The sequence below is a fragment of the Curcuma longa genome, unplaced genomic scaffold, assembly GCF_044706935.1.
Source record: "Curcuma longa cultivar G26 ecotype Majalengka, Jawa Barat unplaced genomic scaffold, ITB_CL_G26_1.1 contig_16531, whole genome shotgun sequence".
NCBI classification, from domain to species: Eukaryota; Viridiplantae; Streptophyta; class Magnoliopsida; order Zingiberales; family Zingiberaceae; genus Curcuma; species Curcuma longa.
In genome coordinates this window covers 1-67,282 of record NW_027430379.1, presented here as the reverse complement: position 1 = coordinate 67,282, position 67,282 = coordinate 1, and the positions used below count along the sequence as shown (strand labels likewise).

Genomic DNA, 67,282 nt, shown 5'->3' with positions numbered 1-67,282 from the left:
ATAGTTATACAATTTGATTTGGAGCTTCATCAATATATGTCAAAAGTTTTTTTGTATGGCGATCTAATAAAGAATGATCTTCAGAGGATTATCATGAAGGGCATCACCTAAGGGCATCACCTATTCTAGTGTTGTTACAAGTCTGTGGTATGCTGAACTTTGCACAAGACCTAATACGCTTTTGTTGTGAATTATCTTCATAGATATATGTCCAACTATGGTAGGAACAATTTGGTTGCAACAAAGGAAGTATTTGAATGTTTCCCAAAGACAGAAATATATGCATGTTTATAGAAGGGTAGAATTTCTATAGTGAACTAGATTCTCAATTCAGACTTCAATGAATCTTCATGTTAGCAAGAGGGACTACTTAATGGAGAAGTGCAAAGAAAACACTTACTATTTTTTCACTGCAAGCAGAGTTTGTTTCCTGTTATGAAGCTTATATACTAGCTAAATGGCTAAAAGTTTTATTCAAGGGTTACTTGTAATTGATTTTGTGGAGAACCAATCTAGCATATTTGATTTGATATTGTATAATTAGAAAGATTTGATTTGATAATAGTTGTAATTGATTAGGAGATATTATGTGATTTTAATTCCTTAAATAAGAGTATATAATTTGTATATAAAAGAGGCAAGGTTATTGAAATATACGATAAGATTTTTCTAAGAATCTTCATGGTATCAAAGTCACCTTTTGTTGCCCAACCGCCTCTAAGGTTTCGGTCATCATCAGCCATCTGGGATTTTGATCTTCGAGGTCAACCCTGGTGTGAAGGCAAACTTGCCTCTTTGCTGTAACTCCTAGCAATGAAAGGCTAGGATTTCTGAAGTTCACAAGCCCAATTCTGTCATACCATTCAGGGCAACAACTTTCGACCAGAATGTCTCTTCCACCTCTATCTATTTACTGAGACTGCAGCCAATCATTTCGGACTCCAAGCATATGTCGACGAACTATTCCATAGTCAACTTTGCTCTAAATCACCCTATGATGTTGCACTTCCTAACTCAACCAAAAACTATCACCGGCTCAATTATCATTTACAGACTGAATGGCCACAATTATCTTTAGTGGTCACAATCTGCATCGAGTTTGGAGGGTTGAAAACAACCTTGTTATGTCATGGCTAATCAACTCTATGAATATAGAAATTGATGAAAATTTTCTATTGTTTACGACTGCCCAAGATATATGGGAGGCAATTGGTGATATTCTCCAGCCAAGACCACATTGTTGAATTATTTCATGTTGAAAGCACTCTCCAAGACTTCAAGGAAGGTAATCATTCGGTAACTACCAATTTCAGAACTCTCCCTCGCTATTGGCACCAAGAGGATATCTTTGAAACCCATAACTAGAAGTGTTTTGAAGACCAAACGTATTTCAAGAGATTTGTGGAGACTAAGAGAGTGTTTATGTTTCTAATGGAACTTGATTAGTCTCTGGATGTAGTAAAGGGCAGAATCCTCAACACAAAACCACTGTCAAATCTTCAGGAGGCTTTTTCAGCAGTTTGAATGAAATTCAACCTCTCAAGTCAACTGAAGCAAGTGTTCTGGCTGCCCGGAATCCCACTCACAACACGAATGACAATTGGCCAAAGAAGGGGCACCCATGGTGTGACTACTATCGAAAGCAAGGACACACCAAAGACACGTATTGGAAGCTTTATGGGAAACCGACGGATTGGAAGCCCTCCTGGGACTGCGAAGCAAAAGGAAACGTTGTAGTCACACCCACGACACAATGTGACAACTCGGTTCCTTTCTCTAAGGAACAACTTGATATTCTCCAACAGCTCATTCAGAAGGCAAACATATCACCTCCATCAACAATGCACACATCTTGACACGTATTGGAAGCTTTATGGGAAACCGACGGATTGGAAGCCCTCCTGGGACTGCGAAGCAAAAGGAAACGTTGTAGTCACACCCACGACACAGTGTGACAACTCGGTTCCTTTCTCTAAGGAACAACTTGATATTCTCCAACAGCTCATTCAGAAGGCAAACATATCACCTCCATCAACAATGCACACATCTACCCACTTCCCTTGGATTGTGGATTTTGGCGCTTCAGAGCACATGACAGATGATAGATCACTTTTCTCCACTTATTCACTATGTGACAAACCCCAATTGGTGCATATAGCAAATGAGATATGTGCTAAAGTAGTTGGGACAAAAGTCATTCATCTCTCAAGCACACTAATTCTACATTCTGTGCTATTTGTTCTTGACCTTGATTATAATCTTGTGTCTGTTAGTAGATTAAATAAAGATCTCAAATGTGAGACTAAATTCCTTTCTAACTCTTGTGTGTTTCAGGACTTGAGCATCGGGAAGACGATTGACAGTGCTGAGTTTTGTGAAGGCCTTTACTTCCTTAATGTTTATCAATCTTCAAGCTATTTAGTTGGTCACAAATGTCAGTTGAGTCCTAGTTGAGTCTTGGTGATAGTAGTCAGTCCAATAAAGAAAGTGATATTATGATGTGGCACTTTCGACTTAGTTATCCCAATTTTTCATATTTAAGGTATTTATTTCCCTCACTTTTCATTAATAAAAATTTGAGTTTATTTCAATGTGAAGTTTGTCAAATTGCAACACTTACTCTCCCCGACAAAATAAGCCCACACATCCTTTTTCTCTCATCCATGGTGATATCTAGGGACCATTTCGTACCCCAAGTCTCACAGGCTCAAGGTGGTTCCTACTATTGGTTGATGATCACACTAGATTATGTTGGACATTCCTAATGAAAGACAAATAAGAAGCCAAGCATATTTTCCAAAGCTTCCATATCATGGTCAAAAATCAATTCAAAGGTGATATTCAAATACTCAAGACCGACAATGCCAAAGATTTTTTCAGTTCTGATCTTGGCTCATATCTCAAATCTCATGGAATTGTCAAACAAAGTTCCTGTGTTGATACACCGCAACAAAATGGTGTAACCGAACGAAAAAATTATCACATTCTTGAGGTAGCTCAATCTCTACTGTTTCAAGCTAATACCCCAACCACATTTTGGGGAGAAGCAATCATCACTGCTACATACCTCATAAATTGTCTGTCCTCTTGAGTTCTCAAACACCGCACTCCATTGCAGATACTACAAAAATTGTTTCCCCAACGTTGCCTTATCTCCAACCTTCCTCTCAAACTCTACGGTTGTATCACTTTTGTGCATATTCACTCTCAATATCGAGATAAGTTTGATGTTGGGGCTCATAAATGTATCTTTCTTGATTATTCCTCTAATAAAAAAGGATAGAAATGTTATTCACCCATCACCAAAAAGTTCTACAACACTATGGATGTTACATTCTTTGAGACTATCCCTTACTATTCTAATACTACAATTCAGTGGAAGAACAATACCAGTGAATTGCAATATTGGAAGTGGGCATCCCTTCTTGGGCCATCATCGTTCGAGTCGTCCGTTCAACCTTCCACAAAATTTGGTTATCCACCATCTCTAAATCTTGATAGTCACCCTCATCCTCCTCCGCCTACTCTACAGGTGCTTAAAAGAAGGAAACATCAAGTATCGGTATTATCTCAACACTGGCAAGAGAATTCCCCAAGCCAAGTTAAACATGAATCACAACAGAAGACAACAAATTCTAGTTCATAGTTGTATTTTATATTAAATATACCAATTGCACATGGGAAAGGTATAAGATCGTGCATTCAACATCCTCTTCACAATTGCATCTCTTACGTGAAGCTATCGCCATCATTTCATCCATTTGTGACCTCTTTAGATAGAATCAGTATTCCTAACTCTGTAGATGAAGTTCTTAAAATCCTGAATGGAAAAAAGTGACTCTCAAGGAATAAGATGCACTAAAAAAGAATGACACGTGCCTGATAACAAAGCTATCACCAGGAAAGAAAACTGTGAGATGTAGGTGGTTGTTCTTAGTTAAACAAAATGCAAATGGGAGGATAGACTAATACAAAGCACGCCTAGTGGCAAAAGAATATACCCAATCATATGGAATTGATTATCAGGAGACCTTTGTGCCAGTGGCTAAATTCAACACAGTTCCTGTTCTACTGTCCATTGCTGCCAACTTGGAGTGGTCACTGTATCAGCTTGATGTTAAAAATGTCTTCCTTAATGGAGACTTGACTGAAGAAGTATATAGGGGCATCCCAGTTGGCTTTGAGACAAGTGATACATAAGAAAAAATATGCAAATTCATAAAGCCATTGTATGGGCAGAAGCAGTCACCAAGAGCATGGTTTGACAGATTCACAAAAATCTTAAAGAATAATGGATACTCTCAGTCACAAGATGATCACACTTTGTTCACTAAGTACTTCCCAGATGGGAAAATCACAGTTTTGATTATGTATGTTGATGATATTGTCCTTTCAGGAAATCATGGTGACAAAATTAGAAGACTCAAGTCTCTTATGTCAAAGAATTCGAAGATCGAAGACTTAGGGCACTTAAAATATTTCTTGGGAATGGAAGTGGCATGAAGCAACGACGATATTTCTGTTTCCCAACGCAAATACATACTTGATCTATTGCGTAAAATTGGAATGAGTGGGTCCAAGCCGACTGAAACTCCCTGGATCCCAATACTAAGCTTATGCCTAGAACTGATGAATTAGCAGCTGACAAAGGACAAGACCAACAGTTAGTAGGTAAGCTGATCTACCTAACTCATACACATCCGAGCATAAGTTTTTCAAAGTCGGGTGAGTCAATTTCTAAGTAATCCATCTATGGATCACATGGACGCAGTAAATCGTATATTGAGATACTTGAAGAAAGATCCAGGGAAAGGTCTTATATTCAAGAAGTCAGGTAGTAGATATTTAGAAGTATATATTGATGTTGATTGGGCAGGGTATCCAAATGATAGAATGGTTTGCATCAGGATATTACTCTTTTATTTAGGGAAACCTAGTAACATTGCGAAGCCAGAAGCAAACTGTGGTCGCTAGAAGTAGTGCAGAAGCTGAGTTTAGAGCACTAGCCTCAGGTATTTATGAGGAGATATGGCTAAAGTGGTTGCTAAACGATTTCAAAGTTGAGACATCAGACCCTACTCAAATCTTATGCGATAACCAGTCAGCTATCGCAATTGTTAGGAATCTTGTCCACCATGATCGTACCAAACATGTGGAGATTGATCGAATTGAAGATAAGTCAATCACTCTCGACTACATTCCATCAAAGCATCAAGCAGCTAACATCCTTACCAAGGCCTTGTTCAAACCTAATCTAAGTGAGATGAACACAATCCTTGGGTTGGAAAGCATCTACCGCCTAGATTGAGTGGGAGTGTGGAGAACCAATCTAGGCAGATTTATTGTAGATTTGATTTGATATTGTATAATTAGGAAGATTTGATTTGATAATTGTTGTAATTGATTAGGAGATATTATGTGATTTTAATTCCTTAAATAGGAGTACGCAATTTGTATATAAAAGAGGCAAGATTATTGAAATATACGATAAGATTTTCTGAGAATCTTCATATTTCATCTCTGAGCCTTTAAAGATATGTTTGACAAATTTGCAGTATTCCTAAAAAAGATTAATAAGAACTCGAGTGGGTCCAAACATATTGAGGTCAAATACCTTAAATTATAGTTAGAGACCTGGTAAAGAATGGGGGCATAGATGTTAAGCACATTGAATACAAATGACAGTTGCTAATCCATTAACCAAAAGAATAAAGGGCCAATGTTTTTGTGAAACATTTTTTTAACTTGGGCATTATAGTTTCTTTTGATATACTTGGTTTGTGATCTATTTCGTAAAACAATGTATTGATTTTGGATGCATTTAGTTTAATTATCATGATATTTAGATTTCCATGTGTAAATGCATATATTTATTGACGCATCAAAGTTATACAAATGAGCTAATTTTCTTAGCATAAATGGCAGTGACACTTTTTAGTGGCCAGAGATTTTGAATAAGTTCTTAGAGAAATCATAAAGAACTTTTCCGGCTAAAAAAGGGATAAAGGTAGGTCCTGGGGGTGTGATGAGCGTAGATCATATATAGTATTTTAGCCTTGTTTTAACGCTCATCTACTTGTGATTTATTGCATATGCTACACTTTGTCACACCTTATTCTTTTATATTGCATATTTTACTCCTTTGCTCGGAGATCTGCTCTTTGTATATTTTGCTTGACAGGATGTGATTTAGAGCCAAAACGATGCATTATTGATGGTGGAGCAAATAGTGGAGAAAAGAGGCTCACACTGGCCGTGCTCGCTGTCACGGGTGAGTCTCTTATGCAGCAAACACGAAGAAATGGAGGAGAAGAAGAAACAAGGCAGAACACGGCCGTGCCTACTAGGCACGGCCGTGCCTTACATACCCACGGCCTAGACACGGCCGTGTCCTCCTACAGAGCGACGACAGCAGGGGCCGTGCCTGTCAGGCACGGCCGTGCCCACTTCGTCAGGTTGATCCAGCTTTGGCTGTGCCTCATAGGCACGGCCGTGCCTCCCAACAGAGACGCGACCCTGTGAGACCGTGCCTCACAGGCACGGGCGTGCCTTCCAACAGAGCCGCAACCTTGTGAGACCGTGCCTCAAAGGCACGGGCGTGCCCAGCAACAGAGCAGCGGCTGCCCACGGCCGTGCCTCCTAGGCGGCCGTGTGACGGAAAGTATAGGGGCGTGTCTACCTAACATTCTGGACAGTTCTGCAGACTTAAAGTAAAACGGGCATATCTTTCAGCTCCGATTGAACCACGGGCCGTGCCACCCCTCAAAATGAAGCTAACTTCAAGATCTACAACTTTGCTTCAGGGTGTACAGAACGATGACAGCTCTAGGCCGTGCTAAATGGCACGGCCGTGCCTCCGAACAGCGGCCGCGCTGGGTACTCTGCCCAAACTGCAGACCAAACTTCGAACCAACATAACTTTCGGCTCAGATGGAGTTATGGGTCGGTCCACCACCCAAATTGAAGATAATTCAATGCTCTACAACTTTGGTTCAGGGTCCAATTGAAGAAAACCGGGTTTACTAGGTGAAAAACCCATTGAGGCGGAGCCTTGTAAACCAGGGACAATCTGGGCAGTTTTAGGTGAGTATAAAAGGTGGAAACAAACCTAATCTTGGGTTATCTTGGGTCATTCTCCAAAACCCTTGGTCTTGGCTTGGCGGCGGCGCCTCCCCCTTTCTAGGGGAGGTCCTAAACGCTCCATCCTTCGCCTGTGCTGTCTAGAAACGTCATTTTGAATGCCGTCCCCGTTTCCGAAACGCTTGGAAACGTTTCCACAGATGGAAACTTACCGGAAACTGCCCCGGACGGCGCCGCGGAGGTGCGGAGCCACCCCGCGACAGCTCTAAACGAAGAGGAGAAGAGGAGTGAATGGTTAGGGCTTAGCCCTCTTGCTTCTCCGGCGAACGGCGGCGCGAGGAAGGGGAAAGCGGCGACGGCGGACAAAGGCGAGGCGGCGGCACAGGGTGCGATTGTTGGCTTCGGCGGTGGCAGGGCAGGAGCAAGGCGGTGGCGTTGAGAGGAGGGAGGCTATGGCTGGCCTTTTCCTCCGTGCGTCGGCGACTCGGGGCGGCAGAGGGTGGCTTCGGTTGGAGTCTTCAGACGACGTCGGGCAGGGAGAAGTCGATGGCGGCTCTGCTCCAAGGACTCTGTGACGGCGGCGGCAACTAGAGAGAAAAAGGCCGGCGTCGGAAGGAGAGGAGGAGGAAGATGCCGGCAAAGGAAGGGCTCATGGCTTCAGCGCAGAAGAGAAGAGAGGACAGCGTCGGCAAGTGTGGGCGGCGGCGACAGAAGATGAGGAAGAGGAGAAGATCGGCGGCGGCAGAAGATGAGGAAGAGGAGAAGATGAAGGGCGAAACAGGGGAGGCAGCGAATATTTAGGGTTTTTATTGATTTGTTAATGGGTTTGGATTTAAACCATTAAGCTATTAAGTCATCCACTAACCAATTAAACCCATTAAACCTCCTAATCCTAAATGAATTAGAATTTGATTGATCAAACCCCATCCATATTAGATTTATTTAATTAACTCCTCCTAAATTAAAGTTAAGGCTATTTAACTTTAGGTCTTTTACACTGTAGGTCTTCGACGTTTCCAAAAATTGGAAACTTCAACTATTGCCGTTTTCCGTTTCCGTTTCCGCGTTTCCCGTTTCCCGTCTCCAAGTTTCCAGACAGCATAGTCCTTCGCCGGTCCACCTCGACATTCATCTCCACCGATCCATCCTACACCGGAGCAAAAAGATCTTCAAGGGATGCCCACGCTTCAAAGATAAGTCTTCCCCTTTCTTGTGGATGACTATTTTCATGTATTCTTCTTGTAATCTTCTTGTAATGGAGTAGATCCTTGAGTTTAGGATGTAGGATAAACATCTATGTAATGATGGTGATGTATGAACTTGTTTATGACATTTTCCCTATTCAATGAAATGTTTACCTTTGTTTCATGTGTATTGTGCCTTGAACGTGTTTGATGAAATATTTGTGTGAGCAAATATGCATGATTATGAGGGGTAGATTACTTTGTAGGGAGATCCTAGGCCGTACACCGGGGCGCCTCGTGACAGGAAGAATGCCTTGAACCGGGCGAGTCCGAAGTGATTCCTACATAGTGGTAAACCCCCATAAGGGATATCTAATGGTTGATGGCCACTAGGACAAGGTCCTTAACAAGATACCCTGTGACAGAGGGTAGGAATCTAGTAGTACTCCGGGGCGCCTGAGTGACAGCGGGAATGCCTTGAACCGGGCTATCTAGAATCACCTTTACTAGAGGGCCACAACATAGGACTTCAAGGTCAGTTGCCAACAAAGCCTGACGAGGTAGAGTTGGTATTTTGGTTAGAATCCCTACAAGGTGGTAAACATTGAGAGTTAGGGAATGAACATGAATTAGGGACTTCACCTAGCATGGATGTGAAACCGAAATCCTAAACTTATCCATCTCATCTATAAACCCCAAGCCAATCTTTCTCTTCTACTGTCACACACACAACCACGATTCTCAACTCAACCATTTCCCTCCGAGTCTAGATAACTATTACAGTGACATCACTATAGCTAATACACAATCCCTGTGGTTCGATATCTTTTATTACTTGACGACATATACCGTATACTTGCGGAACGGTTAAGGAGAAATCTATCAATAAAAATAATGCTATGTTTAAACTTGAGAATTGAGAGGGGTATTTTTCTGCTACATATTCATCTAGATAATTTGATCCATTTGAGAAAAGAGATTAATAATTGTATTTTGGAAGTAATTGTATCATTGGACACAATTCCCATTAGATGTTGATGGTTTTGTAGGGTCAGATTGTTTTGAGAGGATGTCATATGAGTTATTTTGCGGCTACATAAAATTTGTTTTTAAAACTAGCCTGATTTTCACTTAAGTATATTACGTATTTATTTTTTATGAAACAAAAGGATTATCATTTAATGTTGCCTAAGTGTTCCCTCTCATATTCCCTCTCATATTGCTTGACTACCTCATCAAGGGAGTGGAGGAATAGGAAAACCCATGCCATGGAGAACAAAGACAATTTTATTTTGGGGTAGGAAGTGGAAGGTTGAGTTTGTTTTAAGGATTTTGTATCCTAAAAGGAGCTATACCCTCTCTTCTCTCTCATATGCTTCAGTGCCTCATTGAGGAAGGAGGAGTGGAGGAATAGGAAATTCATGCCATGGAGAACAAAGGATGGTTTTATTTTGTAATTTATTCTCTCATTCTAAATCTTGATTCTTGCATGTTATCTTGGGTGGAAATTTCCATGCATATTTCACTTGCTATAGCATCTACATGGTGTTACTGAGAAGTGAGTGATAATTTAGTCCTGGATACCAGAGAACAATACCTGCCAATAGTTGCATTTTCCCTAACAAACTCCCAAACTTTCCATCATTTTGTGGTTCCATAATGCTACCTTGCTAGACCCAGATATGTATTGATTTTAGTGGTTCAGCTTTGTAAGAACAAATTCTACATGCAGATATAGTAATCCACGTGCAGATTTGCAATCATCTACATATTTATCTTATATATACTACAATGTACTTCCATCTTAATATATGCTCTATCTCATACTTATCTATTCTCTTATACATTTAATTGGCGTAAACATCCATATGATAGCTAACACTAGAATCAAACCAAAGTCTTGTTGTTATAACTGATAATACTTTATCATGTTAAAATATTTTGACTCATTGGTTAATTCACAGATAAAATCAGTGAATTGTTGGAGATGAAGGGATAAATTGTAAATGAAAAGACTTTGCACTTGACATATGTCCATGGCTAAATTTAACAACTCAACTATAGAAGTTCTCTTTTTTGTTATCTTCTTGTATTTACTATGCAAGAAACAAAATTTGGGCAGTTATGCATGATAGGGACTTTTGTCATTAATGGTAATTTTCATGTATAAAATCCCTATTAGTATGTTCATTTCATGGAATAAAATTGGCAATAAATATAATAGTCATTCTTGGGAATGAAATATGGTTGATAACCATAAACATGAATAGTTATTCTGACCGGACTTATTAAGAATGAAATAGATAATCTGTGAAACAAAGATGTTACAAAATTGATCTTGGCTTTACTTTTCATAGTCAGAATTTATATTACTTGCTTAATAGCATTCTTATAGTGAGCAATGCATACAGTGATATGGTCCAACATATCATGTGATGGACAAGATTCATAAAATAGGATAAATCTGACTTCAATCCTGTTAAAATATATAGTAAGCAAATAGAATAGTGTGTTCTGGTCCTAACTGTTAGGTGTGGGACTCACAAACTTCATGTTTAAGATGTTATCAATGCATAGCTTTTTATATACCCTAGAGAGGCTCGTACAAGAGAAATAACTGTCTTAAGACATGATGAAGCAAGTAGGTTTTCTTTCTTTTTACCTTATCAACAATATTGACAAAGGATGAGACAATACCTTGGAAGAAAGTCTCCTTAGTGGGCTTCTCCTTGCTGTGGTGCTGACAACACATGACAAACTACATAAAGGAAAGAAGGAAAGCACTTGATTAGGGTCCTAAAAGTTAGCTGAGATGATAAAGAGAGTCGCAAGAGCAAGCCTCTCAAGTGAGCTTCTCCTTGACAAACTAATAAAAGGGAGAAGGAAAGCACTCAGGGAGGGTCCTTGCGTCAACTGATAGGATTATGTCCCACAAGAGACAGTTAGTGCAGGAAATCTGCTACTGAAGAGGAAGTAGGGTTGGTCAAGGGAAGCATTGCAATTTCCATATTTGGGATGTGGTTGTTCTCATGAAGAAGGGATTAAGGGGCTGGAGCATCTGCAGTAGAAGCAACTACAAGTTTGTCTGTAGGATCTTGAACCTGGGAGATGCAAAGCCTAGAATTGTGCATGAATACTCTAGACGCAGTTCTTTCTGGTGTGAATGACACAGGAAAGTTGCAGATGTTTGGAGGGACATATTTGGAGGAAACAACACAAGAAGGAGATCCTCCACAACTGCACAATGTTGCCACTAGCCACCAAGCTTTCAAGAGTAGCGAGTAGCACCAACTCAAGGGAATAGCGACATTGTGAGGATAAGAGGGAAAGAGTTGTGATGCTCTGCCTTGATCATATATGTGCTCGCCTTGACAAGTTGAGAAACAAGCAGGCAGTGTGGAATCGGGCGGGCAACAGAGAGGTGTGAACAATTAGTTTCGGGTGGAGAGCTCGCACAATGAGAAGAGAAATTGGGAGTGAGAAGTAACAGCCAAGAGCATTGACATCACATTGAAATCCATCTTCCTAGGACCACTCTTCCGAACCTAACCACCTAAAAGAATGGCTATGATATTATGATAAGTGGGATAAAGTAATTTTAGATTGGATGATATTGCTAGAGGAAAACGGCATGGTGTATACAGGCCTCAACACATAACCTTTAACCTAAAACACGCTATTTGAGACTAAACCTCTAACACCTCATTTTGCTGTTACATTTTGTTGGCACGAGCCTTACAACATGGCAATTTGATGGCATATGAAAATGTCAACCATATCAACTCTTTACAACCACTTGGGTGGAACAAAATATGACCATCTCCCATTTTATATAAGAGCCAAGATGTAGCAAATAATAAAGATTTAATTAATGATATGGTAATTTGTGACATAAGTAGTTGCTTAATATAGTGAATAGTTTCTTTTGTTGTGATTTATTAGTTTAGTAAATAATTTCTATTCCAAATGCTTCCTCCTTTCTTTACCTTATGCTCATATTTTCACTATTGTTATTCTCTGTTAGATATGTTAGACATGGAGGACACGACATTTGGCTGTTATTTTTATTTTGTTATCCTTGAAACCATATATGTATGTAATGAATTTGCAAGTTTTTTTTTTCATTTGTCCCTGGATACAATTATTGGAACTTTGATCATTATAATAGTCATCTCTAGGAGTGGCAAGCACGCCAACGTGAAAAAACAAAGGAGTGGCATGCTTATCGTAAGAAGGAGGAAGAAGAAGAAAGGAGAAAGACCAATGAATATCGGGAGATAGGCATGCGCCTAAAGGAATTCCCTGAGGAAGAAGTTCGCAAAGCAAGAAAATTAGTTTCGAGTTTCATAAGATCTGCTGAAGAAGTGGAAGAGGTGATTATTTCCCTTTGTTGAATTAATTTTGGGTATTGTTGCCATGTTCCATGCCATAGTTATTGGAAGATTACTTAATACCTTTAGTTCTCCTTGGCTCGTCTGAAATATTCCAATTGTTTGCTCATGTTATTTCTGAACTTTGCAGATTCTTGTTATACTATAGTTTTAGCCATGAAGAAAGTTATAGCCAATATTTCTTGTGCTCACTATAAATAAAAGTGCATACTTCGCTTGTTTTGTATTGCTTGATGAGAGAAAAAACCTTGTTCAACTGCTTATTGGTTTGGATCTTTTAGCATTTGTTTGGGTGACCATTATTACATAAGCTTGAGCCAGAAGGAAAGAACCTGACTTATACTCTTTAACAAGAATGTGCAACTTGTTCTTTTATACTCAACCCTCTCCCTTATGCTCAATGGGGGTATGTAGTATATACATTGACATGATTCAAATGTAAGACCTCCTATCAGTTAGATGCGCATGACCTTTATTCCAAAAGTTAAAGCTGTCACGAAAGGGTGTAATTTAGACATTTATACTCTAACAGGTCCAATGTTGCACAACCTTCAATATTACCAACTTTTCTCCTCATTTTTCTAGAAAGAAAGTGGATATTTTGGCATCTTTTTGTTACTCAGCACATGAAATTAATAGCAACTAAGTAATCTAAAAATTGTTCCCTTGCTTATTTATGTTAATGACATTATTATGAAACAGGCAGTAGTTCTGTTTGACTCAAAGTTTCTCTCAGTTTAATTATTCCCTTGGATAATCTATTCTCTTAAGGTCTGCATGAACGTGGTATTAGGTTATTATGTTCAAATTTACTTTTGAGTCTTCCCTTCATTTACATGTACAACAACAACAACAACCAAAGCCTTTATCCCACTAAATATTAATTAAAATTATTAGTTCCCTTCACATACATGTATTAATTAAATTTTAGGGACACAAGAAATCTAGTAGTTCCTTACATCTTTTGTTTAATATCACAGAAAATTGAGGCGGCAGCTGAGAAAGGCGAACTTACGGAACTTGTTTTAATGGTTATTTGGAATCGGCTTGATCTTGCTCGGCGAGATGTATGTGCAGTTTCAATTTTTTTTCTTCTTCTTTTCAAGTTTCCTGCAGTTTTCATATGAATTTAGTTTTTTCATGGTTCCTAATCCTCATAATTTCATGCCCCACTCTGTCCTGATTCACCTTGATAGAGCATCCATCTGAGTCCTAATTTTGTACTTTATTGCATGGTCTCCCTACCATTAATGATTTGTCTCTATTGTATCGAGAGACCCTTTGCTCAATGTTTAATGCAACCTTGAGATTATTATTTCTTCACCGATCTTTATATTTAAGTCCTCATTCCATTGAACAGTTAATTGCCCTCCTCTTTATACCATTGATAGTGGATAGTCTGATAATGATAGGATGCAGGTGAATACACCCATAGGATTGTAATTGCCATATGTCGATGAATAGTTATATGACAATTCTAACATGAAACAGTCAACATGTTGTGATATTTTATCTATGTCATGCCCTAGAGACTTTTCTGGTTAATTACATTGTCACCTAACAGACCCGAACATGCATTGTTGTTGCTTTATTATCTACGTATCTAATAGCAGAAGCTTGTGAAAACTGTGTTTATTCACTACTCTGTTTGACTAACTTGATATTGACCATGCCTAAGTGATAGAGCAAAAACTCATTCCCATGGTTCAGATTTTAATTGAAGACACAAGTGCCACATCCTTGGATTGGTGCTCTCGCCATCTTTCAGGTCTGCATTCAGAGTATGGAACCATATGTTTGTTGATTCAAGGGTTGTTAGAGATAATCCTGCAACCTCAATCATAAGATAGTTTAGAGGCACTGTTAGAGAGAACTCTTATTCACAAGATAACCTATGTCAAAGTTAAAGCAAGGAAATGTTTCTAATGTCTCATGAAGATCTGATAGGCCTATTCAGGATTTGAAACCTCACGTCGTGCTAATGTTTCAGTCTTTGACTGTTCTGATGTATAATGTCAGTGCTAAATTGGAGGTGGAAGGACAACTATATGGTTAAGTTCGATGTTTGCTTTCTATTTGGAATGCTATGATTTTGACGTTATTCTATAGGAGACAAACTATAAAGAAAAAAATAACAAAATTATCTCAATTTTAGCATGTCAAGAGATGTCAAGCGTTGATATAATTATAATATTCGTCGACACGATTGACACAATGACAAAGGATGTTGTCTTGGTGCCAAGTAATATCGAGTTTTGTAATTTATTGGAATGAATATGTTTTGACTGTTTCGCATGGTACAGTACGAGATTTCAAACCGTGGGTCTAATAGCTAGTTGATGCATCCAATAATCAAAGTATTTTGCTGACTCCCTTGCAACTTGCACTCCACCTCATGCAGATGATATTGATGTTGCCTTGTCTGGAATACTGTGTGCTCCAGAGGTGTATATCTCCATGCGTGTGCTCCCATGGTGGATGCCTTTTTATCATACAAGATATGTGCATATTAATAGTTAACATAGTTGTAGGATTAGATAGTCAAACTAGCATGACATTATGTATAGGCAATGTCAAGTGAGATGTATCTAATTGACCCTCTAAATAGGTGGAATATATGACTTGTACATTGTTTCTGTTGTCGGTTATAAAATGATGATCAAGAAGTTTGATTCTCCAGTTTTTGTTTCATGCTTGCAGTATTTTACTAAACGAAATTGGCATGGGAAAAAGCAGCATGTTTTTTTGTTTGTAACTTTGGGTTTATTAGAAATGCTGATTCTAAAACATTAGAAAATGAATCATTATACTATTCAGTTTGGATATGCTACCATATCCAATCACATAATGGTCAATGCTGTTCACTTTTGCCTTATTTTGCTAAATTCTTTTGTATTTTCTTTCCTTATGGTGATTTACTTTAACCAAGGTTGACCTAATAAAAAATTATTCTACTTCAATTTCCAGGATGAAAAGGATGTTGTTAGAAGTCTAGACCTTTTGTACAGGAGGATAGAGGTAAGAACTGTCGAGCATATTGCTTTGTAAGATATTTTATCTCTTAAATTCTGATTCATTTTATTTATTCCCATTAATAATTATCATGCTAGTTACTCAGTACTGTTGGGGTTGTAACACTATTCATCTGCTAAAAAAAATGTGTCCATTCTAGACAGAGATTTTGAAGAGGAATTCTACGCCTGCTATGAGGTTGCTCAACGACCTACTTAACCTCCATGATGGATTTGATGATGAAGGATGGCTTAAGCAATGCAGGAAGCGCATGGTCGATACTTTCCCCAGAGAAGATCCTTTCAGCATGCTTGTTCCTGCTGGGTTCGACATGGAAAATGTATTTCCTTATTCCTTATTCTGCTTGGATTTTTAGCTCAGCTTTCAGATATCATGTTAAGGACCTTTTATCTAAATAATACTGAGACGTAATATAATGCTATAGTCTATTTTCTTGCCAAAAACATTTGAATGCGTCTTCACTTTAGTAGGAATGGCAATTGACTTAACCTTTTTGAAGTACCCAGGAACACATTGATGACCTTTCAGAAGTTACAATAAATTCAGTTCACGAATAAAAACTGGTTGGAGCCCTATACTTGTGTCCCTAATCTGGATAGTCAAAGATTTAGAAGGCGCCCATCCTGTTGAGTTTCTTCACAAGCAATTTCTGTGAAGAATTTGTAGCCAACCATAAATAGTTGGGATAGTCTCCAAGAACATTAGTTTGCCCTTTCTATGCTCATTACATAATATATCCTTGCTATTGACTATTTCTTCCCTTTTCAGCATCATGGCCGTGTAGAGTTGCCTCCTGAGGATGACGACGTGATACTAAGGGTGGATTTTGTCAGAGAAGTTGACCAATTATTGCAAGAGGTTCGATCTGAGCAACAACTTCTCGAATCTCCACAGGGATTGGATCCTGAAACAGTCGCAGTCAGGCTGAAGCAGCAGGAGAAGCAAAAGGCTATCCATCAAGTAGAGGCACTCCTGGAATTGGCAATGTCACTGCAGTGGTAAAGCTGCAGTGAGATCCCAAATCTAACTTGTCGGATGCTGCATCCACACTAAATCACTTGTCTCATGAGCTTGCAGGTAAGTGAAGCTGCATGCGATACAGATCATGTTCCTGGTCGTCGGCATGCTGATGCCAGTTCTTCAAGTTTTAGAATTTGTAGGCATTGTTCTCTCCTTCATCTGCAAGCCTATAAATCACTACCTAGATGAACACCTTTGTGCACACAAGAGCTCAAGCATCTACTTTCTTGTTGTCCTTGAAACTGAAGGATTGCATTTCGATGCAAATGTGTTTGATATCGATTGGCATACAAAACTAAGATATTTGGACAGAAATTGTAAGGAATTAGGAAAGTACGTTCATACTTCTATTTCCTCGTGATGAAGATTATGAGTGCATTTCACTTATGGTACAGAAACATTTCTGGTATACTGTTTCATCAAAATAATGTTATAGCTTTTAGTTGTATCTCCAGATTTACAATGTTTGGTTTGTGGAATAAATTTACAATGAACAAAAACAAAGTTAATTGTTAGAGGAAAATAAGGTAGAAATAAAATAAGAGTTGAGGCATCACAATAAACAGCATGAATTGGAATACAAGTATGCTATTTCTAAATTCAACTATGGATATTCGAAAAAGAATTAGATAATATTAGATTTATTATATATAATTTTATTTTATATTTTATAAGAAATTATTTTTGCGATTCAAATTTATAATTTTAAGATCATATTATAGTAATTTTATTCAAAATTTGAAATAAGATAAAAATTAAAACAAATGTTTGATGGTTTAAGTGTTAGATAAATTTTTGCCTCTAGAGAATAATTGAGTTAGTTACGATGGAATAAAATTGTTGAAGGAGATCAAAGGTCGAATTGAATTTCGATGAAATTTTATAGTTGTGGGATTGCTGGGTGATCATGTGATCGATCGTGTTGTTGGAAAATAAAAAAAAATATTAGATGAATTTTTAATTTTTATCCAAATGTTACATTGTGTACTTTATCCTCCATAATTTTATTTGATTAATTAATACAGATTTAATTAAAAATGATAAAATAGAAGAAAAAATATATAAATAAAAATATAATAAAAAATGTAGCACGAGAAAGGATTCATATAATTAACTTCAATTAATGATAAAGTCGACTCTGCTTAATAAAGCTTTTAGTTGTTATTATTGAATTAATGGAGCCTTAACGCCTTTAACCTGTCACTTTCTCAGCTTTAAAACTACTCTCCGTCCCCACGAAGCTTCTAGCTGACGCCTCGGCAAACAACACGAGCGCGTGAAACTCTCCGTAAATAAAACGTGCAGTTGTCTAAGCCTCCCTGCCATTCCGTACTCCACGATCGACACAGTTAATCGATTACCCGCATTTTCTACCACTAGATTCCGTGGACATAGATGCACTTAGGCAGGCCCAGTTGAAAGCCTCCAGTTATATGTAAGGTAGAGGACACGGGTGAAAAGTAGCTATAATTAGTAACTTAAATCTACTTAATCGTCTAATTACGCTCCTTCTCTCTCTATATATATTGGTGGTCTCCTCCGCCCCGAATGTTCCCGATCCCTGAATTCCGATTTCGACTCCGACTCGTCCTCGTTCCGATATCGTCGTCGATTTTCATTCACTTCATCGCAAATTCGAACCCTGATCCTGGAAGGTCGTCTCAGTCTTGATCTGTTGGAGGAAAACCCTCGGTCAATTTGGCCGCAGATCCTTGCGGCTTGCTCGTAGGTTTGTTCCTGTGTCGGAACCCTAGATCGCATTCGCATCGGCTCCGTCGAATCGGTCTGCGTCTGTCTCGGTATGGGTAGCAGTAGGGCCTTCCGAGGAGGCACCTCCGACCGTCCCTTCGCCTCCGCTTCGTTGCAGTCCTCTGCGCCTAGCCAGCAGCCGACAGAGACGACTTCGACGTCGGTCACCGAGACAGTGAACGGCTCGCACCACTTCAAGATTTCCGGGTATTCGCTGATCAAGGGGATGGGAGTGGGCAAGTACGCGGCTTCGGACACGTTCAGGGTTGGGGGCTACGATTGGGCCATCTACTTCTACCCCGACGGGAAGAGCGAGGAGGACCGGGCGTCGTACGTGTCCCTCTTCGTGGCCCTTGCCAGCGACGGGACAGATGTGAGGGCGCTCTTCGAGCTCACGCTGCTGGACCAGAGCGGGAAGGAGCGGCACAAGATTCATACCCACTTTGGGAGGACGCTGGAGAGCGGCCCCTACACCCTTAAATACCGTGGAAGCATGTGGTGAGTTGGGTTGCACACTTTGGTTATCATTTCTTTGGAACAATCCTTGAATGAAAAGAAATTTAGCATCTGAGAGATGAATTCCTAAGAAATTCAATTATTTTGTTTGATAGAATGGTAAATGAAATTTCTTTTGTTTTTCAAGTACTTTACTAAATTGTGATAGTGTCTTTATCTTGAGTTTGATTACATGAACTACTAACTTATGTTTGGGCATATAAGGATTGTACAAAAAGGAAGGCAATGTAATTTTGAGAACTTATCACTTTTGGTTGGAGTTGGAATTCCCATTTATTAACTATTAGAATTCTGATTATCAAGTTTTTCATTTCAAAGAAAAGGAATTCACTACAACTTAGAAATCTAATTCATTCTTTTTCTTCTCCTGAAAAAATTGGATATTAAGAGTAATATTACTAGTTTCATTTGAATAAATTATTTGTAACACTTAGTGAACTTTTATTTGTTTATATTGCAATCTAGAAGATTGAATCCTCCACCTGCTCAGTGTGAGGTTGCTAATTTACTGATACAAAGATGGATATATCCTCATAAAATATGCAATATCTTATCATTGTTAGGATCCGTGTGAGCTAGAAAGGGGGGTGAATAGTTGTGATCGCTTTGATAATATTGCGTAGTGGAAAAATTGAAGTGAAGCCAACCAGACAAAACACAATGTTAACATGTTTGATTTTACTTAGTTCACCGTCTTCTATGATGTTTACGTCCAAGGCATAGTCCTAACGACTACCATCACTATCCTTCACTTTCTTGAATACCTTCCGAAGGTGGAGAAATCTTCTACAATTTATTTTTACAATAAATACAACCAAATACAAAGATACAAATGAAATAAAAAAATTGAAATAAACACATTTACACAAGTGAACTTTGCTTTGGATGCTTCTTGTTTTGAATTGCCTCTTGTTGACCCGAAAATGCAGCAGCACTTCGTCCTTAAACCCTCAAGAATCAATACCTTTAATTTCTCTAACCCTCTTTTATAGGCTGCTACTCGGGTTGATTTTCATCTACCATTCAACTGCCAACTTTCCTCAATCGATTGCCCCATCGACATCAACCATTGCACCTATATAATAGCTCTTTCCATGCAGTTTGACCACTATCAATCAACTGCTAAACCATAGTAGTCGATTGATCACGAACAGTCGAACCCCACAGTTGAGCTCTGAACCTTCTTTTCACATGAACAGTGCCACTAATCGATTACTACAACTTAACAATCAACTAGTAGCCTTTGATTGAACTGACCAATTGAGTTAAGAACATTCTATTCACTCAAACAGCTTCATCAATTGATTGTTGAGTTCTAGCAATCCATTATTGGGTTCCAACAAACCTTTTTTACTCCCTCAAAATGTTGAATTCGGGGTTTAGAGTTCATCGGTCGATCTATACACCCTATCGATCGATCGATACACTCTATCAATCGATTGATACTCTTGTTTTAGCCTTACCAAGGTTAAATTCTCGTTTTGCCTAGTATCCGATTGATCTTAACTTATCAGGACTTTCTTTGCGTGTCATTCAATTAACTTTGATCTGCTGAGACTTTTAGTTGCTAACATCCGGTCAACTTTGACGTATTGAAACTTCATGTGCCTAACAACCGGTCATCCTTGACCTGCCAGAACTTTTCCTATGTCAAGCATCCGGTCTTCCTTAATCTGTTTGGACTTTCGCACTCACCTAACCTTCGGTTCTTCATGACCTATTAGGACTTCTCATATTCACTTGATATTCGGTTCTTTATGACCTGTTAAGACTTTCATTCCCCTCATACCAAGTGTTCGGTCAACCTTGATTAACTTGGACTTCACTTCACATGTCAAGTGTCCGATCCTCCATGAATCATTTGGACTTTCCTTTGCATGTCAAGTGTTTAGTCAACCGTAATCCACTTGGACTTCCCTTCAAATGCCAAGTGTTCAACCGTAATCCATTTGGACTTTCGACCGTCAAATTTCGGCCAATCATGATACACTTGGACTCTTTGCTCAACCAACTAACATATTGATCAATTATCAAGTATCCAGTCAACCTTGATTTATTTGACGTCCAATTAACATATTGATTAAATATTGAAACTCAACTCAAGTCAACTCGAACTTGATCAACTTGGTCCACATTAACCAAAAGTCGATTACGCCAACAATCATCTATAGAATAATATCTTATGAAGGGGAGAAAGAATATCCATAAAGTTACTTGATGCAATTGCTCAAGTTTAATGATGCAATCTAGAGAAATAAAAGGCTGAGTATAATTATTAGAGAATTATAATTTTTGAAAAAACCAAATCCTATTTTTATATAAAATAGCTCAGCTCTTGTTTTAGTCTATAAAAGGGAATAGAATCCCATGTACTAGGGCATCTTGATCTTTGGTGATTTTTTTAGGGTCATGATTAGTTAATCTTGCGTTAATTGGTATCAGAGTGAAACACTTAGTTTGGTCTTAGGTATGAATTCACTTTTGAGTTTTTGTTTACATCCTGAATTCTTTTCCCATTACCCCTATGCCCTCATCTCGTATACTACTTGTGGCACCCAAGACCACCTCCCGACACCCTTGCTACTCACCCTACGACCTCTCCACAACATAAACACTGAAATCACACCCGGATTTGCCTATTCACCTCATCGTAGGTGCCTTCTCCATGATGCGAGTGCACTCTTGATGCTCCTATAAGTCTCAGCTATAGAATTGGTGCCTCCTTTACACCTTGACCGCATCACCAGTGCCTCCTCTGCAGGTTGGTTGCACTAACAACACCAATTCCATGATGCCTTGGCCATACCACCAAATTATCTGATTCAAAACAATACCTTTTCTACTTTTTCTTTCTGCCCATCAACTATTGACATAAACTAGTTTCTTCGTTCATTTTGTTAAAAAATATTGATAAGTGAGGTATATTTTTAATCTATTACTTTTTCTTTGTGCTTTTTATGCATTAAAAATTGCAACTGTGAGTTATAGAATATTTTTTAGGAAAATGCTGTGAGTGATATAATTACTATTTATGGGATAATATCCATTGTTAATGTTGCAGGGGATATAAGCGTTTCTTCAAGAGAACTGCTTTGGAGACTTCAGATTACCTCAAGGATGATTGCCTGTTAGTTAATTGTACTGTTGGTGTTGTTAGATCGTTCACTGAAGGACCCAAGATTTATACCATACCAGTGCCACTGTCAAACATAGCTCAGCATTTTGGCCAGCTTCTTCATAATGAAGAGGCAACTGATGTGAGTTTTGAAATTGATGATGAGATTTTCCATGCTCATAAGTTGGTATTAGCAGCTCGATCACCAGTATTTAGGGCACAGCTTTTTGGTCCAATGAAAGATAGTAACATGCGCTGCTTAAAGGTAGAAGACATGGAAGCTCCGGTTTTTAAGGTAGGTTTTTTTTCTTTTTATGCTTTTTGGTCCAATATTGTTTGTCTGCAGTCTGATTTTATGCTTCTCGTTCTCTCTATTATCATGTTATGCGCTTAATTACCTGACTAGTACGACCTTCTCAATGAAAGGGCACATGAGGACTTGTATTATATACTCTATTACCATTCTTTTCATATTGTGATGTCCAATTGTATTATTTTCCATTAGTTTACAAAGCAGTGCGAGGAATTTATTACCTTGCTTATATTCCATCTGTTGCTACAATGTACTGCAAGTTATATGATCATCCTTTTTGTCATACTAATTGGTTTTTTTTTGTTAAATGTGCTTGTTCTTTTTTTTAGGCTTTACTTCATTTCATATACTGGGATTCACTACCTGACTTGGAAGAGGTTACCGGTCTTAACTCAAAGTGTGCTTCCACTCTAATGACTCAGCATTTGCTTGCTGCTGCAGACCGCTATGCAGTAGATAGGCTTAAACTACTCTGTGAAGCCAAGTTATGTGAGGATGTTACCATAAATACTGTGGCCACTACTCTGGCTCTGGCAGAGCAGCACCACTGTTTTCAGCTTAAGTCTGTTTGTCTTAAATTCGTTGCTTCACCTGAGAATTTGAGAGGTACAGCTAATTTCTTATTCTAAGGTTTTCCCTCGACTAGATGCAGTTATTTTTTGGTATAATTATCCAACAGAATCCGAGATAGTTCAACGCATAAAGTTGAACTTTTTTTCTTTTGAAAACATCAGTCACACATTTGACTTGCCTATTCTGATTATGCATCAGCAAGTTATTATGTGTCGTGTTGGTGATTTTTCTTTATAGTATGGATATCCTGATGAAGATAGTTCGTTGTCCTGCATGAGTTTTGATTTTAATTTTCTGTGTCCTTTCAAGAAACGAATTGCTTGCATTTAGGACTTGATAAAAACTATGAACAATCAACCTTGATTTAATTCACAATGTTTTTTCTGCTGAAAACATTAGCAGTAAGTAAATAGTGATATTCTTCTCTCATGATCAACTCCATGATTAATTATCTTAATATTCATTGCTGACTAGTTTTCCAACATAAATACTGTCTTTGTGGTGGACAGCATTGGGAGGTGTCCATAATCCTAGATAGTAATACAACTGTTTGATCCTGATTTGAATTGTTAGACATGGAGTAATTTGCAACAATTAGCGGAACCAGCTGACCCACATACAATCTTTCTTTAGTTAGGCTAACTCAAGTCATGAAAATAATTTCGACCTGGATTTGATTTTGTATGTGGAGTGATATGACTTCCTACAACAGCTACCAGCTTCCCTACCCAGGTTCTGTAAATCAAGGTTGCCATGTAATCAAAAACAATGTTTAGTATAGTTTTTTTATATTAAAAAAAAAATCGTAATCACAGAACTTTAAATATGCAACTTCTAGATAATTTAAATGGCTTCTGGTCTCTTACACTGGCCGGCTAAATTCTGATGATTTTCTCATATGCAGCTGTAATGCAGACGGAGGGATTTGAATACTTGAAGGTCAGTTGCCCATCTATTCTGACTGAGCTTCTACGATATGTTGCTAAGAGGGGTAGAACTTCTGCAGTGTCTAGTGTCTACGCAGGTGACGAACTTGATGGCACAGATGTATATGGAAGGAGAGTGAGGCCTCGGAATATTTGTTGAGGGTTGGTTGCCTGTTAAAGTCCCTCTTATTCTTTATGATGAACTTATAAAATCACATCACTTGACAGTATCTATCTTTATTACTGAGATTGCCTGAAAATATTTGCACCAGTCTGGGTAGTTTCTCGTGTAATGTTTAGAATGTCGAGTTTTATCGTTATTACTAGACATTTTTGTTGCAAATGCATCGTGGATTATTTTGTCAAAATCAATTGAAAGACCTGCGAGTGCACAAGCAGAACGTGACTAAACTGCACCTTTTTTTTTCAAGAAGCAAAACTGGAGTCTGGAGGTTTCACTGCAGCAGCTACGGTAGCATTAAGGTCCTCTTCAATAAAGGTGGAATTTACTATTTCGCTGCAGGTGGAATTTACAGCTATTTCGGTAGCATCAATGAAAAGATCCGTTGAGAGATTCGATCTTTATCTATTTTAACAATTCTGTTATGTTGTAATCAATTTAATCAATTCACTATTCTAACGATTTCACACGGTCAGTCCTATGATCATCTGTGAGAAAGTAATTTAAAAAATTACTGTTGATTACGATGAAGAAAGATATTGTCTCGGTTTTGTTGAGATTCGATTCTTGTCCATTTAAATAATTTTGTTTCATTATAATCAATTTGATTATGTTCCGGGGACAATGAGCAAAGCATTAAGGTTCTTGAGCTGATGGAACATGTCATTGGTTAGAAAGACTTTTGTTGTTGTTGTTATTGTTAAGCTTTTATATATATATATTTTTTGGACTATCTCCCAAAAAAGTATGTCGTCAATTTTTGTTATAGTCGTGTGATATTTGGACTTCTTTTTGTCTCATCAAGAAAATGAAAGAAAAATGTCTTTAAATCATCAATTTATAATTCAATTATAATACGTCTCCGTTTTCATTCAAGTAAATTCAGCCTAAATTTTCATCAATCCATTGGCTCCATAAATAAATCAACGCACAAATACGTGAGCGTTAACTCTGCGATTCCGTTTCCCCAATTGAAACTATCGCTGGACTGGAAAGTCCTTCGGGAGGCGTCAGATTTGCAGTATAACAAGAATGGCTCAAACTCAGATGGGAGATTAGAAACTCTCAAATCAATCGGAATCAATGAATTCCTTAGATTGAATTGGGTAGCTCCGACTTCGAGCAATTTGCTTGGATCTATTTGGAAATTCCAATCCTTGGTACATCCTTTAAATAGTAAGGTCTAGTGATGTTGAAACAATCCAACTCTGGTTATATAATTCATTATCTTTGTAGAAAATGGAAAAAAAAAATGAAGGATTGTGTATGGATCCATAAATAATCTTATCTCGCCAGGGCATCACAATTTTAAGGTGATTTCCAACATTCAACAGCAACTAAACACCACTTTTAGATAAGACGCCAAATACAGCAGCAATCATGAAAAATTGACCGTTCGCCCAAAGGGAAACAACGCTGTGTAAAATAAAATTGTTGACAGGTATGGTTCTTAAATAATTTGGAATAGTTCACCCAGACAAAGATGAAATACAACTTTAGAATTTTTTGCATGTGAAATTTTCACATGGTGCAACAAAATTGTTTCGACTACATTGAATCCTGTGGAACTCAGCAGGTCTGTTGATCAGTTCAATGTGGGCATGTTGCTTGGTGTACCCTAACTCTGAGAAATGGATTACAAATGTTTCTTATCCAAGGAAACTGCTGCTTGTTTCTGACGTCTTCTCCGTGCTGGCATTCGACCTGGAAATAGCGACCGTAACAGCCTTTCCCAACCATAGCAACCTAGAAACATGAGCATAGCCCAAAGCATCAACTTCCCCCTCATCCCCTCCGGTAGTGGAACAAGTTTTAACCAGTCATTCAGATCCCTAAACAAATCTGAAGTGATCACAGCGAAGAAGCCCACTGCAGCAACTAACGCATACTTGAACGGCCTATTCTCAGATATGCTCTGGTTAAACGGGTGCCCCATGTAGTTCACAGCAAATGTTGCAACCTGGATCATCATGTTGACCATATATGATACAGTGTTCACAAGGTTTGGGTGGAACTCTGAATCTGGTTCGATACATTCCTCTGGCATATACTTTGCAGCTTCATTGACAGATGAAATCAAAAAGAACAAGTGCATCGCAAATTGACCAATTAGGGAAAGAAACACATAGGCACAAAAGATATTTGGATGAGGTCGGGCAGCAGATAGTGTCTGCAGAGGTCGAGCGTGTGAGATGAAAAGGAAGAAAGCAGCTGTGAATACCCCACTGATGGTGGCCTGGACATCTCCCAGCTTCACTCCATCCAGGTACATGACACTGAGCACATAAGCCGTCGCCAAGCAGTTCAGGCCAAGAATCTTAAACATTTGGAGAGTAGTCACAAGGGTACTCCGACCTTGACGAATGATATCAAGCGTGGGAGCTACAGAGGCATGCTTTGCAGTAAAAGGAGAAGCCATTGAGGCATCGCCAAGCTTGACAACTGGAGCAGTACGACCATCGCCCTCCTCATTCATCTCATCCAACATCTTCTGCAGCTTTTGACGTTGTTTTTCAGCTGCTGTTAGGTGGCGGTTGCTTGTCGTTGCAGTATTGTTGGCAGGCACAACAGACTTTGATGACTCGATGACTGACTTTGGTTTCGTAGATTTTCCAGCTTTATTTTCAGATTTAGAAGGTTGTGTTTGTGATGATGCTTCTCCCGTTTGAGTTGGCGGTACAGCATTCAACAAAGCAATTCCTACATGGGCCTGAACCACGTGTTGATCAGACTAAATAAAGCAGAACCCATATATATTGTATCCTTTGATTATACCTAAAAATTTGCTTATGATACCGACATGGCAAATATTCTTCAGAAATCAATAGATATAGTGAGAGTTTGAAGCAGTGGAAGAGGAGCATAGTTATAGAAAAATTGTGAAAAAACAAAAGAACTTTATGACTCTGGAGAAGCTTTTTAAAGATAAAGATTCATTTTCATGTGACATACTTGGTGCGAAGACCACAAAATTGGATTAGTGGTGATAGGAACCCTAAATTTGAGAGTATCATCTATTGATGAAAATGTAACAAAAAAATTGTATCAATATCAGAATGTAAAAAGGTAATCAACTTTTATTTACCATCCAAAAAAATAACGTTAGGTGTTAGCTCCAATAGATAATCAAATGAGACAAAATGTTTAAAGATATGGATAAATTCCAAGGCGACAAATAATTTCTGTAATTAGAAGAGTTACTATTATATAGAGTGGAAGGTGCAAGGGATAGAGACAGAAATTATTAATTATTTCAATATAGCATTCCATAGTTCACCATTGTCAATTCCAAATAGTTGAGACAAACACGGGTTGATGGTATGTGATAAACAAAAATGTATAAGTAGAAAGAAAAGAAGATTTTCTCATAAACATGTTTACTTCCACAAGTTTAAGTGTCAATATGTATGTCAGAAAAATATTGATTTCTTACTTGTTTCAATGCTCCAACATCATTGGTTCCATCTCCACACATCAATGTCATCCTACCAACTGTCTTAAAAGTATTTAGAATAAGTTCTTTTTGTTCAGGAGCAACCCGTGCAAAAACCTGAAGGAAGAACCATCACATCAGCAACTAATTTAAGATATATCGGGCAGTTAGTGCGTGATCAGCGATATCATTACTAACCTTCACATAAGGTATAACATTAAATACAGCTTCACTCCTCTGCAGCATTTCAAAGCAATCCCCACCTATGCAAAGATCACGTGAATCCGACAGTTGTTCTACCTCTTTCTCACTGTAACATGCACCTCAGAAATTCATATTCACGAAAATCAAACAAGGTATGCGAACATCATGGAGTTAATAGAATGATCAATTGCAACAAGAAAAATTATAAACACAAACTAGTACTCCAGCAGTGTTTATAAGATCATCTAATGCTTTGCTTAGGCCGTGAAAAAAAATCATTAAGCTATTAAATAATACTTGCCTATAGGAAGTAATCTCAGTTTCATCAGGTGACACCCATTGAAAGTCTGTGCTGTTCTTTCCTCGAACCAAGATTAAAGCAGGCTTTGTGATAATGTGAACTTGACTGGCCACATGGCAAGCTGTCAAAGCTTGATCACCAGTAATCATTACCTAACAAATGTATATAAGTTGCACAATAGAAAGTCAGAACCGGTTTCTTTCCAAGTAAAGAAATTAGGGACTTGATAGTCAGACTAGCAGGTTCTGCTGTCCATTTCTAGAACAATGAGAAGCAAAAGATGCCAGAAGATCAGGATTCAATATGAAGGGAAGGTTAAGTTAAAGAGAACTTATTGAGTTCTAGAGTAAGTTGTGCTGAGCTTTACATTGGTTAGTTCTACCAGAGTTGCGATCAACACATTCTAGGTCCCAATGTAAAGTACCACTACTGTTTGAAAAGGATTATTTATGATTCAACTAGGATATTTGAACTGATCTTATGAACCAACCAATGGATCACATACCAAGTCATGTGATGAACCTTTCAGTTCAGATAAAACAGTGGCAGAATCAGATCGGATAGGACAATTGAAAACCTGTTAACACAATTCCCAAATTAATATCACAACTTAGACAACTAATTTTGCATTCAGGATACCAGAATAGATAATTAAATACAATTACAAATTTACTAGAATTTTTTTACCGCAAAGCCAGCAAAAGTCAAACCATTTTCAACCACATCTCTGTCTAAACTTCTAGCTTCACTAACCTGTAAAGGCAATGAAACATAATGTAACATGTAATGTTAAAATTTTCAAAAAGACATTTCTTAGAAATGAAAGAAAAAAAATCAACCTAACTTTGACATGTTACAAACGAGGATACTAATAACCACCAACATAACAAAGATCCTCGTTTGAACATTATAGGAGAAGTCATACCAAAATATAGATTGAAAAGTTAAACATAAAGGCTAAGGTGGAATTTAGTTGGTAGGTTTAGTAATCTCTTCCACTAAATCAGCTTAGATCATTCTTGACGCGAAAATGTAAATTATGAACTGCTGCTGTTCTAAAATTGTTAATATTTTTTTCTTCCCAGAAATTCATTGAAACAATGCTGGAAGAGACTGTGCTACTCATTCACTTAAAATGCTCTAAGAAAAAAATTGCCAGGCACACTGAAGAACTAATTAGGAAAAAATCACTCAGCTCAGGAAAATCTCACCTGACAAAAGATAATTGAGGCTTTTGCTAGGCAATAGAAAACCTAGTTTTCTAACTAATGTCCATTAGAAATATAGCAATGCGAAATGTCTGGAAACCATGAATCGTTGCTAGTATCGCAATCCAAATTTATAAAAAGATAATAATTAAGCAGAGAATGTAATGGATCGTACACATGAATGTTGTTTAGGCCGTTTCCTTTAGAGGAACAGAAACTGGGTGAGAAAAAGTAGGGATAGAGAAGAAAGAGAAGCGACAAAGAATTGGTTCTGAAGGAAGCAGCTGCATTGACAGTATGGAGCCTCACAGTGGCAAATTGGGGGAGGGAGGTGCTCTATTAGATCAAGAGCATAAAGGTCATTGTGTCGAGATGGCTTTCTGCTAAGCCTCAAAGGGGAATTGGGGGAAGGAGGTGCTCCATTAGCAGGAGCATAAAGGTCATTGTGCTGAGTTGGCTTTCTGTCTATTTGGCTGATTGGTCTGAAAAGAAAAGAAAAAAAAACTAATTTCTCCCTCTCCAAATAAATGAAGAGAATTGATTTCCTCTTTTTCTTTCAGTCTTTATCTCGTAGGAGACACAAAACCTTAGTAAAGAATCATTCCACAAACTACAAATATCTTATGTTCCCAATCTTTACAGATATTTTGGAAGGAAATTTCATCTCATTAGCCTGTGGATAAATGATATACGACAGTTGAATAAACAGGCTAACCTAGAAAGTAGAAAGTCACAATAGTAAGGTAGAAAGTATGCCAGCATGTGGCAATGACTAATTAAGCACTCTGATATCCTTGCTAGAACATTAGGATGCATATTTTAGCATAAAAAATGGTAACGAGATTACAATATAATTGCAATAGATTTCATACATCAATCACTCCATACCTCGTTCATGTTGTTAATCAGGAAGTAGTCCATAGTAGTGAGCATGTCAATAATAATATAATTTAATCTAGAGGTAGGACTATCCATTTAGCGTAGTTTGCAGTAGTCATTCTGACATCAAGTTGCAAACTATTTCATGCCTTGGCAAATGGGGCGTGTAGGATGAGTAAGCCAACCCCATAATTATGACTTTGTGTAATATACCCATCGACATTAAATTAGTTCCCAATTTTGTCTAATGAGACAGGTCAAGTACAATATACTGATCTGTACATAAACTAACATTTAGATGAAAAAGACAAGCTATGTTAGGAAAACAAAGTTGTGCAGAATGAATAAATATTAATATACAGGTCATACAGAGTTTTATGCTTCAGAAACAATTATTATCCGTAAAACAACAAACGAATTCATAACACCAAAAGTCAGCTTACAGCCATTTCTGGAAGTGTCTTGTATGCAAGAGCTAAGACCCGAGATCCCTGCCTAGTATACTTTTTGTATGTCTTGACATAAGTAGCAGGTACGTCAATTAGCCTATCTTGAATGGTTTCTGGTGCACCCTGTCATCACCAACTAACTCTGATTCAAGAAAGTTTCATCGTGGATGAATAATAACAGCTGTTGGCATCTACGGTCTACATACATTTCTAATTGGCAATCAAATCAAGCAACAATCATAAAGGCAAAGTATGACTCCAAATCTAAAAGAATCAACGCTGTAACTTAATCAATATAATTCACTTGCGTATTTTATTAAAAACATAGCATTTGGGGAAATAGTTGAAAGTTCATATTCAACCCAAAATCTGACTCAACCCAAAAAAAGATGGATCAGTTTGGTAAGGGGACATCAGGTTTTTGCCTGTCCTAATTTCAGTCTCTACATGTACAAGAGATAGCAATGAACTTATATTTGACAATTCTTAACTAAAACTCTCCATGATTCCTTTGAAAGTGTAGTTAAACAATTAGCCTTCATTGAATGAATAATGCAGACAATAGCAATGACCTTATATTTTACAATTCTTAACCAAAATTTTCATGATTCCTTTGGAAATGTAGATAAACAATTAACTTTTGTTGAATCAATAATAATTGTTGAAGTGTACGGACATTAAATAACAAGAAACTACATTAAGGGGCAGTGCATATTCTCTATATTCGCATAATACCTCACGGTGCAAAACAAGCAATAAAATAAAATCTTGTAGTTAATAACCCACCTTCACAAATGCAAAAAACTGATCTTGTATACGAACTATAACACCCATTCTCTTCAAGTGAGAAGCAAAATGGTGCCTATGTATAATCTGCACAGCTTGACCACCTGACCTGTGAGCGAATATTGAACTTGAAATTAAGTATACAGTCAGTCAAATGGAGTAGAATGGCATAACATACTATAGCTAAAATTAACAAACATCTACTGCCCTCATTATTATATCACTCTACAAAAACAATCGTAGGCAGTTATTCTATAATATTGAGGTAATTCTTCCAATTTACCTCAATTAGCAAGTCATTTAGAGGGAAGATAAAAGCAATCATAAACTATTAAGGGGCAAGCACTCCAATTTAGACAAAATTCTGTACCCATATGGGAGAGGGGTGTAACCTGCTCTTTTGTGAGCAGATTTCCTACTCAGTGCTCCTGTCCCACATGCCTGCACAGGCCTACTGAGCTACTATGTTAACAGACCTGCACTTCCCATTCAGCACAAAATATGTATGGATTTAGGAGGGGCATAGTTTTATTTAAAGTTCCATTTCAACACAACACTCCACCAGCTCCACATGCCCATGCAGACCCAGTCAGCAATTATGTTAAGGGTTCTGCACTTCCTATCAAGCCCAAAATGAGTACTCATTTAGGAATGAGGTATTGTCTTTTACTTAAGGCCTGGAACTCCTAAACTTGGCTACTGGGGACCATAATAGTATTATCATGCTCTCTTTAGTTAGCAGATATGATACTCAACATAAACAAGTAGCAATTGCTCCATGTGCCATCCAGCTATCTCAGGCGAGCAGATGTGGATTCAACAGTAACAAATAACAGAAGCCCCATTTTAGCTGAGAAGTGAGTGTAAATAGGGAATAAAGGTGGTTAAAATAGGAATACACAACAGAAGGAGAAAGAAAGTAAGAAATGAACCTGCAATAATAAATATTAAGCAGGAAAAATGAGCAAATCCATAATGGATGTAAATAGTACTCAACTTGAAATTGTAGAACATAGAAGAACAAAAGATAACAATGTGAATAAACTAATTGACTTGTTATCTAAATGTCATATATCTAAAGCATACAACCTTAGTTAAGTTGAGGAATAGGAAGAACAAGATATCAACAACCTAACTAATGTAGAGAGTTTCAATTCAGCTAAGTAACAACCAAAATTATTTTCTTCAACATGCTGCACCTCAAATGAAGATCTGGGGCTAAGGTTAATGGTTAATGGATATTCATGAACTAATCAAATAATCAACACAATATGCATACACATTGTTCATATAGGGTGACTAGCTAGCATGCGAAAAATCTGAAAATAGTGAACTCTCAACATAACTTTGATATAATCTTCCCATTAAAAATTGCTTAATGTTGTTACTATTATAAGATCTTCAATAGAAAGTTTTACAATCTAATTTTATTAGAGAACAAGTTTGGGAATGTAATATACTAGCATGTAGACAGACAATCAGATCATGTGCAATCATTTACTTCAATCCATTCAAGAAAGTTATCAGGACCTAAAAACTTTCCCATGGAATGCCAACACAGCCGTATGTTATCTAACTCAAGGACCAATCACCATGATTGAAAACTTCAGTGCATATTCTATTACCATATCTAGAGATGGTCAGCATAGAAGTATCAGACCGTCAATTAGAATCCTGAAGTTGGGATAGTTTATTGTCTTGAAAATTAGAAACAGAAAGCCAACAAATTGAGATCCGCATGTAAGATACATTTCAAACCAAATCAATAACCTTCTCCTGTTATCTACAGTGATACCGAGATGGTTGAGAAGAATCATTTATTTGAAACAATTTACCTAAGTGACACATGTTTTCAGAAGGGGTAGGCTTCTAACTTGAAGCCAATAAATTAAACTGAAACAAATTGATCCCAATCAAAAGTTTTGATTTATTTGTTTATCAGTTTGGTTTTAGTTTGTAATTTGGGTAAAATCATCCACTTTGGTTTGAACTTATACAAATCATTAAAATCAAATCCAACTATTAGATTTTATATGATGTAAATGTATGTATGCATAGGTAAGTTAGCATGTTACTTGTATGTTCACTTATTGTTATTGGCTTATTGGTTTCATTGTTCAGAAAGTAATCTTTATTGTTATTTTCAAAAAGAAACTTGCTTACATAAATACTTTAATTGGTTTTTAATTTGTCTGTATAGTCATTTTTCAATTTTTGTCTTCAAATAGAAGCAAATCGAATCCAAACAGGTAATTTAAGTTGTTTTAAAATCGAAACAAACTTCCAAACACAATCAAAATAATTTCGACTTGGATTTTTTTTTTCAATGCTGATATATATAGATTTGGTTTCAAACCAATAAACTAAATTGTGTCTGCCCTAGTTTTCAATTTAATGCTACCCCAATAAAAAAACATCTGAACATTACTTAGTGAAGTATTTCATAGCTTAGATATTGTTGTGGAAGAAAATATTAGAGTTCATCTCCCTAGGTAGTTGACAGATTGCCTCATTATATGTTATATATACATCCATGTATATTTGAATAATTATAAATAGAACCATAACACTGCCCTTTAATAGAACCTCAATTTTCTATAAAGATACAACTCTAGGCACTCTCAAAGATTTAGTTACCAATTTGCTAATTGATTATTAGAAGTAAAAGAATTAAGTAATTATCTTTTTTCATTATATTTTTGTTAGTAGTGGTCAAGGTTGACAAAGGGTTTAAGTTAGATTTAAAGTGTGTCTCTAACATGTGTGTCAATTGTGCAGGAGCTTGACAAGTAACCCATGTTACAAAAGTTGTTGGTGCATGGATGGTCCAAGCGGTCAAGGTTAACCTGGTAGACAGGTTGCTCGAGCTAACAAGTGAATTCAAGAAGTCAAGGTTGATAGGAGCTTGGAGCGAGATTAAAGTCCAAGAGGAGCTTGGCAAAATGATTGTAGAGTGGGTAGCTCATGACTTAATAGGTGTCCAAGTGGACTCGCATTTTCAAGAGGATGTTAGTTTAATGGTTCAGAAATTAGATCAAGAAGGACTTAAACACAGACCAAGCTTGGAGGGCTTGGACACTTTGAAGGAATAGAGACCTAACGAGATGGACTCAAGAACAAGGAGCATCATTAGCATCAAGAGTTGGAGGCACGTTAGATAAGAGCTTACAAGAGATTGTAATCTTGGGGTTCTATATAGGTTTTGCCTAGAAGTGATTCGACTATGGAACAAGGTTATTCTAGGTCAAAGTCGACAATTGAGTTGGATCTCAAGCAAACTATACTAAAGAGTTGAATTGATTGGGTGGTCGACTCAAGTGTTCAGCTCAAGAAACAAAAAGGATTTGTTTTGGCTCGAGTTCACGACTGATCGAAACAAATGACTTAAGTAAACTAATCATGTGTAGAGTGACTAAAACAGATTTAAGTCGATTGGAATGGCATTTAGTCATGACTAAGATGATTGTTGGAAGATAAGATTCAGATATAAGGTTTTCTTATAAGATTTCAGTCAACTGATCGTGATTTGAGTTAATTGAAATCAAACATAATGTAACAACCGTCTTATCCACTATTTGAAGGGAAGGCTGATTTGCGACTATTAAAGGAACCTTGAAATAGTCAGCCATGTTGATATCCTTTATTTGGAAGTTGTATTATTGTGTCTCCAAGCACTCTCGATGACCTGAAAAGAGAGTTCTTTTAATTATACCATTTGGAAGAGAAAAGAAAGTCACTTTATGTAAAATTTCACAACCTCCTTAAAAGAGAATACCATTATTATGTGATTTCTGAGTAGTGACCCACCTAATAAGTCAGCAAAACCATTGAGTGGGACAAAGTTACTCAAACCACGTTAAATCCATTGTATTAGTGACTATTTTAACTTTTTGTTGCATATTTAATTCTATTATATTGACAGATTGATGACTAATGTATTTTGAATCTTGCCTTGACAAAGTAAGAATTGGTGCTTATATATTTCATCTTTGTATGAAAGACAAGATTAGATGAAAGACAAGATTAGAATTAATGTGCATGGTAGTGTGATTCACAATATAGTTTTATAATTCACAATATAGTTTCATAGGCATAGTGGAATCACTACCTAATACAATCATCAATTATTTCAAGTAGATAAACTGATATGTGGCAAGAGCCATAGAGTATTTTACTTTTGCACTTGACCTAGTTTTAATTCTTGCACTTCCAATATATTATTCTAGTTCTAGAAAAACACAGTAGTTGATATGGAACACCTCTTTGTTGAAAACAACCTAATTTATATTTGTGCACCCTATAAATATGAAGATGGTCACAATCAAGGTATAAAAGATCCTCGTATTTTTGAGGTATTGCAAAATCTATAGAGCTGCCACCTATTGATCAAAGCATTGAGCCTCAATAAATTTGACTGATGTCATTTTAAAGTAAATGAGATCTCAAATCTAGTGGCAGCCCAATCAATAGATTAACATTTGGATTCATAGGAATATCGGTTTAGCTTCTAGTATACTATTCCTCAAGCATATCAAGCACATGTTTTAAATATAAATGCGCACATGTTTTAAATATAAATGCAAATGTGTCTCTGCCTAAAAGAGTGTTATGTTATAAATATAGTTCAAATTGCTTGAGTCCTTGGTTTTTTAAATGTTAATGAAGGTACACTTTTGGCTTTATGACTCTTGCTAAGGAGAACTTTCTTTGGGAAAATAGATTATCCTTTTTATTGCTCGATTGAGTTACTAGTGCATATAGGAAAATACTTTTTTCCTTTCTCAAGGTTAGAATGGACGGTCAAATAATTTGGCCTTTCAAGCCTGCCAAATTAGAGTAACCATTACATCTAGCCTACTACCCATATTGATTGTCGCATCTAGCACATCCCTTCACCCGACTAGGCTAATTGGTTTGTCTGGCTCAACTAGCCTACCAAGACTGGTCAAGCCGATGTACCTATCGAGACGGACATACAATTTGGCATGACAAAGTCTTATCTAGTCTAGTTAGACTGCATAACACGTCTGACCTACCTATACTGATTGGCCCATCCAACCCCTCCCCCCTAGTCTGATCAAATCAATTGCCCTTCCCAAACTGATTGAGCCTCCCCCCCCCCCCCCCCCCCGAGGATGACCAAGCCTGACTAGACCACTTAATTCGACCGATTTGCCCAATCGACCTCGACTAGACTAGCCAATTTGCCCATTCAAATTACACTACCTAACAGGCCTAATTTAATCACTCTATCCAACTGACTCAAATCAGATCACCTAGCTCGATCAACCAACTCAGACCCAATACATAGAACGACCTGTACAAATGATGGTCTAAACTAGACAATAGAAAAGAATTTATTGATAGAATGAAAAGCTTGCAAATGAATGGGAAAAATGACTTTCGTTCTTTTCAAAAATATAGCAATTTTCCTTTAAAAAATGCCTACTACCAAAAGAAAATTTTCCATTGACCAAAATAACCATTGACAATGATTTTCTATTGCACTAAAAGTTAGAAACTATTGCTACTAAAGTAAGAAAGAGTAAACCTAAAACAATCTTAACCGAGAGAAATTTGACTAGATAGTCAAGACTAAAGATTTAAGGTTTCCCTTTGCCATCAACCAAGCCTTCCAAGACACAATACCCTTAGAGGGCAATTTAACAATAACCACAACTTTGCAAGTAGCTATAAACTTGCTAGGAAAAAGAGGAACCAGCTCTGAAGTATCATTAGAATGCAAAGTTATCTCATCTACCATAGCCTATCTCTAATCTTGATCGCAAAGTGCTTCTGAGATAGTCCTAGAAATGAAAAATACAGCTAAAGAAGATACAAATGCAAAGTAAATGGGACGACAAAGTAACATAAGAAATGTAATGAGAGAGGATGTAACATTGTACATTGCAAGTGCCTTTTACAGGCTAGAAGGTCCAAATTAGAGGTAAGATTTGTGAGTGTGGACGGTGTTGGGAGAGAAAAGGAGTCTTGAAGAGCATCTATGACATGCTCAGATTTTGATCTTTCTAGTTTAGCTATTTTGTGGCAAAATCTCAGATCTTGGTTTCTAGGTAGGAGAAGATGGTGAAAGAAAACACAGTAGGATCATGGAAGACCTTCACTAATAACTTAGAGTTAAATGTTCGAGCACACAAAAAGACACATAAAAATAAAGGCATAAGAGAATCAACAATACACGTGATAAATCCAAAGAAATGATAGTCAAGAAAAATGTCACATGATAAATCTGAAGACATTTTTCTCTACATGGAGAAAATAGGGGCAAAAAACAAAAATATCTAGTGGAAGATGGTATATGGAATCACGAAAAAAGAGAATGCAGAAGGCCATTAAACTATGAAAAATCAAAGAAAGCAAGCAGAATATTCAATGAGAATTGCATCATCACAAAACTCGAGAGGATTCCCATGTGAATTAGTAATATATGGATTGCCTCCAAGTGTTTCTTTATCAATGACGCCATTATGTGTGTATGGCAATAAGATAACTGATAAAGGATACCTTGACTAGAAAGGAATTACTGAAACATATTGAAGGTACTCTTTAACTTGTAACTGTTCAAAAATTTATACCAAACTTGATTCTTACTCAATCCAAAGGGAATAAAAATGGAAAAGATTTCATAATGTTCTTTCATTACAAAAAAGTATGTAATTCTAGAGTAGTCATCAATGAAAATAATAAAACATTTGAATCAAGTTTTTAATAGACATGACTTAGACCCCATATATCATATGACACAGAAAAATAATGGAAAAAAACACATCTATTGACACTGTTAGGAATGAAAACAGAACATATTCTCTAACTAACAAGATTCACACTGAAGACTCTAAAATCCAACCAGACTAGAAACCATCCTACATAAATTTCACAAACATGGATGACTCGAGCAGCTATGTATCTAAAGAGGAGATGATTTAGCTACAAGCATACATGAAATGAGGGCATAGCATGTTGGTATAATCCATGAGACTCATGTCCTGTGTCAGTTACTTTTCCCATTGTGTGTAAAGATTATCAACAGGTTAATGACTTTTTAAGTTTGCCCACTTGAAATAAACTCTAAAAAAACATAGGTATATTAAAGACTAAGTTCAAAGACAGAGAGTAACAATAAGCCGAACAAAGCAGCTTACTAATGAGAGAAATTATTAGCAATCAATGCATTAAGTGAATGGAATGGAAATGGTAAAAACACATAACATCCTCATATAAGCATCAGCCAAGGTATAAAAATGTCTCCTAAAATTTAAGTCTTCAATAGTTCAAGTTAAGGGTGAACACTAAAGAGGAGTATGATGGTGAAGGTATAGCTTATCAATATAATCTCACATGATCAGTGACCTAGAGCAAACTTTTGAAATTTGTAGCAAATGACTGAAAATAATCATACACTCATCTCTGTGTCAAATTGGTGAAGATGGAAAAGATTCCCAGTACCTCATATGCACAAGAGATATCACTAGTATAGAGTTTTTTTTATAGTTATGCTACATTTTGCAACATGAAAGAAACATTGTAAGATGCATAAGACTAGGATCAATAACTTGAAAAGGAAGGTTAGCGATTCTACGTCAATCCTTCCCAGGTGAGTACAGCTTACTTTTTGGGCACAGCCTTTTCGTCAGATGTGTATATCCAATTTATTCCTTTCAGTGCAGCCTTCTCAAGAGGATCACCAACCTGCAAACCAACAGACCAGAATTTATCTGCAATTGTAATCAGATAATACAAATGGTCGTGTGTTGGGATAGTGTAATTGTTATGCAAAAAAGCAGTTACACTGATAAATATACCAGTTTATTATCTACAAACACCAAAGCATGACATGAAGCCAGAACTTGAACAGTATGCACAGGCAGCTTGGTCATATCAGTCTCTAGAGCTCCATCATCATCCAAACCAACTACACCTTGAAATTCCTGGAACTCAAGGGAAGACAAGTTACAATCTGATAAAGAATGATAACAGCAAAAAACTCGAAATATCATTCTGGTACCATGTCATCTGATGTGAGAGTTCCTGTTTTGTCAAAACAACACATGTCAACCTACAGAAAGGTTTAAGTTTTCTGTTAATAGGACTATCATAAGCAGCATTATTTTTGTGCAAGAAGTAATAAGGTGTTCATATTAACCTTCCCGGCAAATGGTATCCTAAACGGCTCAGTACAAAAGATACCACGCCTTGCGAGTGCTATTAAAGAAGTATTGACAGCTATAGAAAGCTCCATCGGCAGTTCAGGAGGTATCACAGAAGTGAGTATCAATGAACAACTCAAGAAAAGTTTATATCTGCTCCTAGTTGGATCTTCTAATCCCTAAATGCAGAAAAGACTGTTAAAATAATGATGCATCACAATAAGGGAATAATAATCAATGCTAGAAAATTTTGACAAAAACTATACTAAACTCTGTTGTATATAAAGAAGGGAGAAATTTGGTGTTACCTTCTTAAGCACATAGCCTGCAGCAATGATTGCAAAGAAAAGCAGAAATAGAATGAACAGACCACTTTCCCAGCTATTTGCTGTTACCTGAATCAGCAATTTCAAAAAAAAAAAAAAAAGCCCAAGGGAGTTGGAACAACATTGCAAGTGTGACATTTTAACTAGGCATCAATAGTTACCCTCTCCGTGGAAAATAAGATTGTTCGCATCAATTTGCCTTGGCTTGTCTCAAATCCAGTTCGTAACACAACAGCAATACACCCTCCATCAGGTGCTTTAAGGTTAAATGTCTAAAATGCAAAGAAAAGAGTATAATACTGAGCAAGAGGCTATCAAAGCAAGAAAGTGTTATTGAAAGTAAAGATAATTTGACATGAGTAGGAGTTCACAGTTTGTTGTTGAAAATAAATTGAAATTACTATATTTAACATGAACTTTACACAGCTTACTTTATCAGGAGTGTGCTGCAATATCTTTGTTCCACCAAAGAGAATATGATTTTTATCTCTTTTAATAGACAACTTTTCCTCGAGACTTTGTCCAGCAACTGAAACCTAAAAACAAATTTTTCATTCAGAAAGAAGTCAGAGGATGAAGCCTAGATTGAAATAAGTAAAAAAGTTTGAAAATGAAATTTTCTCCCATGCTTGAAGATGAAAGAGAACACACACAGCTCGCTTTGGAGCCGAGAAGTTGCTTTATCAAATACATAAAATTTACTTTGTAAATATGATCGAATTGTAAAATAAAAATATGGCATTATTTGACTCACACACAAACATACATGAAAATGCCCCCCAACATGTATTAATGGGCTCAGTTCTTTTACACAATTGAGTTTTGGCATAGTCAACAAAGACATCCAAAAATGAAAATTCTCTAAAGTGTAGGTAAGAAAGATATTGTAATAGAGATTACATAAAAAGACAACTGAATCTCAGTTTTTGTTAAATAATTTGGGGGGGATAATTTTGACCAATGTCAGATATTTACCTATACAGATCCAGCTACCTAAGCAATTCTAGTAGGGTATATCTTGAAAACCCAAATTCCAAACAACTTTCCCCAAGTACATTCCAAGTTAACAACAGAGGTACCAACCCATTAACTCAACATATTCAATGCCTCACCACTATCACAATCTCTGACCAATGGAAGTCAGTCCACGGGAAGTCAACTTAAGTGGCATACAAAAGGATCAGCGTACACTACCATGTTGGACAGTTAGAATCAAGGTTTAAAATCTCGACCCGTGCCGAGGTTTCGGTCTCAGACCGGAACGATACTGTTTCGGTACCGTATCGTACCGTGCCGATACAGTTTCGGTACTTTTTTATTTATATATATGATAATTATTAGATAAATATATTTATTGTGTATAATTTAAAAATAAATTGTATATTAATTTGATATGAGTTCTCAATTATTAACCATCTTAATATTGTTAAATAAAAATAAATAAATATATCTTAATATTGATTTGATAAATAAATTTTTTAATATATCATTAATTAAATTATTTAAATAATAATATATAATTAATTAAATTTTTTAACAGATTAAATAATTCATTAAAAATTTATAACACATGAATTAAATTATTTTTTTAAAATATTTTTATTTTTTAATAAAAATAAATTTATATATTATAATTATATTAATTAATTAACAGTTTATTTAATTAATTATTATTTTATATAATATATATAATTAGCATTTATTATATAATTAATTATTAATTAAAAATTATATATATTAAATAATATATTTTATAGAATTTAATATAACACTGATATAATTAATATAACAGTTATTATAATAAATTTTATTTCAATATAACGGTTTTAATTAAAACCGTTATATTGATTTTTTTTTTAAATCAAACTTTTCCTCGCGAGATCGCGATTCGGCGGAAATCGCGATTCGGCTTCCGCCGATTCGCGATCTCTGATCGCCGCCTCGCCGAGCCTCTGCCGCCTCCGCCTCCGCCGCCTCTGGGCCTCTGCCGTTGCGTCGCTGCCTCGCCGCGTCGCCGTGTCGCCGCCTCGCTTCCTTCTGTCTCGCGTGATCGACAGAAGGAATCGAATCGATTCCTTCTGTCGCTGCAACCCGACGCACGCCAGTGAAGAGAGATGACGCGAACGCGGCGCGTGCTGTGCCGGTCGAGTGCCGGTGCCGATCCCAGGGCGGAACGGTAAATTTCGGCCGTATCAGACGGTTCGGCTCGGTATTTTAATCCTTGGTTAGAATTATCTACATATCAGCAAAATCTAAATCATGTCTCTTAAGTAAATACTGTTTTCAAACATATGAAAGCAAACAATAATTTACAGACATTAATCAAAGAAAATGCCTTCTAACACTTTGCTTGAAATTATCACTTAAATTCTCATTTTAAATGCTTTGGACAAAAACTAAGATTGTTCCTCCTATTTTGCAACCGAACTCATTAGTGATTGAGTTATAAAGTTCACTCAGTTATTCTGTACCTAAGTATTCACCTCACTCATTCAATTTGAGAATAGTGGAAAAGGCTTTCTCAGTGTCTTTACAAAATGGGTAATAATTTTTTAAAACCAATTATCTCTTAGGTTATATAATCTCAGGGAAGATACATCGTAGATCCATAGTCCAAAAATAACAAAGAGCTTAAACATAGGAAACCATGATAAATAATTGCCTACTTCCAGTAAATGAGTTCTGCATCACGCAGAATTTAAAATAGCATTCCTAGACCAATGGTGATCACTCAAACTAGCACAAGTATTGGTTTATACTAATGCTTGATATAGTTCCATGTGCTGACAGGTTGTCCAACGGCTTGTCCCCTCAGATTTAGTTCCAAATACATTTAACCTCTATATGTTAGCAAATAATCCTACTATGTCAAGATTGACTGAATAGCACAAGGGTAGAATTATATGAAATTATATTTAAATAATCAAGAAAGTAATAACCAACATCCATTATGATGACCTGGTGTACACAAATAATAGCACATTAGCTGGCAAAAAAACCCTTTTTTTTCAAGTTACATCCTAATATGTAAAACAAATGACTATCATCATGAGTTCAAATTGGAGCATCAGGTTGGTATCAACTAAGGTAGATGTTATATGTTTCAAGTTCCCAGGTCTAAAACTCATTTCACAGAAAATGGGAATAATAGATTTGTTTGCCACATAAAGAACAAGCCATTTCTAGCCATCTGAAATACCTGAATTGGCATAGTGTTGGGAATTCTAGACGAAAATATATGCATCCAGATATGCATAAAGGTAGATAACTCTTAGCTGTTGTCTGATTCATACTAACAAATTATCTCAAACTAAAATACTCATCAAAGAAGCTTGCATCTAATCGTATTTAAGGAGTGAGAAATCATGTTACCAATTGTTTCCATAACTGATCTTTCTTGGTACATAAAGGTGTTGATAAGGTTGAACATGATCTGAATATTCAATTGCATAAATAAAATCCTACTCAATGCTCATGGATTGGGATCAAATCGATGAGTGGAATGATTGTCATTTTATCCCCTCGCTTAGTATGTTTGTGCTACTATTGAGATCATTGTCATCATTTGGACCTATCAAGTTACGTATTCTAATTGGCTAAGGGCATGTTTATTAGAGAAGACAAAAAGTAGGAAGATAAATGTTGAGAGAAGATAGTAAAAGGATAAAAGTCTCAAAAACTTATTTACTTGGAAAGGTAGAAAATAAGGAAGAAAAAACATTGAAAATGAGCAAAAAAAACTGAAAATTAATAAAATATGTTTTACCCATCTACCTTATCAGTTTTTCTTCCCCCAACCTCTTCACTGATGAGAAGCAGCAGCCAACAAGTTACTTGTTGCAACCAACAAGCAGCTCCAATGGCAGCCAGTATCAAAACCAGGAGATGGGAAGGACCACTCTATAGGAGCAACAATAAACTACTCCGTTGAAGATAGAGATGATAATGGAGGAGAGTAAGGTGCAATTTTAACTTCTCATCTCCAACCCATATAAGAAGGTGCAGAGCGGGAGGGTTATAAGATGAACTTTTCTTTCCCATACCTTCCTTACCCTTCTTCTCATGCAGGTTGGGTTCAAGGCAAGGCAATAAAACTTAAAATAATATATATAATAGCCTATAAATATATTTTAAGTTCAATTTCATGCAGTGAGAGTGAAACAAGGCAAGGAATAAAAATATTTTCATTCCTTCCCTACCCTAAATTTTTAATCTCATCAAATTTATATTATGAGGCAGGGCAAGGCGACCTAATTGAGGTGGGGTAAGGGGAGTCTCGACTGGGGGACAAATTGTCATATCCCGTCAAGACAGTGCCATGACGTGGGCATGATGTTGGAAAGGGAATTGAGGGGGAAAATGAGGTAAGTAAATTCATGGGAGAAGAGAAAGTTCTTTCTTCTCAATGTTGAGAACATTTTAGGAAGAAAATAAAGTTGGGCATCTAATCTTCCCAATGTGATCTCGTGTTGTGTTGAGTTGCATAACATCTCATTTCAATAACTGCCAAACTTTGATCCTAATCGACACAATTAATCTCCTCAGATACCACCTACGTCAATCATGTCAATGAGTATCATACTATGCCGATGCTCGGAATGATCAGCACGAAGTGACTTTAAGTTGATGAAAATTGTGGTAAATTGGGTGGAACTAGTTATAATAGTTCGTCATTAGTGTGTTTCTTCGTAACACATGCACTCAAATGGTGGTTGAAGATGAACCTCATGATCTCTTAAGTCTTCTTTACTAGTGTGTTAATAGTTGAGATATCACTGATAGCCTTCATCATCAGCAATGCAACAGTTGCATAAGGTGTCCACATAATGCAGGAGAATTCTCAACCAACAGTTTGACAAACAAGCTCTGTTGAAATTAAATGACAACTTAGGCAATTTCCTAGCATCAATTTCCTACACAACCTCCTCCATTAACTCATATGTGTAAATTATGCTTTGGTAGAGGCCAACAACTTAGCCGATTTATCAAACAACCTTCCTGCAACAATAACTGAGAAAATTGATGATGTACATTGATGTATAACTCATCCAACTTTTGGTCATTAGTGTGATTTATACATTTGTCAGTGTTGAATAGGTTGACTCTTGAATGAAAAAATAACTGTATATGGTCTTATTTAAAGGATAGGCATTTTCTCCTTAATTTTAGCCCTGACACATTGATTTGGGTATTTGTTGGCCCCATTAGGGGGGTTGCAATTGAAATGGAAAAAAATTTGATATCCCCCTATCACTCTACTCTACCAATATGCACATGAAAAATATAAATTACAATTTATGGTTTTAAAAAGCACCATAGACGGTCGCTTTGCTTAGGTGGTAAATAGTAAGCAAGCATTTTAAAAACCAATCTAAGCAGACCACCTAGACAGCCTAGGTAGTCCATTTGGGCTTGTCCATGCAAGTGTATAATAAAAACAAACTGTTCTTTTAAAGTTTTGAATTCATTTATTGATAACAATTAACATAAATCTTCTACTATGTTGTCCAACATCCCACTTCACCCAAGCCTACTACTTCTAGAGATGTCAAGACTCTCTTCGCTCAATGTCGGCTATTTTCCAGCCTTTTCCCAGCCATTTTTCTTCCATGTCTTCTATAGGTTTATTCTCCTTCTCTTATTTTTCTCTTCATATATTCTTAAATTTTTCAGGATTTATTCTTAGCCCTAGAATTTTTCCCATAAATTTATGACTACTTTTGTAATATTTTTACCACTCTTCTCTACAAGGTGATCCTCTTCATAATAAGGTACCTCTATGATTTGCTTCACCATCTTTTTTACCATATCTTTAAGTAGCTTGCATGTTTATCCTATTGTTTTGAATCCACTTAAAACTATGATTTTCTTCACCATCTTTTTTACCATATCCTTTTAAGTATCTTGCATGTTTATCCTATTGTTTTGAATCCACTTAAAACTCCTTTATTGTGTATATGATCCTATTTTAATAATATTTTAATGCTAACTACTTGAGCGCCCACATATTAATCATACCACCTGAAACCAACTTTTACTACCTTCTTGAAATTGCTAAATATGATACTATTTTCATAGATAAAAACTAGTTTGTCAATAGACATTCATACAATATCAATGACTCTATCAGCTCGACAATGAGAGAAGTGGCATTGAATCAAAGATGCATATATCATGTGTTGAACTCTCGCCCAAACTATTGAAGAATTCTATAGCATATGTCGACACAAACCTTTTGTTGAAGAATTGTTGCTATTTGACTAAACTTGACCATTTCCCTATGACTCATCAATTATGAGATAAATGTTGGCTTTGTACTGCTTATTCATACGCTACTTCGAGCATGAAAGAGCTTGAATCTAAAGATTCTTAAAGTCGTCCCCTCTACCCTCAAACTCAGTACACGTATTGTCCCAACACTCAAAATAGAACACTTGCTCCAAACTTGAGCTCTTGTTCATCTTCCTATTGCTCTCAGCTTGTCATCCATCAAGGAATTATTGAAAAACCAACAAAGTTGCAAGCATTTTATGTATTTGGTAACATCAAAATAGTTGCTGACAGGAAGTTATCAAACTCATGTAAAACTTCCACCATATGATACCAAATTGCAATGGTATATTTCTAATGGTGAAGGTTCTCAAATCATGTAGCATGTTTTCATGTGAATGAGGATAGGATTCAGCACCATAGAAGAAACATGAAGATGAAATTCCATAAACTAAAATTTTAAAAACTTGAAAGAAAAAAATATGAACTGTTTAAGAGAGAAATAGGCTAAGAGGAGAGCTATATGAGGGATGGATGAAATGAGAGGGTGAAGGGAGTTTAATAAGGGTGTATCAACCATCAGGCAAGCAAACGTTATACTTCTCTCCTTGACATATGGAACAGCTAGATACAAGGCAATGTACCAACCAGTATGTCTCACTCATAACGGGTGATTATTTAGAGCTACATGGACTACCTAGAATCGGATAGTGCGAAGATTCTGATAAATAAATTTCAGAAACACTGGGAGGTATGGATTATTTTTTTAAATCTAGGCACAATTCAGATCACTATTTTGAGGTTGTAACAACCTTCCACTGCGGTGTAGACTCGCCAGTGAGAATAGCTTCATTGGTAATTGCAGTTCCAGCCAATAAAAGCATATCGGCTGGAACTGTTTTGTCCTCCCCATTCTGACCAGAGCGACCAACAGAGACGACATCTCCAGGAAGAAGATCCGTTCCAGAAAGCTTAACCCACCTAGAGCTCAAAGAGTTCAGTCAGCAATATAATGACTCATTAAAAAAACATCAATAAACCATTATATACATACTTCCCACCACGGTGCACAATCAGCATCTGACTATCAACTCGTACACGTCTGAGCTCAGTCAGAGTTTTTAATCTACCCTTGGCCATTGTGGACTCAAAAAGAAAAAGCATACCTAGTGTGAATAAACTGTAGTACCAGTATTCATCTAAGCACCACAGTCCAACACAGAAGACCTACAACAGAAAAATCAACTGAAAACTGAGTGCAAATAAATTTGCAGTACACAACCTTAGATATTGCGAATACAGTATAATTATACATACTTGAAACACAAAAAATGGCTCCATAACTTGCTCCTTCATCAACTTCTGGAATGTAGGTTGTGGGTAGTCAAACCTATAAAAAAAAGTTAGCAAATAAGAGCAATATGTTGAAACCATTTATCAATAAAGTTTACTATCACGGTAATGGGACCAAGTTATACCTTACCTTTATATTTGTAAATAATAGTAATAATAAATAAAACTGCAATCCAAAATAATATCAAGTAGTAACAATTGAAGTTAAAGTGCACTTGAAAATAAACATCAGTTGTTCTATCAATGGGAAGGAATATAAAGGCCTCACATCGTGCTAGATATAAGGCTTTTATATTTCTTTAAAATATTCAGTGTCTACTTGGTAAGTGAAAATGCAACAGGATCCCCACAAGGTTCACATATCAGTAGAGGGAAACAAACTTCGTATAGCAACAATGCTAGAAGAAAACAACCTTTAACAGTTATTCCTCATTAAATACAAATAGATGCAAATACTCATTATCACAACAATAACAAGACTCATAAACTCCTATTTGGGGTTGACTACAATGATCTTTTCCCATCCAGGTTTCAAAATTAGAAGATCGTATGCAATCAATCCACCGCCTAATTCATATGTGTTATGTGGATAAATATGCAGACCATACTACCTAAGTAGTTGGTATAAAAAATTATACTCATCACTCAAAATATTAGTTAATCTTCCTAAGTAATTTTAACTCTATATAAGTTGCATTCAAAGTTAAGCAATCCATATCTAATGCATAACATATAGAGATGCATGTTAACCTAGGCAATCAATATGAGAGAAAAGGTTACGTGTGTAATCAAGCAATTAAAAAAATGTCTATGTGGCTAAAATTGGCTTAATCAAATCAGTATAGATTTGGACTTTAGCTAGGTATTGGTTAGGTTAGCTTGCATGATACCATAAGTGGATGTCATGTGTCCCTCACCACACAAGCTTATGCTATCTCATAAGTGGATTATGTTGCGAACCTTTTAGAATAATGTTTCCAATCATTGAACTAACGGCTATTTTCCTAATAATATCAAGGTCATCTAAATTTTTCTAAATTGTATCTAGTCAAGCTTCATTTAGTCTCCCTCTATCCAATTGATTCAACTTGTCTAAGTATAGAATTTTTTTGGTCAGACTGTCAAGTGTAGAATTTGTGTGGTCTTCTAAAATGTGTATATCATTATAAATTATTTTATAACAACATTAAAGAGGTTACACCACTTACACCTAACAACTTATGAATGAGAACATTTCTATTCTTTGCTTTCATTTATCCCACCATCCTCATTTATCGACCACTAAAATTTGTGTCTTATTTGTTAATTTGCAAATACAAAACCATATCTAAAGCATGCCCTGATAAATTGTCCAATGGGGCACAATACTTTCACAAAACCTAGAAACATCTTGCCATTTTAACCATCATTCTTATTTAATAATATCTTCTTGAATCTCTCAAGTACTTTAAGTAGATCCATTTGTCATCAAATCCTGCATTGATGAAGTGCAAAAATCAATAATTTAGTTCAAAACAAATTTGTTTCCAGCTTTAGTTGATCTAAGGATTCAGGTGAATTGAATTAATGCAGAGAGACAGAGACTGCTGACTCTAAACAAATTCAAGTATATGGATATTATTAGCTTCATAGCAGCAAAAAACTTACACATTTCGCCCCCACTTGTCAGTTGCACTAGCTACTTTAGCTTCTGATCCATGACCAGTGCTCTTGAGATAATATCCAAATGTTTCCTTTGTAGGGTATGGTAGCTTGCAAAATGTGTTCTTCTCTGCAGAAAAAATGAAGCATTGCTTTCGAAAAACAAAATATATTTCATTAGCATTCTCAGTTGAAGATGCTGATGACCCTACCACCTGCATGAAGACGAACCAATAAGATAATGTTAATATAAGAAGTATCCTGTGAACTAAAGATACTATTATTCTTTGTAATATATAATAAGGCAAAGAACATATTGAATCACTAACAATAATTAGCAAATATATTCTGTATTGCAACATTTTCTAACCAATCATGTCAAAACCTTCAAAGAAGTTTGACATCTTATTTAACAATTGTGACCCAACATTTGTCTCTCACTCTTGTTCTAATGCATCAGAGAGTCAGAGACCAAAGCCTTCGTATATTAAAGGCCTCAAATCAAATCATTTGCATAAGACTATGATAAGGAAACTCAAACAAATAAATGTGCTCAACCCAATTGCCACCAAAATCCAAGATGCATGTATGAATATCTTTTATTCCCTGAATTATGTATTTTGACTGTCCATTTATATGCAAGTGATTAAATTCTCACTAAGTCCTGAAGAACCAAGGCCTGCTGCAGACCATCCCAAAAATGGGAGTGACATGAAGGTCTCAATGTGATATCATTTTAGCCAAAATTTCATGCAGCACACAATCTTGTTACAACATAGTTCATCTCCATAGTATGGATGATAGGAATATTTGGTTCATAGTGTCAGATTCACACATAGGATGGCATTCTAAGCATGGGGTGGTTTCCATTAGTTAAAAATTAAAAGGAATACAGAATTGCCATGCTTGGTACACTCAAGAATTTTTTATTAAATTTAGAAACATCTAAACTTATCAAATTTGGTTCAGCAAATACACCAGTAAAAAAAGTTTAGAATAGAGCATTATATAAGAGGGGGAAAAACTAATCTAATTGGCACTTATGTGGCTCCTTTCCCAGATATATGAGAAGAAAAACTAGTTTTTCATGGTCATGAGTGCCTCATTTCTAATGTGGAAAGCCTCTTTCCTTCCAACTTGTGAAATCCCTTTGCTTCACTCCTCCAGAGCCCACCACTTGTACCTCCTTCCTCTTCTTCTGCTTATCCTCCTCCCAAGTCCATCGCCCACCAGCAAGCCCACCACCACACCATGTGCCCTTCATCCGCCCTTCCTTCTTTCTCTTTTGCTTCTCCTACCAAGTCCATTACCCTCCCATAAGTCAAACACTCGCCGCCCTACTACAAGATGGATGCTCACCGCCTAGCCCTCTATCCCATGAACCTACCATGAGTCTGTTGCTCATCATCCTGAGCCTAATGCCCACCCCTCCTTCCTCTTTATTTCTCCTCCTCTCAAGCCCGATGCTCACCCACCAAAACCCATTGCTCTACTAACGATTGAGGTGCAACAACCATTGGAGGTGCTAACGACGTGAAGGCAAGTAGAACGAGTCAAAGGGGTAAATATGGCTGTGATGAAGGCAATGTTTAAAATTTCGAGTAGTGTCATAGTTTCTGTCTCAGATCAAAACGAAACGATTTCAGTACCATATCGTGTAATGGCTATACAATTTTGATACATTTTTATATTTAAATAAAAGTATACTTATTAATTAAAAAATATTTTTGTTAATATTTGATTACTCTAGATGCCTACTATTAATTTTATATTTCAAATGTTGACTATTGAGTTCATATTTTGATAAAAAAATTCATTTTTGATGATATAATTTTGTTTGAAACGAACATATATTTTTATGTAATTATATGAAATTTATTTATAGGCATTTCATAGGAACTTTGAGCATTAAATATTCTTTTCTTATATTTGGTATGATAAATTAGAAAAAGCTATTAGATTAGATAAAATAATTTAAAATTCTAATATTTTTTATTTAATTTTATTAGTTCAACGTAATTATAATTATTGGAGTAGACCAAAAAAATAAAGACTCAAAATATTTTAAATTTTGAAACCTCAAATATCATATTTAGGTTTAAACTATATTTTAAATTTTATAATTAAATTTACTTAATTTTATAATTATGAATTTTTAAAAAAATAAATATATGAAATCTGATTCAAACAACTGAATTAAATTTGACAATTTCATAAAATCACATTAAAATTTAAAAATGGAAGTTTCTTAATATAAAATGTTACAAAACTTAAAACATAAAAAAAACATTAATGATATTAAATACCAAATTTTATTTTATTTTTTTATTTTTTATATTTGAAATTATTTTTTTAAAAAAAATAGATATCTAATTAAGCTAAATGGAATTAGTATTTTGAGTTTTATAATCAATAAACATGAGTTTAAGGTTAAATAAAGTTTATGTAGATATGGTGATTAAGATCGAGTAGATTCAAACTGAAGTTCAATTTGGATTTATTTTTGTCCATTTAAAACCAAGCCAATCCAAATTGATATATAAGACAATCTAGTCCAACAGTATTTAATTAAGCTAATGGTATTTTTATGAGATTAGAAATTATTTAATTAGGTTATTTATTTATTTTCTTTCTTTTGTTACCATTCTTGATTCATGCAGGCTCATGCCTCGCAAGCCCCGTAGGCCTCCTACCCTCGTAACCATCCATCGCTTACTGCTCGCAATTGTTTGTTGCTACCATAAGTGGTCATTCGCTGTCGCCTACTACCAGAAGCCCCGCCACTCTTGCTGCTTGCAACAACACTTGCCACCAAACCTTATTTCTCCAATAACTTCCTCTCCTCCTTCGATCTTTCTTCTTTACTTTTTTTCCCCTCTCTTTCCTAACTTTGTTACTTGTGCCAAGTGTTTCGCGTGCCTATTAAACAGAATGACAAATTTTGCATGTGCCCAGGATGGCTCGTCACTTCAAACATTGGATGAAGAAGATGTTGAGCAAAATAGGTATTTTGTATTTTTCTTTCCGCTCCTATCACAAGTAAATGAGGATAAATAATCTACGCATAGCCTTTTTGTTTCTTTTTCGCAACAAAACTATGCCCCTAGGTGTGGTTCATCCCTCTACTATCCACTTCTGGAAGTAAATTGAGTAGTGGAAATGTGAAGGTTCGGCAAGCATAACTTTGAAGACTTGAAGCTAACTATTGGGGGTAGATGCAAAAGGAAAAGGGACAAATGGATTAACAGACCATGGTGATTTTTGTCATATGGTTTATACTATGTTGCGTGTATTATTTTGTTAACAAGTTGGTGATGTTTTTAAATTGAATGGTTGTTAATGATTTGAAAATTGCACATTGTTGATATATTACGCTGAGCATGCTTTAGGAGTGTACAAAAAATACTGTAATATAGAACTCTGAATAGTAAAACCAACTCCAAAACCCTCATCCTAATTAACTTAAATTGCCTAACCAATGCATGCAAACTAAAAAATGCACATGCTTCATACAACCTCAAATATCCACATTGACCTAATTTTGTTTCAAAATGTATTTCTTAATGTTAATACACCCATTATGGATCCTCATTTATACACCATTAATGCTAAAACACTAAACATCATATTTAATAACGCATGTGATCCCTATTTACTATGTAACATCTTTACTTTAACTTAACAGATAAATGCCAATCACATAACACTCGTGGTGATCAAATACACCTTCAATTTCACTTCTAAGAAAATATTTTCATCAATATTACATTAATTCTATCTAGTTTAAAGATGGACACAACTTTCATCAAAAGAAAGCATTTAGAATCAATTAAAAGTCAGGAAGTAGCAGAAATATTACATCTATGTGTAAGGTAATATATCTAAAAAGAGAAACAAACGTACAGGTTTCCTTGTATGAAGAAGCACAATTTCTTTTGAACCAGAAAACTTAGAGGGTATTATCTTGCATGCAGTTGCCGAATGAATGTCATTGACCTGATGCAACAAAGAAAACAAAAGAGCATTATCAAAAATTTTGCATGACAGAGGCTACCCCCTAATTCAAAACAATGCACTAGAGGATAAAATTTAAAAACTACCATATTAGACAAAGGACCAAGAATGTAATACAGAAGAACCAGTTATCTCTTATTGGAAGGGCCATGAACAAGACTATATTTTCTTGCCAGTGAATACAAATTGAAGTAATCAATGTAGTTTGAGCATTATTTAAATATGCATCTAGAATCGATTTTGGAATCTTTTCTAGCTAAATCATAATAGGAACCTCTTCAGAGCCAGACAAAAAGTAAGAGCCAACTAGTGTAACAACACAAATATAAATTTTGATTTTAGAACTGTTAGTGCAGCACCAAGTCAAGGAATCAATTTGAGGTACACTATAAAACCTCAAAATTATAGAGATCCACCCTACTATGGAAACCTCAAAAATCAGAACTTTTCCCACACCTTTCTGAACTGAACTAAGCATCTGAAATCCACCGACCAGGCTGTAAAAAGAAACACGAGAATGTGCAAGACCGCGAACCCTCCGAGAACGATGAAAGCGTCACTAAAATCGATGTTGGGAACAACCACGAGGATCCAGATGAAATAGAGAATCGCAAAGGGCCAAATGTCAAGGCGCCATGTCCAGTGCCTTTGCTTCAGCAATTCGACCCCGTCCACCACCTTTCCTCCCACGTGGTACCTCGTCATCCTCTTCCCTTCTTACCTTGAAATGAATTGAAAAAACAAAAACAACCTTCAAACCATAATCAAAACTTTAGATTCGACTGGCTTCGTCCAGATCCGAGATCCGTGAACCAGGAACGAAATCAGTCGAGTTTCAAAATCAGCAGATTAGGGTTTTCGACAGAGAAATGGAGAGATCGAGATCGGCAAAAGTACCTGTACGAGATTTGAGTTGGACCTATTCGACGAGGAGGAAGTCGAAGCCGAAGCGAGGATGGCTTTTCTGCCGTCGGAGATTTATCGTGCTGCCGCCGAGGCGTCGTCAGAAAGAGGGTAGTCTCATTTTCTTCCTTTGGCAAAAATCAAAAGACACCCCATAATTTCATCATAGTCAAAAGACGCCCCGCCCCATATTTTGTTTTTCTTCAAAAAATATCTTTTTACTAATATTATTATAAAAAATATCACCATAATTATTATAAGAAAACTAAAATAATTTTAATTAAAATTCTATCATTTAAATTAAGTATAAAGAATATTTGTAGATTCTCATCAACAATATTTCGCATCGGTCAAAATGAAAAAAAATATAAAATAGGATGCTTTTTTAATATTTCTAAAATTAGAATGTCTTTAATAGATAATAAAAATGAAGGGCCGTTTGTTAATATTTGCGTTCTCCTTTTTCTATGCTTTTAAAAATTTCATTTTACACCTTTAATTTTACCTAATTTCATATGGCGTGTTTTAGTGCATCCCACCAAATTTACTAAAACTTAGATTTACCAAATTTAGTGAACAGAATTTAGATTTTCAATTATGCCTTATCCAACAGAATGAGAATCAATATGAGACCAAAGGCGATACAATGGTGTTGGTGGATTCTTAGTAACGCTATAGTTCGATTTTCGATTGAAATATGTATATATTTTATTTGACAAAAAAATTATGAGAAACAATACAAGTATGATTATTTGATAAATTAAATTATCATCTGGCAGAGCGATAATTACCTAGTAGATCAAATTATTATTTGACGGAGCAACTATGTTGTGATCCATGATATTGAACCCAGATAGAGCACGATACCTTCTAGCGATAGGTCAATTTTGGAGGTTAATTGTCGATGGCCTCAACATAAACACTTTTTGAATTTATCCGGGTGGATGTTGAAAATTTCTATTGAATCTAATAGATCACTTTCAAAAATTAAAAATATGAATTACCCAAAAAAATCAACATGAGAATTAGATTAAATTTACAAATAAAGAATTTTACCATCAAGAGCAACATTAAAATTGCACTCTTTAAACCTTTTAGGTTTTCTAAATCTTGTTTTAAAAAAACACTTTGAAAGGATGTGTTTTTAATGGAAAAAAGGAATCCCGTGAAAATTATGAAAGAGAAATAATTAAAATTGTTATTTTTAACAATTTTTAATTTTTAAAATAGTCACCTCAATCACTTATTATAAACTTGAATTACTTCAAAATCACTTGACTAAACTTCAAATATTACATTTTCACAAAAAGTAAGATTTGGATGGCTATTAGTGCCCCCAGAGTATGATTAAGTTGATTATTACAAGATAGATTTGTTGTAGTGGATAATGATTAAATTTCGATGAAACTGAGACAATGCCTTCTCCGTAGTAACCAACTGTAACTTTCCAATTTACTTCCTCACAAATGATTGTTGAACCGACCGTATGAAACTGTTGTATAGTAAATTCCACCTTTTTATTGCAGAGTGGCTATTAGCACTACTTGCCTATAAAGTAAACTTAGTGTATTATTTTTTTTTCTTTTCTTATCTACATTCAACTAAATTTAAAGTCTAAATCATATATAAGCTATACACTTGGCCAACTAAAAACTATTTGTTGATCATATATAACTTGACATATCAAACAAACCATCAAGTCTTCTAAATCATATTGACATATCTTAAATCTAGCATTGTAATTATTCAAGTACTAATAATTTAGAACTTTCAAAAGTAAATATTCGATAGTTCTCCATGCGCAACATGGGAACTAAATCATTTACTTGAATACCATATTAAAATTCAAACCAGGAATAAGAAAGAATAAATTATTGTTCCTATGGACATAATTGAGTTGGTACGTAGATGATAGATTGCCACAAAAGAGTAGAGATTGAATCTTTAGAAGAATGATTTCTTGGGGAATAAAACCTTTCCCACCTAAAGAGACTGTTCAGTCATTATGATTTACGTTCCTTCAAATCACTATGAGATCCACATTGAGAGGCGCTTGGGATGAGTTGTTATCAACTTTTATCACAAGAAAAAACAAATTCTTTAAACAAAGTTAAACAAACCCTAACTATTTTTCTTATATATAATTTATGATCATGGAACTACCACCCTGAATATCTAAACCCTAAACACACCATGATAATTTTAATTAAATTTAAATACTTTTAACTAAATTAATAAAGAATATTTCGGATACAGATGTAATTAAAACACTATTTTAATATTTTTAAAATAAAAATATAATTTTAATTAAAAATGATAATAAAAAAGTATTTTTTAAAAATTTACCCTTTCAATAATAAAATTAGGAGATGCTAATGTATGTGAAAAGAATAGAATCTAAGGCCGCAAACTTAATCATAATTTAAAATTGACAATTCGATGATTTAAAATTATCCATTCAATATTTTGAAGAATGTCGATTCTTAATCTTAATCGTTTGTTCAAGATGGATACGATTTATGATCCGTCACAATTATTATTTAAAAAATTATAAAGTTATATAAAACAAACTGTAGAATGTTTGTGGAGTGATAAAATTTATGTGATATTTTTATCAATTGCTTAGATCAATGGCTAATCAGTTCGTTATCCGGATCGAATCTGTTTGATCCGGCCTTGGGTTTAACAAAAAAAAAGTTGTTTGTCACAATAGGACAAGAATTTGCACCGTTCGATTTTAAAGTTAAAATTAAATCCAGGCCGTAAATTGAATTAGCGATTTATTTTAGTGTTTAGGATTTAGGGTTTAGAGTTTAGAATTTAAAAATTAGAGTTTAAGGTTTAGGGATTTAGCGACTGTTGATTTTAAAATTGAATGGTTCAGATTTTTATCATAAATTGACGGAAATTTATTGTGATAAGGATTCCAACTGTTAACAAAATCAGAAAAAAAATATATATTCGTTTTTGTGTTTTTTCTTTTTTCTCTGCAGTAACGAGAGGGGTTTCGAGATTCGACTTTCGACGTTCGAGTGCGATCGATGGCATCTCCAGCAGATCCAGCTGCCGCGCGGCTCCGATCCGCTGCTGGTCCTCCGCTTCACGCGACGGACGCCGACGACGACGACGAGAACGTGAAGCAGCTCAACGAGTGCGCCGTCCTTTACTTGTCTCTTCAGGTAATCGCTTCATTGCTCGTTCCTTCCCCTCCTCTCCAATCCATTCCACAGTAGATTGGTTCCTTCCTCACTTGCACCTATCTTTTTCCATCTTCTGATTCAGGAATGCCTCGCCGAGACCAATAGGGACTGGAAGTCTTGCCAACCTTGTAAGTATCCGTCAAATCCCCCCCTTTTTTTTCACTGGAAGCACTCATTTCAGTGCCAAGAATTAATCTTTTCTTTATTTTGTAAACCAGTCTATAAAAAAGGCAATAACTTTTGAAATCGGGTTAAAACTTCTCAATTGTGAAAATTTTCTAGAAGCGTCTCATATTTTAAAGGTATCTATTTTACCTATACGGTGCAAGAAGCCAACAGTCAGAAATGAATCACAGTGATCTGTCGTGTGTTCTCTGCGTCACACGAATAGTATGACCTTGTCTCTCAACCAAAATCCTCACCACCTGGATGTGCTTATCTCTTCACCATATTAACCCATTAATTTTCAAACGAAAGAATTTTTTGATCTAGAAACTTACCCTTATCCTAAATGAGTTGCAACCAGGTAATCAGCCACCTTCTATCATCTTTAGAGCTGCTCATTAGGTCTCCATCTCCCTCGCAAGTGATGTGATCTTCACGACTTCATGTATGGCTTTTCTTGCTCCTATTTTTTATGCAACCAATTGATGTCGATTTTCATCAACTCCTCGGCTGTTTGCTTAGACACATCATGCAAGCAAGTGCTATAGGATACGTTGCCCATGCTTGCCTTTGATACTAATTTGTTATAGATGCATGTGTACGATTGAATCCATAGAGAAGTATGCAAATCTTCAGAATTGGCTGCAGAACTCTCCTTTGCCCATTGGGAGGTATTGGGGAAAGTGGTTGAACCAAGAGAAAAAGGAAATGCTGAACTGAATCTATGAGTCAAATGCATGTGACTTGTTCGAACTACTTAGAGGCCAAATGGGAGGGGGGAATTCTGTCCTTCGCATTCTCAATCTCTAAGATTACATGTTTTGTCTATGGCGACAGTCGAGATGGCTTGCTGGATGACTATGAGGTGGGCCATGATAGGCGGAGCTTCCCCTGGTTGCACTCAGTTATAGATGATTGCTAGAGGTTGCACGTGAGGTTGTGATGGCAACCCACGAGGTTGTGGCTATTGTTGCAGCCTAAAACAGAGTTGTTGAGGGAGAGGGGGGGGGGGGGGGGGGGGGGGGGGGGGGGAGAGAGAGGGAAAAAGAGTTGTGTTAATATTTTGAAGTTATTACAAGGTTTGATTCCTCTCCTTTATAGACTCACAAATTGACATGTTCTAAGTACTTTATTCCACTTGTTGATTGATTTAACATTTGTTTTAATCCTTTTAGAATTGTCTCGTCTCGATTCCCTGGAGACTTGTTCTATGTCGATCCTCTTTATGCTATATCTCATTATTATGGATTGTAATAGAGTGTTGTACAAAGATAGTTCTATTGTCACTCTAGACTGTGAGCATGAGTTGCACGAAGGAGTCCTCGTCCTAGGTATGTTAGTCTAGGTGTCATATGTCCTGCCAATTAGTTGGCGGAATAAATGTTTTAATTGTGCCGAATGATGCAAAACAATAAACCATGCACATCCTTTAATATCTTGCACATGAGAACTTTGTCAACAGAAATTGTTTATAGTTAAAAAGGAAAATAGGTTCGATTTGAGAAAATCACTTTTCAGGAGTGATCATTTTCTTGAGTTAGTTGATAATGATACTACTATTGTCAATGTTTTATTAATTAAATGTTAAGTTGTTTTGTTATTTTTTTTATTCAGCCTTTTCAACTAAATTAATTAATCTTTGCTGATAAAAATTACTACAAGAACATCAATATTTTATATAGAAAAGGGGGAAAAAAATATAACAAGATGTAGTAAAATTTTGATTTTTTTACATTTAGTTTTTATATAGAAGCAAAATAAAATTATAATTATGAAAATGCAGAGAATATAGCTGACATCGAGCCATCTTAAGCCATGTTTTCCTGGAACTGAAGGGAACAAGTATACAAAAAAATTAAAATGTCAAATATCTAAAAGCTAGGTGATAAAATATGAAATACTGTATTTATATAAAATATGCAAATATATAAATCCATAGTAATATTTATAACCATATTTTTTTAGATAGTAAAAATAACAAAAATGGGATCTACTAGGGTGTTCATTGGGTACAAACTGAGCCAAACTATACCAAATGAAAGGAAAAATTTTGTATAGTTTTTTTTATGAAACTAAAAGGAATCAAATTATAAGTTTGAACCACATTAGTGTTTTACACAGCATTAGTTTTTATTTTAATATCAAATTGCAACTCTTTATGAACTAAAAATGCCATGATTGTATGTTTATATCAAATTGCAACTCTTTGTAAACTGAAAATAGTAAAAAAAACTGTGATGAATTAAGTTGTCATATTGTGGGTGGATTCTTCATAAAAACTGCAACTCTTTGTATAAATGTAAAATTATTCAAAATAAATTTAAACCACAAAGATAACCTTATCTTTATAGAAAATAAAGTCATTGTTTTGAGTTGGTTTGATTTAATTTATGATTAGTTAAATCAAAATATTTTTACATTTCATTAAAACCCACGTTGAACTGAACTGAACATTTTTGTTTGATTCTACTCAGGTTTTTATTTGGAACTGAATACTTGACATCCTTAGGATGAACCTCAGGTTAAGTTGGGTCATATTTGGTTCATATTAGTCTTTTATATGAAACAACCAAAATCTATAAAAGAAAAAAAAAACATTTTTCCCACCTTTCCTTTATCTGCACGTATATACACAAAAAATATTAAGCTACTTTCTGGTATTTACACGAAAAATTGATTTTAATATAATCTTGGATCTCAAAAAGCTTGAAGGATATTTAATTAAGCTGAAAATTCTTGTGTTTTCATGAAAAAGAGAGAGTAAAAAATAAAATTTCATAACTCCAGAAGGTCAGTTTCATAAAAATACTAGAATTTGATATAGGGAGAAAAGAAACAAGATTCCCTTACAGAAAAATTGGTAGGAAAGGTAAGTTATTTATTTAGCCTAAGTAACACCATTCCAATACCCCAAGGCATAGTGAATGTTTTATGAAATTCTGAAGTTTGAAACTTCAGTTTGGTATGAATCCCAAAGTTTGGCCTAAGGATCACTTCCTAGCATTTGATGGTCCCAGGAATCAACGCAAGTAACAATTACAACCTAAATAAATAATAAAAAAATATTATGAGATATAATGGCCAATAAAGTTTCTAGCTTGTTATCCATTTCAGTAACAAATACAACCTAAACAAATAACCAAAAATATTGTGAGTGATAATGGCCAGAAAGTTTCTAGCTTATCCATTTCTCAAAAAGTGTCATTATGATGTGTTCATAAGGACTTGTCAATAAAGGAAATAAGCTTAATTAGTGCAATATAATAGAACTGTGCTTGATAAAGAATCACATGCTCATTGCTTGATAAAGGATCACATGCTGGAACCTGTTCATTACATATATTTACAAATAAGCCCAATTAGCCTAAATGCTCCCTCTTAAGCTAGTTTAAATATATTATAGAAACCTAACTCATTATAAATATATTCAACTGTAGGCTCTCTTAACAATTTGGTAACAAAAATGCTGATTGGTTCTTAGAACAAACAAGAAAAATAATTATCTCATTAGATTGACTCTCTCTAATGAAGTGATAATCAATATGTCTTGTCGTCTCATAAAACATGAGATTCAAGGCTATATATATCGCAGGAATATATCCTGGCTCAATCACTAATGTCTCACTCGAATGAGCTCATATGTTGCTAGGCCATCACTCTTTATTCTGCCTCTGCATTCAACCTCACAACTATAGCTTACTTCTTACTTTTTAGTTCTAAAATAAGGTGGCCTTATAAGAGAATATAATGGCTCATTTTTGTCTTAAGGAGAACATATCCAATTTGCATTAAAGTATTCTATTATCTAAAGATGACCTCTACCATGAAATAAAATACCTTGCCTTAGAGAACTTATCTAATTATGTAGGATCTTGGTAGTTGCTACTCATTGATCATGATTTGAATTTTCTAAAAACTAGTTGATAAAAAAAGAGATATGAGGTTGATCGTGGTTTGAGATCTCATATCATGTTGAGTGGCACGGTCGAAACCTATCATTTTGATAAATTATTAAAACTCGATACTACTCAACATAGACAATGTCTTTTGTGTTGATCTGTCAATTATATCGATGAGTATTGTGTCATGTCAACATTTGACACCCCTTGACATGTGAAGATGAATTGAAATATTATTGTTATTTGTTTTTTTATAACTTATGTCCATACAAGATAAAGTCAAAATTGTACCACTTATGATAATGCCAAAAATTGTATCATTCGGAACATAGTTTGAACTTAAGTATATAGTTGTCTTATCCTTTTCTTTTTCTTCATCTCATTTCTCCTTCCGCCTTTAATTTACCATTAGCACCTTACATCGGAACATCAACACAATAATGAAATAGTATTCTTTCCGTCAAGGATTGAGACTCTGACACAGTTTGAGATTTTAAATCTTGTGTTTGATGACTGTAAAATAGTTTAGTTTTTTTCTATCAACATTCTCTAATTTCTGGATCAGCTAGAAGCTCCCCTCATTTTGGTATTGATTGACATTAAAATCCATGACAATATTTATTGGTTTGTTTCTTAACATGTTAACCTTCTTGAGGATACCTAATGCATACTTGTGGTTATGAGATATAAATACCTTCATGTAAGCAAACAACTTCTATACTAAGGAAGTACTTTGGATCAACCAACACTTTAGTTTGGAACTCTTAAAATAATCTTTCAATTTGGCAATCTTGATAGAGTCATCGACAGTGATGATAATGCCATCCACTAACTGAGATAATCTTCCAATTTGATAAATCTTGATAGAGTCACCGCCAATGATAACGTCGTCAATGTAGACAATAAAAAGAATACGTCTTTCAAATTGTGAAGTGAAGTAGAATATTGAGTGGTTTGCAACACTTCTAGTCGTGCTATATTGAAGAAGAGATGGGATGAATTTCTCGAACCAAGCTCTTAATGATTATTTCAATTCATACAGTGACTTCTTTGCCAAAAGACTAGTCTCCTTCTGAGCAATAAAGCTTGTAAGTTGCTCTATATAGATCTCTTCAACAAGATCACCTAGAAGGACATTCTTGATGTTAAAGTGATAGAGGGTCCTCTGGAAGACAACAATCAAAAAGAGAAGAGAAAGACATAAGCAATCTTTGTCATAAGAGAAAATGTATCAATATGTCAACACTATAAACATGAGTGTACCCCTTTACTACTAGACAAGCTTTGAGGCAGTTAATAGTGTTATTAGGTGAACATTTAATCGAGAAGGTCCATCTATAGCCCACTATAAACTTCTTTGGAAGTAGAGAAACTAACTTCCAAGTGTTATTAGAGTGTAAAACATCTATCTCGTTGATCATAGCTTGTTGCTATCTTGGATTTGAATCTGTCTCTAACACATACCTAGGAACTAAATGTTGAATGGAATTAACAATGACAGAGTATTAGTATTTTGGTGTTAGAGATGCTTCGATTATAAAATGAGAAAGTAAATGGGAAGTAGAACATTTACTAGTGCCTTTATAAATAAAAAGGAATGTCCAAATCAAAGGAGATTTGAGTCGGCGATCAACATTTGGAGAATTAGAGAGTCTTGGGGAGATGCTAGAGTATCTTCACGTTGCAGTTGTCAATTGTACACCCACGAGAGAGGTGTCGTAGGTGGTGGCTCAACGGAGTAGCAAAACCTCTTTAATTGACTTAGGTAAAATTGGTTAGAAGAAAAGAAAGGAGTGAATATGAAAAAGGTCACATTAGTAGAGATAAAGGCACGACATGTCATAGTAGAGTCATCCAACTTATGAAAAAAAGATAGTGAAGAGGATTTGACCATGAAGAGTGAAGAATGATTTTCAATTAATAAGATAGCATACAATTTAAATAACATCACCTAGAAAGAAAGGGGAGATGCATGTGTAGAAGAGTCTAAGAAGTCTAAACATATTAACAATATGGTTGTTCTTTCGTTTTGTTACACCGTTTTGCTAATGCGTATATGGATACGAGGAATAATGAACACCATTACTCAATATGGAAGAACGAAAAGGGTGAAAAGAAAAGCATTCCTTAGCATTGTCACTATGTACATACTTGATAGATACCAAGTGAGTTTAATTTCAACATAAAAGGAGTAAATGATAGAGAAAAGCTTAGAACAATCTTTTGTTAGAAAATAACAAGTCATTTAAGAATAATCATTCATGAAAGTGATAAAATATCTAAACAACTAAAGTAAAATTGACTCGATATGGACTCCAAATATTTGAATGAACTAACCAAAGGGTGTAGAAGCACGCTTATGAATAGTAGTATTAGAGAAGGCAGATCTAATATGTTTACCCCATTGGCATGACTCACATTGAAGTGCATGAAGCTTCGTTAGATTGGAGATCATTTGCCTCATGTTTTAAAGAGATGAGTGACCAAGATTGTAAATTTAGAGGGGAAGGTGTAGCTAAGTGAGCCAAAGGCAATGGAGGTATATCCAACTGGTAAAGCTCACTAGACTTGTGTTTTACCTTGTTTCTCCGAATCCTAATAGAAACAGAAGTGTCGCCGAAGGTGACATAATAATTCATGATCTAGTAAGTCTACTAATAGATAGTAAGTTTAATGGAAACTCAAGGATATAGAATACCACAAGACAGATGTAACATAGGTGAAAGGGAAACATCTTGAATGCCTCTAACCGACGAGTGACACCTATTGACTATTGTGACATTGGCCGGACATGCAAGTGTGTGAGAGTGGAGAAAGAGGATACTAGGGAGATGACTCAGAGGCATGAGAAAGATAACAAACATATCTCAATGGGCAAATAAAGTGATCAGCACTGACAATAGCCTAGACCAGGGATTAAAAAGTTGGTAAGGAACTATTTGATTGAGTTACTATTTGCCGAATTTGGCCTTGAATCGTCCATCTCCTTGTTCTCACCACTGATAGACCGAAATTTACCGTTCCGCCGATGCACCGACACCGACATAGCACTGGCACCGTGATTCCAGCTAGGAAACACTGCCGGAGGCGTTGCCCAGGCGCGGCGAGGCCTCTGAAGGCGTCGTGCGGCCTCGACGACGCCTTCGGAGGCGACGCCTAGGCCCGACGACGCCACCGGAGGTTGCCGCATGGGTTCGGCGACGCCTCGCGCGCGGGCAGCGTGCGATGCACGATTTTTTTTTTGTTTTTATTTTTAACTTAGGGTTTAATTAAGTTTTAATAATCAATTCCTAGCTATAGTTCGGGATAATTTAAATAGGTTTTAATAAAATCCATAAAATTAACTTATTATTTTTAAAAAATATTTTATTTTTTATTTTTAAATATTTAAATTAAATTTTTTATTTTAGTTAATATATTTTATATTTTAAAAATACCGAAACTATACCGGCACGGTACATGGGAAAAATACGGTACCGAAACTGTCAATGGTTATGCTGAAACCGAAACCTCGGTACAGCTCGATATTTTAAACCTTGGCCTAGATCCGGAGGAGCCTTGAGCAGTCTACTAGAACAATAGCATTGGAACTACATTGAATTGGTAAGGAACTATTTGATTGAGTTACTATGAAAAATCAACTATTAGAAGGGGCCTTGGCTATGCTCAAATGGTCCACTAGAGCATCTCCTTGTTCTCACCACTGTTCTCACAACTTCCTAGCATATAGTATCATAATTCTAGAAAATATGAAGGATATTATATCCCAGCATTTGTACACATTTAAAGATGATATATCATTTCTGTGAAAGAATTTGTAAATACTAGTTTATGTTTCATGTTCTATCTACAACTGATTTGAATTGTAAAATGTAAATTAATATCTCTTTTTCACTAGCATGCCATTTAGTTTGCTTCAATGAAACTAGTGTTACATGAATGCTTGCTAGGAGATTTGAGTTTGGCTAAACACATAGTTGATATCCACATTCTGTAAAAATGGTGAACAAGGATTTATGAACTTATTGTTGGAACAATAAAATTGGTCTAAATGTTTTCTGTGATTTCAATTGTTTGGCTCTTACTCTCAGTTAATCAAAGCTCCCTGTGCATCTTTTAGTGCGTTATATAATATATTTCTTGTTCTGTTTCTGAATCAGATGTTCAAGCGCTAAAGGCATGTCATGGAAGAAGAAACCACAATGAGCTGAAGTGAAGGTTTAACTATTGGAACAAGCAGTAGTCTCTACATTTTGTGATTATTCCATGTATGGATAGCCTTTTTTACCAGCCAACTGATTCAGTCATTTTCATGGTCTTCCAAATTCCACCATCAGAAGATTCCTTTGAAATTTTGTTTAATGGGTTCAATGAATCCTTCAATGTATTACTAACTATTGCCATTACCATCAATACTGTTCCCCTTTTGTTATTCAAAAACAAGTCATCCGGGACTATCACAGATTTTGCCCGACCACCATAGCCAATTAATGCGTCTGCCCTTTCTGAGGTGTAGAAAAATTCAAGTTCAATGTGTGAATATGTCATAAATCTTAACTTTGGCAAATTGTCATATTAATATACTGATGTTCTCCTTGTCCCAAGGTTGTGCATAGGTAAGAAAGAAAATTTAGATGTATTATACATCTGTAAAACCTTATTGTTGCATCAAATTCATGTATTGGCGGAGCATTAGAATACAAAAGGCTTTCTTTTAGCTTATCTTTCCACCGTGCAATCTTTAGGATGAGTTTTCTTAGCAGGATATTGGCAAAAAGTATATATGAATTATATAGTCCTTGCATAATTTTGTGAATTTGTCATATTTCTGGGTTGTAGTTATTCAAACATAATAAATCTATTTATAGATAGGCTAACAAATTTATTTATACAGATTGTCAAAGTAATATATGAAAAATATTATGATAAATATGATAATATATTATGATAATGGGAGACTTGCTTAAAAATACCCAAAGCAAAACTGAGCTTTGTGTTCAGTCCCCAGGTAAGAATTTCTTTGCATGCACTCCCTAAGTCTCCCTAAGTTTTAGTTTCAACTCCCCAATACATCAATTTACCTATTTGCCCTTATTAATTAACTTTCCTTTCTCTCATTTCCTTCTCCTCTATTTCTTTCACGACACAACCACTCTACTTCGAGATTTTCTCGACGACATCAGAAGAGTAGACGGCCGCATCAGCGATGGTGTAGAAGAGGCCCTTCACTCGACGAAACAGTTCACGGGAGAGCTCCTCGGTGACCTCGAAGTCAAGAAGATGCGGCGAGGGTTCAGCTCTGACATAAAAGGATCCATGGAGATAATCCAAAGAGGTGTGACCGTTGTCCAACCCAAAGAGGTATCGACGATGGCGGAGAGGGAGGAGGGACAGCGACGGAGGGTTGGAGAGAAAGGTGAAGTGCGGTCGATTAACGAACTGTAGGTCTAAGGAGAAGGCGAAAGTCATAGATGATGGGGCTCTACGAAATCCTCGTCGACGGTGGAGGATGCGAGATTGGGATGGAAGGCGTTGATGGGAAAAACTCCCAGCTTATTGATCTTGCAGATCTGAAACTCTTGATGGGATAAAGCTCCCATGGCTTCGCTCGATGACATCCTCGTTTACTTTTCTTCTTATTCTTTGCCTTCCACTCTTCTCCCTCAAACCAAGGCCTACACCTCACTCGGTACCTCTTGGAACAAAGTTTACATGACCCTCACTCATGAGCTCTCCGACGCAATAACAGCATGCGTCACCTCCAGCTCCATATCTTATGGTCGACTGCTCAACGCTCGTCAACTGCTCAACGCTCGCCTCATCTTTGCAGTCCTTGAGACCTCTTTCTCCTCCAGAATCATCTTCTCAACATCTACATTTACTGCATCTCCATTGATGACACGCTCTGAGTGTACAACGATATTTCCTCTCCTAATGTATTTTCTAGCAACATCATGATCAATAGTTTTACAAAATTTGAGTATTTGCGTGAAGCAGTGGAG

General features: G+C 36.0%; 4 protein-coding genes across 5 annotated transcripts; 3 read left to right on the top strand and 1 right to left on the bottom strand.

The window, feature by feature from the left end:
- The first annotated feature begins 12,440 nt into the window (after nt 1-12,440).
- Nucleotides 12,441-17,164, top strand: LOC141816413 (protein PALE CRESS, chloroplastic). The gene is made up of 6 exons (XM_074704196.1): nt 12,441-12,637; nt 13,636-13,722; nt 15,623-15,673; nt 15,828-16,007; nt 16,457-16,686; nt 16,766-17,164. The coding sequence occupies exons 1-6, from the start codon at nt 12,548-12,550 to the stop codon at nt 16,767-16,769; spliced, it is 642 nt and encodes a 213-aa protein (XP_074560297.1). The 5' UTR covers nt 12,441-12,547; the 3' UTR covers nt 16,770-17,164.
- A 1,105-nt stretch (nt 17,165-18,269) lies between these two features.
- LOC141816412 (BTB/POZ and MATH domain-containing protein 1-like) lies at nt 18,270-24,228 on the top strand. 2 transcript variants are annotated; one of them, XM_074704195.1, is made up of 5 exons: nt 18,270-18,955; nt 22,035-22,383; nt 22,731-23,007; nt 23,879-23,913; nt 23,981-24,228. In XM_074704195.1, the coding sequence occupies exons 1-5, from the start codon at nt 18,510-18,512 to the stop codon at nt 24,038-24,040; spliced, it is 1,167 nt and encodes a 388-aa protein (XP_074560296.1). In that variant the 5' UTR covers nt 18,270-18,509; the 3' UTR covers nt 24,041-24,228. The 2 variants fall into 2 exon arrangements, with proteins under 2 accessions (XP_074560296.1, XP_074560295.1); XM_074704194.1 differs by having other exon boundaries at nt 23,879-24,228.
- Nucleotides 24,229-25,462: 1,234 nt separating this feature from the next.
- LOC141816411 (putative manganese-transporting ATPase PDR2) lies at nt 25,463-54,098 on the bottom strand. The gene is made up of 22 exons (XM_074704193.1): nt 54,011-54,098; nt 53,570-53,834; nt 53,003-53,095; nt 49,106-49,314; nt 47,423-47,495; nt 47,160-47,332; nt 46,918-47,086; nt 40,267-40,371; nt 39,997-40,107; nt 39,818-39,904; nt 39,506-39,688; nt 39,368-39,418; nt 39,165-39,290; nt 38,972-39,051; nt 31,342-31,450; nt 30,550-30,678; nt 28,707-28,772; nt 28,525-28,596; nt 28,020-28,171; nt 27,713-27,824; nt 27,515-27,631; nt 25,463-26,791 (listed from the first exon to the last, which is right to left on the bottom strand). Exons 2-22 carry the CDS (start codon nt 53,816-53,818, stop codon nt 25,718-25,720), a joined length of 3,540 nt encoding a protein of 1,179 aa, XP_074560294.1. The 5' UTR covers nt 53,819-53,834; nt 54,011-54,098; the 3' UTR covers nt 25,463-25,717.
- Nucleotides 54,099-57,024: 2,926 nt separating this feature from the next.
- On the top strand, nt 57,025-65,982 carry LOC141816414 (uncharacterized). Its single transcript, XM_074704197.1, has 3 exons — nt 57,025-57,195; nt 57,299-57,344; nt 65,441-65,982. Exons 1-3 carry the CDS (start codon nt 57,058-57,060, stop codon nt 65,494-65,496), a joined length of 240 nt encoding a protein of 79 aa, XP_074560298.1. The 5' UTR covers nt 57,025-57,057; the 3' UTR covers nt 65,497-65,982.
- Nucleotides 65,983-67,282: the final 1,300 nt, after the last annotated feature.

Excerpts from the sequence above, each read along its gene's own strand:
- LOC141816413 (XM_074704196.1), top strand. The coding sequence starts at position 12,548 with ATGCGCCTAAAGGAATTCCCTGAGGAAGAAGTTCGCAAAGCAAGAAAA. Across the intron at positions 12,638-13,635 it reads CTGCTGAAGAAGTGGAAGAG|AAAATTGAGGCGGCAGCTGA; the intron begins GTGATTATTTCC and ends TTAATATCACAG. Across the intron at positions 15,674-15,827 it reads TTTTGTACAGGAGGATAGAG|ACAGAGATTTTGAAGAGGAA; the intron begins GTAAGAACTGTC and ends TGTCCATTCTAG.
- LOC141816412 (XM_074704194.1), top strand. The coding sequence starts at position 18,510 with ATGGGTAGCAGTAGGGCCTTCCGAGGAGGCACCTCCGACCGTCCCTTC. Across the intron at positions 18,956-22,034 it reads AAATACCGTGGAAGCATGTG|GGGATATAAGCGTTTCTTCA; the intron begins GTGAGTTGGGTT and ends TTAATGTTGCAG. Across the intron at positions 23,008-23,878 it reads TTCACCTGAGAATTTGAGAG|CTGTAATGCAGACGGAGGGA; the intron begins GTACAGCTAATT and ends TCTCATATGCAG.
- LOC141816411 (XM_074704193.1), bottom strand. The coding sequence starts at position 53,818 with ATGACGAGGTACCACGTGGGAGGAAAGGTGGTGGACGGGGTCGAATTG. Across the intron at positions 47,496-49,105 it reads GACAAGTGGGGGCGAAATGT|GTTTGACTACCCACAACCTA; the intron begins GTAAGTTTTTTG and ends TTTTTTTTATAG. Across the intron at positions 28,172-28,524 it reads AAGGTTCATCACATGACTTG|GTAATGATTACTGGTGATCA; the intron begins GTATGTGATCCA and ends TACATTTGTTAG.
- LOC141816414 (XM_074704197.1), top strand. The coding sequence starts at position 57,058 with ATGGCATCTCCAGCAGATCCAGCTGCCGCGCGGCTCCGATCCGCTGCT. Across the intron at positions 57,196-57,298 it reads TCCTTTACTTGTCTCTTCAG|GAATGCCTCGCCGAGACCAA; the intron begins GTAATCGCTTCA and ends CTTCTGATTCAG. Across the intron at positions 57,345-65,440 it reads CTGGAAGTCTTGCCAACCTT|ATGTTCAAGCGCTAAAGGCA; the intron begins GTAAGTATCCGT and ends TTTCTGAATCAG.